Raw genomic sequence first — 72,089 nt, 5'->3', positions numbered from 1 at the left:
AACAATGTATGTTGCAAAATTAAAGTTTTTTTTTTAAATTTTACAATCAAGACTTCATGCCAAACACTGTCGAATGCTTTTTTTTATGTCTAGAAGAGCAAGACCAGTAGAATAGCCTTCAGATTTGTTGGAACGGATCAAATTTGTTACACATAAAAGTTGATGAGTGGTCGAATATCCATGGCGGAATCCGAACTGTTCATTGGTAAAAATTGAATTTTCGTTGATGTGGAGCCAGGATCCAATCCGTTTTCAAATTTTAATATTTTTATTGGGAAAACCTTTTTTGTTTTGCAAATCTTGCCATATATTTTTTTATTAAGATTGCTATCGATGTATGTTTCATATGTATTTCAGTCGGCTCGAAGATAATTGAAACTGGAGCAGATATGATTGAGGATCGCATCATGGGATATTTGAAATGTAACAGGGACATGCTCAGAATCAAAATCAGCGTGAGTAGCCAGTTGGCTACAAAGGTGACTAATGTCGGTAAAGCCCAAATCAATCGTAGAAGGGTTTCTAGAAGAGGAAAAACATGTAGGGCTATCAGGGTATTGTAATGAGAAATATATTGAAGAGCACTCATCAAATAAAGTTCTGCCATTGGTGTTACTTTGAGAATTATCCCATGAGCATTTAAGTGACCAATGACAAAAATTTTGACTTAGGGGCGGTCCATTAATTACGTAAGACAATTTTAGCGGTTTTTCAACCCCCCCTCCCCCCATGGTAAGATTTTTAGTATGAAAACCAAAAAAAAATTGTATGGCGCGTAAGAAATCTTCAACCCCCCCTCCCCCCATAAACCCTTACGTAATTAATGGACCACCCCTTATTGCGAGTCAATTTCCACAATTCAGTTTGGAGCAAATTAACTTACTGCCCAGTGCATTGAAAAAGCAAATGATAAAATCGTAATCGGTTTTCTGTGCATCGTTCAACTATTACTATTATACAATTATTATTCAATGTTATGAAAATATAAAATCTTACAAAATGCTTTTGGTTGAAGAACTGAATATATTTTTCAAAAACTCCCAGGAAAAACTGTTCGTCAAAGTTAAGCATTCTTTTTCGTATAACAAAAATCCTCATTTTTATGATTAAATTGTGTGTTGGTATCCTTTACTATTCTATGGAAGATAGAAGCTTAAAAAACAATTTTATTCAACCATTCTCTGGTACTAGGTAACTCTAGTGAATTATCCTCTATGGCCAAATTTTCAGATACACCATCCTCTTACTCCCAGCAAAAAAGTAAATTGAAATGCGTGTTAAAAATGGTTGTATGACATTTCGCGGTAAACCATTCCGCGGTCAACAATTACGCGGTGTATCATTTTGCGATTTACCGTTCTGTGGTTAGTACCATTTCGTGGTATGCCACTTCGCGGTATGGTTTTTCCTGCGAGTTGCACTGAAAGTTGTTGGCAATAATAACATTTCCATCGGTGATTTACCCTTCTTTCGAACACAGGCAGTTCGTCAAATTGTACTTTTGAGATATGTAAAACATCTCGGTACAAATCGCAAAACGATACAACGCGAAATGGTACTAACCGCGAAATGACATGCCGCCAAAAGATACTAATTGCGAAATGTCATAGCGCAAAATGACAAACCGCAAAATGGTACACCGCGAAGTGGATTACCGCACGCAAAAAAATTGTGCGGTAAAAACTACCATTTTAGGGGGTTATCTTAAGCGCTCGCACCGGCATTTTTCAGCAGACCAGAAATGCGCTTGATTTTACCATGTCTGTTGTCGAAATCAGATTGTTGTAAATTCTTCTTCTTGGCATTAACGTCCCCCCTGGGGCAGAGCCGGCTACTCAGCGTAGTGTTCTTATGAGCACTTCCACAGTTATTAACTGAGAGCTTTCTTTGCCTAAATTGCCATTTTCGCATTCGTACATCGTGTGGCAGGTACGATGATGCTCTATGCCCAGGGAAGTCAAGGAAATTTCCATTACGAAAAGATCCAGGACGACTGGGAATCGAACCCAGACACCTTCAGCATGGCTTTGCTTTGTAGCCGCGGACGCTAACCACTCGGCTAAGGAAGGCCCCATTGTTGTAAATTATTTCTGTCAAATGTACCAGTAATGTGGTGGGATGTACCGTAAACATAGTAAATTGGTCTGAAATTCCATGGTAGTTTCAAGAATGGGCGTAGTCAGCTAAAATAGTAATTTTTACCACAGATTTTTTTCCCGTGCGTAAATTCGGGTGTAATTGATCAGTAGGGTGAAATTGATAACCGTGTCACACTATTTTATTTCTTACCAATCGAGCACAATTATCAATGCGACCTATAGTAAATGAACATTGTCTGTCTTGACTATTGTCAAATTGTGTGTTGTGAAGTTTTTTTTTATGATAAAGAATATTTATTTCCATGAAAATAATGTAAAATTTCAGAGTCGTATTCGGTGCGATATTGACAGCCATCTATAAACTTCTAGTTTTTAACAAGGATTTTACATAGTGTCAACCTGAAAGATTGTGAGAATGCTTGAAATATATCCCCAAAACAAAATTAAACATCGAAACTCGTACCAATTTGCTTATTTTGTTAAAATAATTGAATTTTTGTTAGGTACCAAAAGATTCCATTCGAAATTGCCTACATTTAGGCGTTTTATGCAGTATTCTTGAAATTCAATCGTTTTTTATTTCCATAAATACTGCATTGTGAGGAGTTTAGCAAGCATATTTGAATTCAGGGAGCCTTAATCAAGTAGGGAGTGTTGTTTCCGAAACTACGAATACCGTAATCCGGGGTAACATTGATCATTTTTTTGAATATTTCTCAAATATTTCGTTTGAAAATTCAAATGTTGCAAATTTTATATTTTTAAAACAAGTACTGCCACCCATAGCTTGTGACTATATACTGTATTTTGTTTTTTGAAAGATTTAAGCATGTTTAAAAAAATGTTTTAAGCGATTTTTTGATTTAGCTGATATGGGGTAACATTGATCACACAAATGTCGTTACTTACTTAAATCATGGCCCCCGAAGCCGAATATGAAGGCCAAACGCTTACAAGTTATTTAATTTTTAAGTTATTTCAAAATTAAAAACACTTCGAACCATGGAATACGCTTTAAGGTAGGCAATTTCCTAAGGAAATTCTATATTCTTAACAGTAATTCGTTAATGTTGCCTAATTGAGCATACTTATGAAAGTTTTGTCAACGGAATCATTTTCGGCGATGCCATTTTTAGTAAGAACCCCATTCTCCTTGCTCATATCGTTTGCATAACTTATGTGAGACATGAATGTTCGGTAGTGTCATCCTTACCCATTGAAATAATTGTTTCGAAAAGTTGATAGATTTACGCATAAGGTAAACGCAATTTACGTAAAAATCTTCACTTTCATTAGCTTATGAATATAAGAAAGAGAAGAACTATTCATGATTTGGAAAGGTTCCATCAATATATGGCGATACGAACTTTTTACGAGATGGGTCATTCCGATCAATGTTACCCCGCTGATCAATGATACCCCGGATTACGGTAATCGTTTTGTCAAGTGATCAATTCCACCCCGAAATGGAATCCTCTGACTTTTTATTTTAAAGATGATTTTCGGCACTAAAATCACATCTGTATGAAAATTTAGGTACATGAGCCAATGAGACTAATCGTTGTACTTGTTTTCCTGCATTTAGTTGATTAACATTGATAACATTATAGAAAAGAGATATGGAAAACAGTGAAAAGTGATCAATTTCACACGAAATTACGGTACCGCAAAATGTTATACAATCGTTAAAAATTGGTTTACTGATGAAACTAAATTTGTATAAAAGAGAGCTAAATCGTGTCTTTCAACCGCATTCGTAAGTGTAAATTTTACTCTTTATAGTCGTTTTATTGAAAAATCTCATACTATTTAAATCATGTACCGTAATCCGGTGGCAAATTGATCACTATTCAACAACTTTTTGTTGTATTTTTCTTCGGAATTCAAATATTGTCAAATAAATTTCGACAAAACCAGTACTCTATTGATCTTAATCAGTTCATGTAATCGACTTTTCATTAAATAATATTTATCATAGGGTTCATTCAAATATTACGTAACGCAAAATTTACCAATTTTAGACCCCCTCCCTCCCCCACGTAACAGCTTTTGTATGGAAAATATTATTTTTTTGTATGGATCGTAACACTATGTAAGACCCTCTCCCTTCACCTGTTGCGTTACGTAATATTTGAACGATCCCATATCATAAAAATAGTTTTATTATCAAAATATTAGAATGACACACTGGGGTGAAATTGATCACCATATAACAAATCAGGAGTAGGAATAAAAAAATTCCCTATTCACTAAATTTGGGTCTCCTGAATCTGAAAATTATGTCAAAATTCTTACAACTCGAGTATTTAATCAGTTTTTTATGTAAAATTAAGCTTTGAAAATCTTCCTAATACGCCTAAATGTAGGCAATTACACTTGAAATAAGCACATTATTGGAGAATAAACGATTTCATAAGCAAAACACTACACTAGATGTGCTGTATGATATCAAAAATGAGTTCAGTAGTTCATACACAGCACCGACATTTTCAAATACTGTTAACACCTTCAAAAAGTGTGAATATTTCTATGTAAAAATGACCCTGATAAAAATGAAACAGTTCAAAGTCATCATGAGACATCTATAAACTAGAAAACATGAAATGTCTGTGGTGTCTACGAAGCCTTCAGCATCCTTTGGAAGAAATGTTTTCTGGTACCGACCAGATCAAATTCACCACAGTGATCAATTTGCCCCCGAATTACGGTACGCATATTTATCAATCTACAAATTATACAAATTATAAGCATTTTTCTTCGAATATGTTGATAGGTTACCTCATAATAATACAGTATGAAAATAATACATGGAAAATAAATTTAATTTCATTACAGCAGTGCTCTCAATTTTGATGATTATTACTGTGCTTTGAGAGGTCTTCTGAGAATAAAACTTTTGTTTTCTATTGTGTTTTAAATGTGGCGTGGGGACTAAATAAGCAACTCTAAGAAGGCGTAGTTTATTTTTTATATTAATACTTTATGAGTTCTTCCGTCAGGATCTAAGCATTTTACTTATATCAGTTCTATTTAAATTCAAAATATTTTTCCCTGAAAAATAGGTGAAAATGATTTTATGATATCTGTGATATTGTTGCTCCAAAATTAACTTGATATTCCTCAGCAGACTGCTGATTGATGATACTTTAGAAGAACAAGCCTTTTTTGAAAATTAAAAATATAGATTGTCGAATTTTCCAATCAATTTCTAAAATTCATTGATTTTGATGACCTCCAAAAATCAACCATTCTGAACATTGTTCGTGTGAAATTCAATTATTTTGCTGATTTTTCTACTGTCACAACATTGTACAATTTTAGTTGGACGATGTACAGAAAACCGATTGCGATTTCATTGATAAATTAAAATGATATTGCATAGATGTCTACTTTATATAATGAACAGTCCTTAGGCAGCTTGAAAGTATATTTACCAAGCTGTGATTCATCAGGAACATCCAAAGTTTCAAAAACCTTTGTTTCAAATGACGAAAAAAGTTGATGTTTCATAAGCCTATGAATGATGATTGCAACTCCTCTACATGCCCCATCAAGTCGATCATTATGATAAACAAAAAAAGTTTGGATCTATTTTATGTTTGGATCCAGGTTTTAAATATGTTTCAGTAATAACTGCTATATGTATGTTATTAGCTATTACAAAATTGAACAGCTCGTCCTGTTAACCATTCAAAGAACGATCATTCCAATTTAAAATAATTAAAAAAATCGGATCCATTTGAGAGACGTAATCCGATAACAATATGGTTTGTAAATTTTACACTAACTTGGACTGCTTCAGCCGTTGTGGTGGTTTTGAACATTGTCCAGTTAAAAAAATCAAAATCAGAGGTATACATTTCACTAGAAGTAGGTGCATTTTCTGATGATTTTTTGTCGGGATTATCCGTCAAAAAATAGAGATTGCTTGCAGCGCCAGGGAATTTTCCATATGATTTGATACAATTAGAACGGTTATCATTTGGAAGACAATTTGAAGTTGAAACTGTAAGATCGGTATAGGAGTTTCGTTGGGTAAATCCATTCGAAATTAAAAGATTCGAACGGCTACACGGCAGCTACAAGAAAATTAGCTTGTGAATGAGCATGATTATAGTTTACCTGATGGGTATGATTCTTAAGCAAGCGATCGTTAACTCGAAAATGAGCATTGCTGGACCTTCTGCTTGGCGAATTCTAGGAACAAAAAACGTTACCATTCATCTTCCTGGTACGAGTCTCAACGATTCGTTTGCGAGAAGGCCAATCCCAAGTTACACTTATGGTTGCCCCCGCAATTTGCGCATACATACTTTTTGGTATCTTTCTTCACAGAACAGACGTCCTTAGCGTGAAAAGAACTTTCGCAAATCATGTATTTAGCATCCATGCTGCAATGATTTGCTATATGGCCCTACTTTTGGCACCGGCACCGAGTGGGGTTCTGTAAATTTTCTCCAGGTTTCTGGAATTGTTCACATGAATATCGTACATAAGTCTTGGTTTTTCTGGAGCTCTTATATTATTAAGATCACTTTTGTTAAGGTGAACTAAATAATATTCTTGAGAAAGCCCTCTCCGAAGAATGCCAGATTGAGTTCTCTTTTTCATAATGATAACTTGAATTGTAGAAAATCCAAGTAAATCATTATTTCCATTTTTGATCTCTTGAGGTGATATGTAGTGACTGTTCAAAACGACCTTGAAAAAACTGTCAGTCTTGTCATCATAAGTAAAACAATTGTGCTTCTTTTATTGAATATGTTTGAGAAGAAGTTTCCGAACTTCAAGAGTATCCGGAAAAAAGCAGCAGACTATTTTCTCTGCGACTTGGAAGGAAACTTTGATTCCCCTAATGTAGTTTAAGATCTCCTGCCTAAGTCCTCCAAATTAAGAACAACTGACCACGATTGGCGATTCAATAAGATTGCATTAAGCTCATATTTTTCCTTAAAATTAATGAAAAAGTATATTAATTTGTGAATGCATAAATAGTAAAGTATAGATTAAAACAAGAGTTTTGCGATGGAAACTTGTGTTGATTACTTACAGTTACAGTTACTTTTTTGGCAGTAAAATATTGATCAAGTTTTTCCTCGGTTTACGGTACAAAAAACGCTTTTACAAATGTATACGCTTCTCTGAACAAACTTCGTTGGTAGAATTGACCGGTTAAGAGCTATTCAGTAGCGACCAAGAAAATCAAAGAAAAAGCACTGGGGTCGTGGCTGAAGCCATTTCGCTGGCAAACTTTAGGCCGAATTTTCCTCATGTCAGACCACGCTGCACAGCCATTTCTGCTTCGAAGGAAGAAGGAAAGTCTCTTTTTCTCGTCGATTTTCTGGCTCCGATCCACACAGAGGGTCCGGACCGGTGCGATTTCTCAGCACATCAGCCCGTCTGGCATTTACGGTGAATGACGTCATGGGCAATATGTCATATTTACGGAACAAGTGCCATTGCGCTGACGGTGCTCGATGCAGCATGAATTGCCCTTCCTAGATGCGTGCCAAACTATCGATCGCCATCTATGGACGCGCCCTGCTGCCAACCGGAGTGGGATGAAACTTGCACTCTCTCTCCCCATTTCTACCAATATATTCCAGTTTAATTTTCTCCTCCAGTCAGTCGATGGGTATTCGGTGCTAGGTCGTTCGGAGGCGGGAAGATAATTCCAAGCATAGTGCTGGATATTTTACGTTGTCAGGAAAAGATGAAGACTGAAGCACTGCTAGGCTATAGCTGCCGTTGAATGTTGAATGGCGCGAACGCACATGCTTCTTCGGTGACACAATCAAAATCCATGTGGAAGGTTCTGCCGGACAGTTACCCTGTGCGTGAAATAGATGAGAGGGCGCATGTTTTCGTGGATTGTGTGATTTGTAGGAAATACTGATAAATTTGAAATATCCGTTGGCAGCAGCGTCATGTTGGCTGCGAATCGGCTTGGCATTAGGAAAGACGAGCATTTTCCAGGAACTACGAAAGCTACGTTCGCGGAATAATGCAGCGAGTTTGACGAAGCCAAAAATAGATGCCAGAGTTGGATGGGTTTTTGGTAGCCGCTTATGACGCGATGCGGATGTTTTACGGGGGAAATATTATCTTGCCTTAAGAAAAGGATGTCCATCACTAGTTTATCCAAACAACAGCCAATAAAATAATTCCAAACATGCAACAGTTGAATATATATCACCATTTAAAAAATTGCATTTGAGAATATATTTATAAAAAAAACTAAAAATAAGCAATAAAACAACACCACTATTTAAAAATTACATATTTTCCAAGAAAAAACTGAAATTAGCACTACACTACAGTAATATATAGATTTAACGTATCTTGAATTTTATTTCCGTTACGTTATATCGAACTAGAATATTTTTTTCTTAAATTTGTTTACCGTCTCATTTTTGATGAAGGAATGAGTCTTGAATTTATGTTAATTAACTAGTATGCCTTTTAAGCTTTTCTTACATATTTTTTAATTTTTTTCTATATTGTTTTTTTTTGTTTGTATTCCTACAATAATTAAAAGTAAAATTCTTAAAAAAAAATCTTGGGAGAATTTTCGAAAAAAAATCTTAAAGGAATATTTAGAAAATTCTATAAACGGATTCCCTATAAACATTCCCTCATTTAACAAACATCATTACGGCATTCAGCATCATGTTTAACAAAATTTTATTAATTTTGTTAATATATAGTTTTTAATTTAGTGCTAATTATTATGTTTTTCAATAAACATTTTGATATTTTATTGCATTTTTTTATTACTTACTAACAATTTTCTACAAGAATATCGCATGTTTTCTTATTGCTAGTTTCCAATTTATCATTACTTATTTTTATCGATTTTCTGGTAGAATTTGTTTTTGCCATTGCGTTGTATATCAGTCTACTTGTTATCAAAAAGTTTAATTCAGCCTTTTTTCACCAACAAAAACAGCATTGAAAAGTGCTACTTTTCAGCACTGTTGCATAATGGTGCTGAGAAGTAGTAGTTTACAATTCCGATATTTTTTCAGCACTTATCGTATTTATTTAACTCGACAAGTTTCGTTGGATAAATGAACGGCTCGTGCTGAAAAAATCGAGCTTTGCAACATGTCGCTTAAATAATTATGTTAGAGCTTTTCTGAATCTCTTATAACTAAACTTGTTCAAATGATTGCTTATGTCTAATTATTCAAATGGCTATTTTTTGATAAAACAAAAAGTGTTCCCCTTATTTAAATGCTTGTTAATGTGGCTGCCGATGTTTTACCATTTTCGATTGATCAAGCTCCACAGAACTGGATGCCCACTTAGCACTCGCCAAAAATGTTGGCACCTGTACATTTTGCCTTTTCTGTCAATGTCATCGAATTGAAACCACCCACGAGATGTGCATTCCCTGCCTATTATACGTCTGAATGATCTTCGTTATGCTTACGCGGGCCATCCTTAACCTAGTGGTAAAGTTTGCGGCTACCAAGCAAAGTCTGGATTCCATTCCGGATTGGTCCAGGAGCTTTTCGTAATGAAATTGAATGGGCTGCTTGGGCACGTCAGGAGTTAATCATCAATATTACCCTCCTTTTCCCGAGCAGTCTAGATAGCCGTGTAGTGTCGGTAGTGGTTGTTTCAATTGGCTAAGAATTAATACTAATGCGTAACGTGCCTATGAATGAATGGTTAGGAGGTCTAAATAAAACCTTATCGCAAACGGAGCCTGTGGGGTACCAAGGAGCCCTCCACAGTATTGAGCCCTTCTTGTGCTACCCGGAGCAATGGCGCAGGTGACCTTGTGTTTCTTCGAGATAATTGGCTGCTCTTCTTCAGTCTCTAGCCTGAGGCTAAATAAGAATGGGATTATGAATATGTTGCTATTTAATTTAAGTTATCACCTATATGGTTTCGCATTATGCGTTTTACACAGTATGTTCTGTGCTTTTTCGCCTTTGGCGACTTTTAATAGATACTGTTTCGTCCAGGGTAGACCAGGCCCTACGTTGTGTTATTTGATTTGGTCCCGGAGGGGCGGACGAATGATTGAACTAACGATTTGACTCTAACGATAATTTATTGCCTCCACCAAGAGGCAGTGCTCCTGCTCGGTGGGGAAACGGTACGTTACAACAACAACTTACAACTGATTTACATACAGAACGGGGTGCCTCTTATATATCCTAGAAGTAGTACGGATGAGTGTAATAGGTGTTACCGTTGCGAAGAACTTTATTTGATTATTTATTTTTCAGAATAATAGTTTTTGTTGTTTATTAAAATTAAATTAATTATTAGAATTATGAAGTACTGTTAGTAAAATTGTTATATGACTGTTATTATGTTGTTAATAATTGTTAATTAAATGTATTACTCTGGAATTAGTTATAAAAAACAAAATTTGTTAACACACGAAACACATTGAACACGTCTAACACAAATCATACACGTAGTGAGTCAAAAAGGGGAACATGGTCAGCCATAAGGTATGCCACGTCAAAAAGGGAATAAAAGAAAGGGTAGGGAAAAGGGAACAGGATGAGTTGGCTACTGGGTTGAATAGCGCAAAAAAAAAAAGTCTATTCTAAATTAGATCTCAGTGAGATCACACGGAAATATGTCCAGAAGTTAAGTCGACCGTTATTAAGTTATTCCGTTTCAAGTGCATTATTGCCTAAGTGCATGTACCGTTCGAATCAGGTATGAGTATTGCCGATAGAATACCCAATAGCCAGCCTAACGCCCTACCCATAACCCTACTACCAGGACCCGTTATCGTTTACCTGAATAATTAGACACAAGCTCCCACGACCCGTCTAAACCCGTGGTGAACCCCTGTAGCTGCCCTGAAGGCCCGCCTAAGGTCCAAGGATCAAAACCAAGGATACCTGAAGCCGACCATTGGAAACCCCGACGCCCTAGAAAGCTGGTACAACCCGTTAGAGTACCGATCTCAACTCCAACTCGGAGACCGTTGAACCGCACCAAGTCATCCAAGCCCCGTAGACCACTATGGCTTATCAGGTGGCCAATAATCAAAAAAGTGATGCGCCCCAAATTTCAATTCTTGTTCGCCATTTCATTGTAAACATGTCTGTTAAGAAATCCCCAAAATATTAGGGCATGATTTGCATTGCACACTCAGATATGAGGTGCCAAAGTTGAGCCTATGGAGAAAAACTTGTTTTTATTAACAAAAACTATGGTTTACTCAAATGAATATAACTTTTTTTCTATAATACTTACGTAAAATGTGTTTACACCATTTGAAAGCTTACAAAAAAAGCTTCTTAGAAACAATAAAAAAATTAAAAAAAGTATCAAAATAGTGGCTTTTATGATGTTTTTTTTATAAAGCGGTTAAAAAATCGAATAAGCTTATAGTTAACACATCGAGTACTTTTTTGTCCCAAGTTGTCCCAGGCTTAAATTCAGTTCCAAGGATACTTTGAGATGTAAACTAAAGGATCGTGAAGAATTTAGCTGCACAAATTTGCACTTTTTTAATTTAAGTCTTTTTGATTTTTTCCAATATTTTTAACCATTTTCTATTGAAAACAGCTAAAAACTAATTCAAAAAATAACTGAATGTCGCTAAATCATTTATATCATCATTTCTATGTAAGTTTTAATATTTATAATGGTTTGCACAACGTTAATCGCATAAATGGCTTATATGCATTATAAGTAACAAAGTTTAATATTTCGATATAGGCCCTATTCAAAAGTTAGTCTCGAAAACTTGTTTTTGAAAATAAAACATCAAATTTGTATCATAAAACTCATAAATACGACATGAGATGGAAAACATATTTTTGGCCGCCAGTCTGTATGGAAACCGCCCATAGTGTAGACTTCGCGTTCAGCATAGAACGTGCCGATCAACCCCCACGTGCTCCACTTCCGGCCGGCCGCATCGAGACACTACACTTCACCCCAACACGACACCCAGTAAGTCCAATAAAAAGATAAAAGTAATTGAGTGCGTTTTACTTGAACCCTTGATGAGCTTAAGCCGACCCTAAGAGTCTCTATATTTGAGCCAGGTCCCTCCGACCGGCCGAGTAACATGGGTTACAAAGTTACAAAGGTTTGATGCGATCTGGTTTTTTCGCTGCTGGTCTTTTTCGTGCTGAGATTGTAAAAAGCTTAATCCTGCCTAGTTTGGGTAGTGACTACGGTTAGGTTAGCTCAGATCAATCTTCACTGTTAATATGGGATTTTCACCTCAAACATATGGGAATCAGCAAATCATCTACTGTTTGGTTCAGGAAAATTGTTGATCGCGTTCAATTGAACCCAGAATGTCAAAAACACTACTTGATATCATAGCGAACAATATTGTAGAAGGTTGTTTCATGATTAAAATTGAGAAAGTTGATGTTTTAACCACCTGTAGTAGATTTGTTAAGCTCATGCAATACTGCTTTGTATTTCTTCAACATAGCCACTAAGAACATCATAGCCACCTATGACGCTGGGCGAGCTGCTGGACAAGGTGCATGCATATATGTGATTGCACGGGAGTGCTGATCTAAGCCTAAAGTTCAACCACTGAAAGGGTAATGAAAATGAGCTCAAATCAAGATAAAACCTTCTGCAATCATGTTCATTAGGGTATCAACTAGTGTATTTGTTATTCTGGGCTCAATTGACCGCGATCAACTAGTATACGGAACGAAACAGTGACATTGGGTGAATTTTCAATATATTTTCAACGTATATCCCATACAAACTTCAAATTGAATGCGCCAGCTGGTGGAGCAACCAATTGAGTTGAAAATTTGAGAGAGCATTTTTCTTACCTTAAGGCTCATATCTAAGGGGTGCCCCGTTGAGTTTTGCAACTTTTTTGTTTAAGGGCCAGTCTAATCTTCAGCATAACAACATAACTCATGCAAAATGGTACAGCCCAAGTGGCGCTAGTTCTAGAACCTTACTTTCGTAAGGAAAGCTTCTATCTAGGTAACCTTATGGCCTCAGTTTTCGCTGCTTTCAGTAAAAATTAATTAGCGAACTCGCGTGTCACACCTCGTGCATGCGTGCTCGTTAATACAGCAATCGTTGCTACACTCATTTCTGAGTTAACAACCAGAGATGTATGTGCTGCCACAATCGATGTTTCTTCTGGTGACCTCAATAGGAAATACGTCTATTGTTCGGTATACTTACCACATGATGAACCATTCACAACGGATGACTTCAAACGAGTTGTTGTACACTGCGCAACAAAAGGCCTACCGCTGATTGTGGGCAGTGATGCCAATACATCTGGAGCAGCTCAGATATCAATTTGAGAGGCTCCAGTCTGATGAAATACTTAAGTAATACAGATCATGGATTGGTTTCTAATAGAGGAAAAGTGTTAGACATAACGCTCTGCTTGAATAGAATCAGTCACAAGTAGACGAATTTGCATGTATCAGATGAGGAATCATTATCTGACCATCGCTACATGTTCTTTGAACATTCAAATGTAACTGCTCATACTTTGCCTTTTAGGAATCCCAGGTCAACAAACTCTACACTAGGGCGATTCAAATTTTAAAAATGTTTGAGAATCCAATCTCCCATATGCTCCTTACCATCCTTACCATAAAAATAGTGTTCTGTGAAATTTTCAGCTTTCTATGTGGTGATTTAAAGGTGGCCCAGAGATAATGTAGGTTTGTATGGATACTACTATGGTGAAATTATGAGAAATGTTCCAAACACGCTAGTACTATAATGTAAGTAGAAACTTATCATCACATATTGAAAACTCATTCTTCCAAATTTCTTAGATATTCTCCGTCCATTGAAAATCCAAGTGATTTGGATGATGCCGTTGATACTACAACATCCTACATTATGGAAGCTTTTGAAGAAGCATGTCCTCTGCGGTCTGTGAAGACTACAATAAGGACCCCATGGTGGAATCCAATCTGACTAGGCTCAGGAAAAAATGTAGAAGGAGTTTGAACAGACGCCGTTCACCTGGATCAGCGTCGTTCAAGTCGGCTCGTAAGGCTTACAAGAATGCTCTTCGTTCTGCTGAACGATCCGGCTGGAAAAACCTTTTTATAAATGTTTCCAGTTTGAGTGAAGTTAGTCTAATGCACATGTGAAGGCTGAACAAAATCCTCGCAGAATGTAAGGATTTCCAAGTGAACAAAATTCGCTTACCTAATGGTGACTTTACTTTATCCGATGAAGAAGTTTTAGAATTTAGAACACACTTCCACGGATGTGTGGACTTAGCACCTACGGAAGAACCAAATGTCTTTTCATGTAGTTATGAGTCTCTGGCTTCGGCTCGCATTATTGTAACTTCTGAATCAACTCAATGGATACTCAATAATTTTGCTTTGATTATTGTGCACTTGAAAATTCTTAGTTTGGTTTCATTTTATAATCACCTTAAAGTACAGAATTTATAGGGAAATTAACCTAAAATAATATACTTATAGAAATTCACATTTTTAGATACAAGCTGTTGAGCATTTCCGATAGAAATGCTTGATATTTTGAAAGAGGAGTTCTTGGTAGAATCCCGGTTAAGAGATCTCAACTAGAATGACTGAAAGTTAAATCTATGAACATAATGGCCATGACGGAACTACGAATTTTTCAATTCAATTCAATCCATCTTTCAAACTTTGAAAAAATACCTAATAGAATTCCGAACATAATTAATGAGCGATTTTTTATTGAATTCTCTAACAAATCTTTGTAAGATTCATAAGAAATATAAGATAACATAAGATTGGTTCAATTGTATGAAACCTCTCCTGGACAAGCGTCAACTACCTGAGTGAGTCCAGAAAAGCAAAACAAAAATAATCTGAATCATTGCCAAAAAATTGACACTTATATTTTGACAAATTCAATTATCTTAATATGAGCAGTTCTCTCCTGAAACAACTTCAAAAAGTTTAATGTCCACATGATTTGGGGTAATCTAGAATACACGGATGGGCCCTCTGGTGAATTCCTTTTGACTTATACCTTTATGCCTACGGAGATGAACCAGCCATAGGGCTGAAAATCTCCTTAATAAAGATAATGATAATAAGAATAACCTTTATGCCTCATCATAACATTATGAAAATAACATGAATTTCAAGTCGTCACAATGGTTTGATACCGAAAAGTCCATAAGTGTCCCATTTGAGGCTTACCGGAACCGATATCGGAACATCCGGATATGGGAGTAGCTTTCCATCTTCAATGTACTCTTTCAAGAACTCCAAACATTAAAAAGTCAATAACGACGCCGGCCGCGAAAACCTGAACTCGCACACAGAGCGCGTGCAAAGTAAAAAGGAAAAACAAACTTCAGCAACGCGACGACGCAAAAAAAACGATTTTCCTGGTGAAGATGAAACGAAGCCAAAACTCAGACCCTCAAGATCACAAATCTAGAGTAGCAGACAGCGGTTCAAACTGACCAAGCCCTCAACCCGATCCGCTGTCTGGCTTTTCAGACTTGTACTTCCGAAAATTTTAAGCTAGATTCCGATGCATCTTCACCTTTTGCTTGAGCTTTGACGAAGCACTGTCCAGCAGAACGCGTGCAGAATAATCCGTTTCATTTCCACTATAGGGTGGATTTCAAATATGACGTCCATCGTTTTTCGGGATTTACAGACCCCCCTCCCCCCTCTGCCACACTTTTTCCAATACCTTATACACGTACTGTCACACTTTCGTAGACCCTCCCTCCCCTAAATGATGGACGTCATTTTTTGATGATCCTTAGACACTTTTTCTAAACCTGCTCCAGCCATTTCACCAGCCGAATCTAATAATTTGCGGAGACGATAAAAACGTGACAGATAAATTTTCAACACATCCGTTCCCGCGCGCTGCCTACTGCGCTCTCAGCCCCGTTTCAATTTATATGAGCAAAAATTAACGAACTCCCAATGAAAATTTTTGAGCTAAGACATTTCTTATCAACATTTTTAAACCCTGATCTATTAATGAGTCTTTCAAGAATGGATACGTGGACCTGTGAATTTAGGTAATATTGCAAGTATTTTTGAAGTGAAAAACATGTTCGAATTGCATGTATTTTTTTTTTAATTTTGTTTCAATGAATGTCTGAGAAAATTTGAAGTTCATAATACCCACTTTAAAACTTGAAGTAATTTGAACTCAATAGAATGATTCTCTATCTCGTGGTTTAGGACTGAGATAAGAATTGAAAATTTTTTTGGATGTTTAGGACGTGTTTCACAATAGTTTTGAATGGGATGAAATGGTGTTCTCAAAATTGTCAAATTTATGATCTTAGACCATTGAAAAAAAAAATCAATAATAATCAAAATGAATAATTAACAACATGAAAACACAATTCAATCCATAATTGATAATACAAACTATAACTAAACATATAACTAAATAAACTTTTACATTAGTCATAGTTTGGTGGCGAGTGATTCAATAGCGTGTAGGAAGTTATTGAATTAATCAAATCTTCAGGAACTAGATTGTTTGTATTTGTTGCAATAACGAGGATGGATCGAAAATGATAGTTATCGTGAAAATATGTATCGATTGTGATTTGGAAAAGTTATGGCTATTTGTTGTTTTTTTTTTGACGTGAAAATTGTAAATTTCGGTCGAACTTTCGTTGCATGGAACCTAATTAAAATGAAATTGTATTCCATTTTTATGTAAGGGCTTTTCCAGGCCTATCATAAGGATGCATTGACGTGTATTAATTTTTGGATAAATGATCGGAAACAAATTTTGGCCCATATTGGGGATAAAAGTTCGAATCAGCCGGGCAAAAGTTCGACACATGATCCTTATATTATCTTCAAATTTTGTGAAAGCTGCTTGATCGTGTGAAAAAAGTCACCAAAATTTCGAATTTTTCCTTAGTTTAGCGAAAAATTACTATCTTTTTTCTTTTGCCCGCCGGTGGGGCAAAAGTTCGTTTAAGACAAGCAATTTTAAAACTGTTATAACTAAGAATGGGTAAATATTTTGACACAAGTTTGTTCAGCAGTTGAAGGTTCACTGTGTGGTATTTATTTCTTTCCATTTTTCATTTACCAATATTTTGAAACTAAACCAATTTCAATTATTATTCATAACTTTTTGGAAACTAAATATTTTACAGTGAGGCGAAAGGAATAATTATGATTTGGCGCTACAATGCACAAGTGTCCAGGAATCAGTTTTACACGGGAAAGATGCATTTTGAGCTTTAGAATGGAACATTAGTCGAAAACGATCTTCTACGAAGTTGTTAAGCCCTTTGTTTGGTGTTATTGAAAATAAGGGTGGACTACATTTTCAAAGAAATTGTTTAACTAACTTTCTTATTTGTAGAAATTAGGTTATACATGCTTCAGCAAAGCTGTAGACCATTCAATTTCAAGCAACTTTTCCAAAATAAGTTTTTTTGTATCTCTTAAATTGGCCGATTTAGAGCTGTTTTCCTACGGTGACATAGGGTGATCCGAACAAAACTGGTTTTCTGGCTCTAGCGTTTACAATTCAAATATCTCATCAAAGTAGTCTATGAAACACGTTTAGAACTTTGAAAAATGCGTAATTTGGTGAGTGAAGAAACTCGCTATCTCTTTCCGTTTGGGAGTTATTGTTGTTTTTCTCACTCTCTGAATATCTTTGATTGGGGCAAAGTTACGAACTTTTTAACCTAAAATACACAGATTTGTATGAAAAAAAAAATCGTTTAAAATCATTTTCGTTTATAACTTTTTACTAAAATTTTTAACATATTTCATGTCTTCTACAAAGTTGTTAAACATCAGCGTGTTTTTGGTGAACATTGCACCTCTCTATCTCTTAAAATAAAATAATTATCAGGCGAATTCGTTTTAATAAGGCTTATTTGTTTGATAGTAAAAACCCATGCAAAGACGCTTATAGACAAACGTTTTTATCAACTGCCGAAAGGGGAGATATGGTACTTTCATGATTTGTAAGAGTTGTCTGCGCCATTTTGCGCCGAAGCCAGTTATAGAGGCCTAAACTACCCCTTGAAAAAAGAGTAATTCATGAATAACTTTGTTATTTCAAAAGATAGGGTGATGATATGTTCAGCAAAAACACGGGTTTTTCTATGACAAACAACTTTGTAGAAAACACAAAAAATAATTAAAATCTTGGAAAAAAGTTACCCAAGTAACCAGTAAGCACGATAATGCGGCACGGTAACAGCATTATATGCGCATATAGGGTAATCATTTGATGCATGTCAGTTTTATATACGCATATAATGCTATTATAATGCCAGAAAAGGCGAAATAGCATGCCATTATAGTGCCAAGATATAAGCGTGCTTCTCTGCATCACTAATGCTGATATAAGACCACGTGAGAAACGTCAGTTGTTTTCGCCAGCTTTTTAGGGCGAATATTTTGTGCTTTCGCGTACGCAGTCAGAGAGCATTCACGTATGCGGCCAAGCAACTGGTACACGAGGTAAATAAATGAATGAATGAAAACGGAAACCTCTAATAGTATGCAAAAAATGTAATAAAATGATACAGATAGTACTTCTCCGTATCAGACATATTCGTTTTGGTAGTTTTCATCCTTTTGAGGACTTGCAATTGCCACATTTTGATCCTCGTTTTAAGATGATGAAATTCCTCATTTTGCGTCTCGAGCCTGCGACACCCGTATTGTTGAGTTTTTGTCCTGCTCCTTTGCTCCTACGGCCACATAAGATGAATAGTAATGGAAAGAAAAGTGAACAATTTAAACCATTACTTTTCCTCGTCATAAAACCTGCAATTGTAGTAGTGAGAATATTTATGTTTGACTCCCTCATACTACTATATGCAAACACAAAGCACGTGGTATATCTGTCAAAACAGTGGATGGCATTTAAATGTATGTATGTATGTATGTAGGTAGCCACCAATCCTTGCTTGAGCCTTGCTCTGCATGCGGCTCCACTCAACAGTAAGGTCAAATTTTATTACCAATCTGCATTCAACATATCGCTGTATGAAGGGCCAAAAGGGGGGGTGGCGGACCCGTAAGTAGAAACACTTACGCGAAACCCGCGGGAAATAGAGAATCTCCTTCCAGCCATATGATCCAACAGATTGAGTATTAGAATTTGCAATACTTGTCGAGCTTTCCACGGAAAGGTTTGTTAGAAGAAGGGCGCGTCAAATCTTTTACAACTGCTGGAGAGAAAAGTACTAGACGCGAACGACTAACACTTTTCCTCCTGACTCCGATTGGCACTCCACTTCATTGTCCAGTTGTAAATTCAATGATGCCCTGATGCTCCCTCCCTCCCCAAAACATGATAAATTCAATTATAGTGATATGTTATATAGTACAACAGATTATAATATATATAATAATATGATAATAAAATATGAAAATAAAATAGTAGTAACAATAAAATATGACGCAGTGAAACAGCATCTGAATGCATGCAGTATTCTATTGGCCGACATATATTTTTCTTTGGAATATTTGTCCTACTGATGATATTAGGCTGGTCGAGGGAAGAATGATAAAAATAAACAAATAATTTGAATAAAAATAAAAAATCAGCGATTTGTTAATAAAGTTTCTGGATACATCAAAAACAAAATTCCAGCTACCATATGTTTAGTGAGGACAAACAAAATAATATTACATAAGACGCTTCGTTTCATTTGCTGTAGCCTACTGTAGTAAACAAAGACAATTACATTAAAGTCATTGTAGCAGCATGTAGTGCAATGATGTTACAGCACATTCCCCTAGACTCCGGCTGACACCGTACTACATCGTCCATCTGTGACTTCTCTGATGCCTTAATGCATCCTCTCAATACCCAGCATATAATAAATGAAATATAATTATTTAAATATATAAAATGGAATTTATAGTTGTATATGATATGAATATAGATGTTTCAGAATTTCCATTCTGAATGTGATGAATTGAACCTCATTAGATAGTCTCCAAAATAAGGACGAATTACAATTTCCGGACTAGAACGACATGCAAAAATATTAATAGCAGTGATTATGTTAGTGTCTCCGATGACTCCATGATGCTTCTGGAAATTATGCCAATGAATTAGTATAACAAACCAATTACAAATAAGTAATTCGTGCACCTCCACTGGACTAGAAGCTATAAGGAATGCAAATTATCTGTTATGAGTCAAAGGAATTATTTGTATACCTATTTCTTACCTATGAACAGTAGATATAGTAGAACGCTACACAAGTGTATGTATATAGGTAGCCACCATCCTAGCTTGAGTATTGCTCTGCATGCGGTTCCACTTAACAGTACAGTCAATTTTCATTATCGATCTGAATTCAACATACCATAGTATGAAGGGCCAAAATGGGGTGTGGCGGACTCGTAAGCAGAGACACTTACGCGAAACCCGCGGGAAATAGAGAATCTCCTTCCAATAATATGACCCAACGGAAAGTATAACTAAATTTGCAATACCTGTCAAGTTATCCACGGGATGGTTTGAAGGGCGCGTCAAATCCATTACAACTGTTGGGATAGAAGAACCCATCTACAAGGATGTTACGGTTACTTCAACCCTTGACTCCGGCTGGCACTCCACTCCATTGTCCAGCTTTAACTTCAATGATGCCCTGATGCACCCTCCCGTTATCACCCATGTTATATGATGAAATTAAATCATTTGATCGTTATATATTTAAAATAAGATATAATAATATTAATAAATTAATAAATAAAAGATCATTAAATACCTTGAAGATATGTCCTAAAAAGAAAACATATAAACATATTGAAATCGTTTATGTTGTAATATATTTTACAACGTTCGTGAAAATAAATATTTCTGTAAAAACTACATGTTTACAAATCTTCGTGGAATAACCTGGCTTGTTGATATATCCTGAAAAAAATATGAATTATACACACGAATTGCTACTAACTTTTGGTGGTCGGAGGGAACGGTGCTGAAAACTTTTTCTTCATAAGTACTTAGACAAAATGCACATACATTCGACCCACAAGAATTGTTGTGTTCATAATTTCTTATAAAGTAGGTCAAAATCTCATAAAATAAGCGGCTTATGATGGCTCGGAAATTTGTGTTTTTCTATAATGGTTTGAATGGATTAAATTGTTTTTACTCGGGCTAGACTAAGGTTAGGTATGATTTCAATTTTAACGATCAATTCGACGTTGTTTCACCATAAGGGCCCATCTGCTATGGTCGACACATCATCGTTGTTCCCTACGCAACATCACTGATTTACTTGTCGAAACATTTTATTAGGAATTGCACGATGAAAAAGAAATATAATATATTTGAAATTTTAGATATGTCTGTAAAATGGGCTTACTAGATCGCGATAAATAATAAATGAAATAAAAGTAATCACCGATACACATTAAAGCAGCTAATGTATCATGTTGCAGCCTGGATTGTGAACTTGAAACCTGTAACATAATGTAAAGATTTATATGAAGTCAATAGTGTAAATTTAACTAATCTTATCAGTCAATCATCCGATTTCTTTCCCACGTGTGCTTTCTGATGTCTATTACGACATGTCGCGCCCTCCCTATTCCCGACATATAGTAAAAAGAAATATTATGATATGTATATATTAAATGGATATTATGCTCATATATGATTTATATGGATTTTCTAATTAGTTTAGGGACCCTCTTAAGTACACTCTAGTATAAGGTTGAAATATATTTTGTAGAGAAGAACGTCATGCTGAAAGATTAAGATTAATGATAAAGTTAATATCTCCGCTACAAAGCCTCAGTGATGATCCTGGAATTCAAACTATAATAAAATGTAGTATGGACAGTATGGATAAATGTGTTGGTATGTATGTAAGTGGCTTATTCCAATGGTGACCTGATACAATCGAGCAGGAGCATGTTATATAATATACTTGATATATGTATGAATAAATTTTTGAATATGAAAATACATCAGTTCATTAATATAAAAAGGATGCAAAAAAAGGAACAACATAAAAACATAATCAAGTCCAGTCGACAAACCAGGGCAAACAAACCTAAAAAAACGTTAGAGAAAGGCTGAAGATGTTTCGAGTGTTTTTTAATTCAGAAACGCTGTATTTGATCCCATCTCCAAACACCCAGACAAACTAATACCACTATCAGGAAGATAGCTTTTAGCTCTTCCTGTTACTGTTATAAATCTTTGCCTCGCAATGCCTTTTACACATTCTCTGCAGTGTTATGAAATTTGCGAATTGAGCTCTCGCCGAGCGGTGTCACGAACACATGCGCAAATTTGCTGGTTGAAAATACTGCCATTTGATTTTGCTGGAAACAGCTGATCTTTGTTTATATTTTCCACCAGCAATTTTTAAGTAGTGTTGGTGACATGTACCGTATATGTACACGAGCGCAGAAACCACTATGGGCCATAATACAGACAAACACGCAGAAGGAAGCATAAGCCTGACTAATACAATCAGTTTGATTTGCATGTGGTGTCATAATAGATTGAATGCACGCTCATTGACGTGGGAAGCCTGATCACTTCACACCTACACATTCGCTGATCACTGCCTCTGAAATATTTTCCATTCAGCTTTGAACTGTAAAAAACAGCTGTCGCTACTACCAACACATATATTATTGAGATTAATGAATTCTTTCGTCGTGTGAAATTCCTTCCCTTGCTTTGCATCACAAATTTCCGAATACTGGTGTCAGACGCATGAGCCATAATGAAAACGTATGCCCACAAAATGATTCATTAAATGCTAAATTAGGTTTGTACCATTGAAATTGATATCATGTAATATCAGCATCATCTCAAACTACTAGAAATAAGTTTGTACTATCCAAACATGTACAAAAGGAACTCTCTCACCAATTCATCCAGGCCGCTCCGATTTTGTGTACATTCCATTCCGGTGCACAAATTCCATAGTCAGCATCAATGTAGATGGCCTTTCGTTCACTCACATAAACTTGACAAACTTGCGTCGCCGTTACACACACATTAGCAGGTTTCGGATACACTATATTTCGCTCTTCAACCACATTTCTGCATCAACTGTGATTTGCACCAAGTGCCATTTTCACATTCACTGGAGCAATGTAAAATTTAATTTTTTTCACTTTATTCCACCGAAAATGTAGCACTGGGCTACTGAAAGCTACGGTTAAACTCACTTGATAACCAACAACTAACACAAATTGCTTGAAACACTTCTTACACCAAATTTTTATCCAAACCATTAACCCCGCAAATCGCACAAAAATATCACGTCTTATCGCGTTGACGTTCTCAACCGAACTGAGTCAAAACACTGGATGGCATTTAAATAGCCCTTTATTCGAATATAAAGCCAATATAGTGCTTAATTAATGCCTGTATGCATCAAGCTTAGAAGCATTAATGATGCTGTAATAGGTTTTCTATGCAGCGGAAGTGCTGTTATAAGGTGTGTTAGCATTTGTGGTGCTATTATAATGCATGTACGCATCTATGATTAAGGGCTTATTATTAGTTCTTATGGTTACTTGGGTATGATAAAAAATATGATTTTTAGGGGTCATTCACATACAACGGCATATATCTCAAAAAGTATAAGAGATAGAAAAATCGTGTCTTCGACAAAGTTGTTTCAAATTGCCAATTTTACAACTTTGCCGAAGACACCATATGTCTATCTAAATGTTTTGAAAAAATAGTATTTCTATCTCACTGCTAGGTGGATTGATCACAAAACTTTTTTCGTCAAAAGTTGCGCTTTAATATACGAAGAAACTTCTCCGAACAAACTATATCGCTAAAATCAACGGTTTGGGCGCTATTCATAAAGCGCATGAAAACAAGAAAATAAAACACAGTGCATTGTACGGTTATCTATGCTCATGCTTAAAGGTTGAAAATGTTTTGTAGCATTTAAACTTTTTTGTTGATATGATTGATAATTTAAAAAATATAATCTTGAGAAAAAAAAGAAATTAAAGATTTAGTAAACAAAAAAAAAATTCAAGCAGTTTCCCTTTTGGTTGAAATATTCATACTCACAAAGTCTCAATAATTTCAGAACGGGTCCTGCTAATTTGACGTTAAGACGTATTTGACTTATACCGAGGATATCTTATATTTAGTAATACCAGTACAAGTAATTTTAGGTAAACAGATTTCGTCGTTGACTGAAAGTTTAAAAAATCTTTCACCTTAATGGCAATGAAATCCTTAATGTGAAACTTTGAAATGACAAAAAAAAAAAATGACACGACATAATTATAATCGCACACTCTCCATCGTTTAATTTTTCGCGCCAAGTCGTAATCGATCAAGAATAAGCTAGGTATTTCGGTAAAATTGGCGCCAAAAAATGCTGCTTGAAGCTCTGACAATGAACATGGCAATGCGCGCGTATGAGCAACCGCACGTTTCCCTCCCCTTTTAAACTTTCTTTTCACGAAAGCCCACATCACTCGTTTGTTCCATCTACTTTCTTGCGTGTGCTTTACCATGAACACCCAAGCGACCAAGTCGAGCTGAGCTTCCGCGCAATGATGGAAGGAAATCGATGTGCTCGATAATCGAAAAAATAAACACAACGCAATCGTTCGTTGTCGTCGAGCAAAACTAAATCGCGTTTCGGCGGAATAAATTTACGAATCCGTGAGTCAGCGTTGGCCATGAGTTTAGGTAGATAAGCCGAGACGATTTTTTGAATTCAGCTATCGTTGGTTTGAGTTTACTGTTTGATTTCAGAATGGATACAAAACACCATGCGGCCACACAGTCGATACAGTAGAACAGTAGTTTACGGATTGCTTGTATTTTCAACCAAAAATTGATATATTCAAAGACGAAATAAACGTTCATGTAACCGATGGGCTTTGCAGTACCAAAATATGAAGTAAAATTCGAGTCCATGCGTATCTTAAGCTCTCGGATTCGTTTTCAGAACGTAAGGAGAAAGCCATTTGATTGCACCCGCGATCCTGCTTTGGAAATTATATGAAAAGAAACTAAAAAAGTTTTTCTGAATAGAGAAGTAAAAATTTTTAAAATTAAATTTCTCAATAGGATCCACAAACTTTTAATGAGATTTTGTATTTATCTAAAAGTACGATGGCGCATGTTTTTGCAACAACTTTGGTAGGTTTTCCTATTCAAATAACAGCTAAGTCATAATTAAACGCTAATTTTGAAAATTGCGTTAAAATTTCATTCTTGACACTTTTGATCATGTTCGACATTCACTTCGTCGACACAACCCATTGGGGTTTTGCATTTCAACACTTTGGTTGTTTCTACCGGATGATGCACGGAAAACATAATTCTGAGCTAAAAGAAAGGGGTGTGGCTTAAACTAAAATAACGAAAGGATTTGTTTATTTTTAATCAAACCAATACAAAACATTAAAAAATGGATTGATCGTGTATTTCAGACGTAAGTTGAAGCGTTTGGAACAACTTTCAGGTAGGGCTTTAGGACCTTATCGAACCCTGACTGTTAACCCTATTGAAAATTATCTAAAATTTAGAAAAAGTCAAAAGCAAATTCCGGCATTGAAAGAGGACAACAAATTATTACTAACTATTTGCGAAAAAGCTCAAAAAGTTGATATGCAGTTGGAATATGTGCAGAATTTTAATCTAGGACTCACTAGTCCAATTGAAAATCAAATTACTCTGGATTTCGGAAGCATTCTCAGTCAAGAGGTTACCATAATTTTTGGTGACTGATGTGGAAGTTAAAACTATTATTGAAAAACTCAAACAAAAATTGATCATGTGTTTAATGGACAAATGACGTATGGACTAAAGGCTAGTTTGCTGTTGACAAGAAAAGGAATCGCCTATCTCGATGCGTGGAAAATTTCTTCCAAAAAATGGTCACAGTATGCAGATGAGAAGAAATGTGATTTCAAATGTAACTCTCTGTAGGAAATTTATTAACCTATTCAGTCAAGGAATTTCGTTACTTTTCTTGAGCGAAATAGCATACTTAGCTTAATAGGTAAAGCAAATATCGGAATGCTGATATTGTAAATGCACCTTATCGGACGCGATGATTTGTAATCGTCGCTGGTGAAACCGTCGCCACCCAACCAGCCACTGTGAATGTGACGTTTCACCAGTCTTACCAACATAACGGAAAATCACCTCCTTTGATTCGTTTGCTGGCGACGATTTTGTCGGCCTGTATAAAAGTTGGCGGCACGCTTCGATGTCAATGAAACATACAATATTAGGCTCAGTGATCTGCCAAACTTGAGTACAGAGACACTAAATTAAGTACTTGCACATGTACCTAGTTGTAGCCAGACTGCTACGTTTTTGTTTCGTATTTGGACGCTTCGCAATGTTGTTACAAAATCCCGATGATCCTTTGCATATCGAAATGTGACTCACGCATAATTTGTGAAGCTGACCTAAATACCATTCATATATCAAGTGTAGCACTTTGTTTCTAATCGAACGGGTACTGTATTATATAAGTATGATTTCAAACATTACATTACTTTCTTATACCTAGGTTTCATACGCAGATGATCTGAAACTTTCTCTTCCATTCAAAGGCGATTTTTGAGATTTGTACTGAAGTTATGAAAGCTGGTGCCAACTTATTCTCCTGGACCCCCCGTCCATCCGCAGAGATACTGCTAGAACTTCGTTTATTGCCGATATACTGCAAGGATACATAGATTGCCCTGCACTGCTGGAGCAAGTCAACATAAATGTGCGTGCAGCCATGCTGCTCAGGCTCAAATGGAATGCTGAGCGCAACGGCAACGGAAACGGAGCCGGTATGCCAACATGAACTATTGCATACTTGTCGACTTTGTGTTGGTTCACTTTCATTCATTGTCAGCTCAGTAGATATGGTGAACTACACCACCTGGCCGAACCAGTTCCGTAACCGTTGCCGTTTCTCTTTTATTGCGTTCGTGCCTATCCTCTACGAGAATAGTTCACGTTTTATGGCCGTAGAGTACCCAACGGCTAATACTCAAAAAAAGGATGTCTTTCTATGAAAATGGTGGAACTTATAATTAGAATTCATGTCGCTGCATTTGTTAATAAGTTTGAAAATTATTATTTGTTTCAATGGTATAACTCGAGCTGAAGAGCAGCAAGGTTAGTAGGAAGGACGAGATCCCGTTCAAGCTTCTCAAGCACGCAAGTGAGCAGCTTTACTAGTCGATCCACCGAATACTTCTGAACAGTGTTGGGAATGGTAATAGTAGTAGGCTTGAATTTCGAGATACTCACGTGGCTCTTCCAGTACAGTATGGTAGATGTACCAATAGTGGAGGTACTAAGCACGATTGAACTTCATTTAAACGCCCAAATTCAAGATGCGCAATAAATGTACATGTTAAGGTTGTAACGGGAAGTAACGAACATTGACTTAATGAGAAAAATGATTTCATCGCAGTAATCCACGGCATGTCAGTAAAAAATAATACCTCCACTATTGATACACTGTTCCTTTAAATGAGGTAAATTTTTAATTTATGTTCCTATAGTTGCGTTATCCGTTGTTTTCTTATGGAATCCTCCACTACAAGAACACTTTACCGCAACTATTGGTACAAACAAGTCAAGTTTTAGCAATTTTATTGATATTGCATTAGTTTTAAAGCAATTTGAACGCTCTTTTCAACTATTCCGTGTATCAACAAGCCAATACGTCAGTGTCGGCAGTGTCGGTTCTGTGGTTTATGGAATAAAATCAGTGAAAACGGCACTACCGCAACTATAGGAACACCTACAACTATGGGAACACTTACCCTAGTTTAAAAACGTGATTCTCATCAAGTAGCCTATGTTGGGTGCATGAATTTCCTAAATCATTAGTGTAATTAAAGGCTCTAAATGCGGGAAATGCAGCGTGATCTTAGATAAATTCCGGGAGTATACCCGAGGAGGAAAGAATAACTCGTAATAACTTATGCATACTATATTTTGGTATCATACCACAATTAGGTATTGTTCAGTTATCAATACCTTATTTTGGTATTATAATGGTATTTAAAAAATGTTAAAAATACTTCATTTTGGTATTCGTTAGCTATCAGTAGTTATTTTCTTCTGCTCGGGTAACTTTGCAGACCCATCATCTGTTTATTGATTTCAAGGCGGTGTACGATTAAGGTGAAGATGAATCGAAGCCAAACTTGTAATTTTCAAGAGCACGGATCTGGAGAACCAAACATCCGTTTAAGCTGAAAACTTAATCGATTGGTCACTAGCTGGTGGTGATCAATCGATTAGGTTTTCAGCTCAAACGGATGTTTGGTTCTCCAGATCCGTGGTCTTGAAAATTTGAACTTTGGCTTCGATTCATCTTCACCTTAAATGAAAAGAAATTATCTGTGGCAGATAATGTCTGACCATGGTTTTCCGGCGAAATTTTTAAGGGCGATACGTGCCACGCTGGATGGTTCGAAATCAAGATTGGATTGCAGACAAGATGTTTATCTCGATTGTGATGTTAGACGAATTGAAGCAAGAAGACGCACTTTCGTATTTACTGTTCAACATTACTTGAGCGTACTGTTAGGAGATCTAGAGTGCGGAGAAACGACAGTACATTACACGGTCACATATGCTCCTTGGTTTTGCGGACAATATCGACTTTATTGGAATCGATCGCAGATCAGTAAATGATCTCTAAAGTGTGCGACAGCGTGGATAGGCCTGACCATTAATTCTACCAAAACGAAGTAGAAGGTTGCAGGTAGAGATAGAGGTAGACCTAAAGGTTTTAGTGTTGAGATAATGATTGATGGGGTAGTGCTTGAAGTTGTTGAAGAGATTATTTATCTTGGTTCACTTGTGACATGTGACAATAACGTTTCCCGAGAATGATTGCTGCTTGCTCGGAACGGAAACAATATTCGCCCTGTATAAAACATCAATTCTTCCGGTAGCTCTCTACGGGCACGAAGTGTGATCGTTGAAAGAGCAGACTGGTAAGCTTTCGGTGTTTTCGATTGTTAAGTCCTTAAGACAATACTTGTTGGGGAACTAGAAAATGATGTGTGGCGCAGACACATGAATCAAGAGTTATATCAAGTGTCTAAAGATGCGCATATTTATTTATTTATTTATTTATTTCGTCAACCGACGTAGACTAGTACATTTTACATATACATATTTTTGTTTTATTTCTTACTACTAAAATTATGAAATTTATAAAAAATATTGAAAAAGAAAGTGTAGTGTAAGTAATGTTAATTTCATTTTGTTTTATTTTATTTGTTGCGATTTCTAATGGATTTGAAGTATGTTTTTAAATTTTGCCGAGACATGGTAAAGTAAATAGTTTCGCAATGTTGATTGTAAATGGCCATCATTTGATTTAGAGGCCCGTTTTTGGCATAATTTGTTCGATGATGATTTGTCAAGAATAAGTTACGATTTCGTAGTTGCCTAGAAGGAGCGTAGAAATTTAATTTTGATAAGATTTCTGTAGAATCAATACGTTGCGAAACGATATCATTTACAAATGAAACTCTTGCAATTTCACGCCGCTCTTTCAAAGTTTGTATGTCAATAAGCATGCAGCGTGCTTTGTAGGGTGGAAGTGGAAATGATGTCCAACCTAATTTACAAAGAGCATATAGTAGAAATTGTTTTTGTACAGATTCTAATCTTTCTTCGTGTGTCATTGAGAAAAAAGGACCATACAATGCTGCAGTATTCCATGATTGATCTTACATATGCAATATATAGAGTTTTAATTGTGTATGGGCCATGAAAGTTGTAGCAGAAGCGTTTTATGAACCCTAGCATGTTATTAGCCCTGTGAATTATTGTATTGTAGTGGTCTACGAAAGAAAGCTTAGAGTCTAAGATTACTCCTAAGTTCCTTACTCTTTCACATTTTTCCACATTTTGATTTCCTAATGAAATTGAAATTCGTGGTGTTGTTCTTTTTCTGCTAAATGATATTAGGTTGCATTTTTTTACATTCAGTTCTAATAGGCTTTTTGTAGAATTGATGTCTTCTTCATTTCTTATTTCAAGGTAGAGCTTTATGTCATCGGCATAAATTAACACTTTGAGTTTATGGAAAATGAAGGAAATGTCGTTTACAAACATAATAAAAAGAAGAGGTCCCAAATGAGAGCCTTGAGGGACACCCGAAGTGACTTGAATTGGTTTTGATTTGTTTCCTTCGAATTTTATTATTTGTTGGCGGTCAGTTAAATACGATTCAAGCCATTTCAGCAGTCTTGGCTTGATTCCATTTTTTTAGTTTGAAAAGTAGCATTGGTATGTCTATGCGATCAAATGCCTTGCTAAAGTCCGTATAAAGAGCTTCTACGTGGTTTCCATTGTACATTGCATTCAATGAATAGTCAACAAATTGAAGAAAATTTGTTGAGGTCGAGCGACCTTTAAAGAAGCCATGTTGTGTGTCAGTAATTCTATTTTTGATTTGAAGAAATAGTTTTTCGTTGACAATTGACTCGAAAAGTTTTGGAATACAAGAGATAATGGCAATACCACGATAATTACGTATGTCAGATTTTCGGCCAGATTTAAAGATAGGCACTAAAAAGGAGCTTTTCCATATTTTAGGGAAGATTCCGGATTCAAAGGATTTAATAAAAAGCCAAAACAATGGCGCTGTAAGTTCTTTTGCTAAATTTTTCATAAATATTGGTGGAATCGTGTCAGGGCCGGGACCGTTTGAAGCGTCCAAATTCATTAGAGCGTCTGAAATTTCCCGCACATGGATTTGATTTACACCAATATCTCTAGAAAATTCCGGATAAAACGTTAACCATGTAAAATACGGCAGACTTGGGTGGGCTGGTCATCTAGAGCGTATGCCGGATGTAACAATTGCGAATATAATATTCAGCATGGAACCATGTAGAGGTCGGCCACAAAGGTGGATGGCCACGAACACGCTGGGTGCACGCAGTGGAAGAGGACCTAACAACCCTAATCGTTTAGGGCAACTGGAGAAGTAATGCCCAAGACCGACGAATATGGAGCTCAACAATACCCCATGCAATGGCGTGATGCTGTAGCCATCAAGGTACAAGGTAAAGACTGAAACGCGCAAAAAGTGGTCAACTTCAAATTGATGTATTTATATTGAAAATACATTGAGAAAAACCTGGAATGCTGCATTTGAAAGTTGAGTGTATATGCAATATGGTTACTATGATTTTCACATTTTGCTCTCCAGTTTTCAAAATAGCGTACAAGTAAGAGGAGCAGCATGTCAAATGAATCCGAAATTCTCGCACAAAACTTATTTGAAGACGGATTTTAATCAGCTTCCGGGACAGGAAATGTATACCGCATAAAGAAAAGGGAAGATGGCTGAAATTTTCAAACTATCAATTCTATCAAACTATTGAAAATCAACTAATCGAAAGAACAGCCTATGCTTGAAAGAAGGATAATTACTTGATAAAAGTATAGAAAGTCTGGACAATAACTCCACCAGAATAACTCGAAAATGGACCGACCGCAAAGCTCCCTAGAAATAGTGCAAATATTGTACAGAGGTTTCAAATGTCTTGAGAAGCTTATTAAATCTTAAAGTAAATCCACAGTAGAAAACCTTTCGAACGAATCTGAGATCTAGAAAATTGGTCTTCTTGTTTATTACCATACTAAACAAAATTTGAAATCAATTGTTTGAAAAATCGTACTCGTAAAAATTCTGATCAAAATCCAGCCCAACCCTTAACTTTGCTCACTAACTGAAAATATAGCGGATACAATCATTATGATTTATGACTGCAAATAATCTTTCTGAGGATTCACGGGAATATGTCACATTAATCTGCTGCGAAATTAGCCGGTTAAACTGATTTTCAAATCAGAATATCGAACATGAAAACAATAGATATAATCACGTTGTATGTTGCTCATTTGATAAATTAAAAAAAAAAGTTAGGCTGCAATTAACCATGCATTTTCCTAACGATGCTTCATTTGTTTGAACATTTTTTATCGGGCAGTAACTATTTTTTTTATTATTGAATATATTTGGTATGGAGTTTTCCGGAAAATGATTTTCCGGGAAGTGGATCATTCCGGGAAATGCCTTTCCGGGAAATGAGGTATCCTGGAAATAGTTTCCGGGAAATGGCATAGAACCCAAAACAAAATTACCTGCCTATCACTGCAGAATATAATTGTTTTCGGGAATACACCTCATAATTCTCGGATATTTATGAAAATTTTTATATTTATTATAGGGTTTAAGTGCTGGTAATGGACTCTTCAGTAGCTGAGATTCGCTTTTTCGTGGATCTGCTGCCTAACAATTTATACGAATGGATGTTACAGGAAAAAGGGGCCTTCCTTAGCCGAGTGGTTAGAGTTCGCGGCTTAAAAGCAAAACCATGCTGAAGGTGTCTGGGTTCGATTCTCGGTCGCCCCAAGATCTTTTCGTAATGGAATTTTTTTTGACTTCCCTGGGCATAGAGCATAATTGTACCTTCCACACGATATACGAATGCGAAAATGGAAGCTCTGCGGCCAGTAAGCGAATTGTATATTAGTAAAAGCAAACGTTTTGGCGTTTCTTTTATTTGATTCATAACTGTGGTATGGTTTTCAACACCCACACTTATAAATTAGCGCCTCTGAGAATATGACTGACATTTTATTTCATACAGAAAGAAATATATAATGAAACATATTACATTCAATTGATTGCGATGCTGTATAGATTTATGGTTCACGAAAGTAAAATGTGTTCTGCGTAATTGCAATAAAATGATAAGATATTCTTCGTTTAATCCAACTCTGTTTCATAACTGTGGGATGGACTACGTTAGATATTTATATCGAAATCATTACTTAATCTCGAATTCATGAAAACGTTCAGGGTAATAATTCGATGTCACTATGATTTTTAATCATACTTTCTTATAAAAAATGATCCATGGTTGATCCATAACTGTGGGGTAGTTGCTATTTTGAAAATATCCGCGGCTACAAAGCAAAGCCATACTGAAGGTGTCTGGGTTTAATTCCCGGTCAGTCCAGGATCTTTACGTAATGGAAATTTCCCTTGACTTTCCTGGGCATAGAATATCATCGTACCTGCCACACGATATACGAATGCAAAAATGGCAACTTTGGCAAAGAAAGCTCTCAGTTAATAACTGTTGAAGTGCTCATAAGAACACTAAGCTGAGAAGCAGGCTTTATACCAGACGTTAATAAAATGACCGAATTTCTACACATCTCAGTGATGAAATGATTCTCTAAGATCTATTAAAATTAGCTTTACAAAACCATCAAATTATCACTATATGCCTATTCTTGTTCAGAACAAGAAGTTCAAGAAAATTTGTTTTCACCATATCGCAAATGGTTTAGGAATTTTATATTATTCGCATAAAAATGAACGATTTTCAAAATAACATCATCGCAAACTACAAATTGATAAAATTAAAAAAAAGGTTGGTGTAATACAGGTGACATTTGTGTAAGTAGTCGTTATAAGCAATAAAACAGATTGAAACGATAATTAATTTCACCTGATTTTATGGTACTATTCATCAAACAAAAAACGCAAGAACTTGACAGCAAAATATTTTGTAATGGAGCTATTCTCTATCAAATTCGAAAATGACCCTTCGATACATTAAATGGCAGAAATTATACCAGCCTTGTAGATCTACAATAAAACAGAACGAACAAATACCAAACCAACGTAGGCTTACCATTCAATAAGCATGCCGTAATGAAAAGCAAGCGTTGAATCAAGTGTATGTAAAGTAAACCTGTACCTACTAAACGATCCAAAGGCAGGCAAAACATTAACCCACGTTTCCGAACGTTCTGATTCAACCTGTTCGAAATAGACGAATACCGCGAATGGGAAATGATTTGAACTTCTCTCCGTACCTATGCCTGATTGTTAGCGCTTACGATCGTAGCTAAAATTCAACAATCCAGAAGTCACAGTCCCGAGTGTCGTTGGTTGTTCGAAGGAAAAAAAAAGCGTCATCTCCAGCAAACTCTTCTCGAGCAACCAGGGAGAAACACAGTTGTTGTCTGAGCCGACGTTTTTTTTTTTTTCATTCTCATCGCAGCTCTTTTTCTTGGATTTTTATTTTATATTTATCAATGTTCGTTAGAGCAAGTTGTTAGTTGGCTGGTTGAACGGAAGGTTACGCCAGCGTCATCATCGTCGTTCTCGTTGTCGACTTGTTCCGTTTTCGTTCATCGTCGTCGTCGTCGTTGTCTAAAAGTATACCGAACGTCGACGGGACGGGATTCGGTCTCTTATTTGGCTCATCTCTTTTGCCTTTTCCATAAGGGAAAAATATTATCATGCCATAGGAAAATTATAACATATATTAGTATGTCAAAAAACGACTAATGAAATATATCAAAACAAGTAATTATTGGGAATTTGTAATTAATTATTTTACTAATTTTAATTTTCATTTAAATTTCATTCAGTCACGCCTATGACTATAATAGTTTACGGAACAAGTCGCAGAATGATTTTTTTTTAATTTCTTCATTAGTAGGGGGAGATCCCCCAGTACCGGACACTTAAGCCACTTAATTCATAATTCGAAAAATATTGATTTTATGGGCTCGTGTTACCCATTTATGATAAATATTATCATTTTTAAAGTGTACTAAAATAAATTTGAAAATATAAATATGAATTTTGACATTGCATTTTGATGATATATTTTAGTACCAAATTGATCGATCTTGAAAGGTGGCACCCAATACCGGACACGATCTGGAAATGCCTAAAATTCTGTAAATTTGAACATCATTGAATGTGTACACTATAGTCATAGTTTATAATTACCAATTCAATGCATTTGCAACATTTACAAGAATAATTTGAGTTTTTCTTAGTTTGCAAGATGCCTATCAAAAACCTCTTTCATATATGATGAAAAGTAGCACATTTTACGATGTTGTTCTGAATGTTCATTCTTGTTAATTTTATAGCATGTTTGTTACCATGATCGACGAAACCCATGAAAAATGAAAGTATTTTGAGACACTGGTGCAATAATTACAATGACAAATCAAGCTGTCCGAAACAGAGGGACAGGAGGTGCTTAACCAAAATTGTAATTTGTCAATATTTAGTTCAATTATGGTACAAAATACATTCATGCTATCAAATAAGGATTATGAGCATTATCATGCTTGCGGGATTCAAAGTATTTTTTTATATTCAAAATATATACTAAATAGGCTCAAAATTAAGAGCATACACTCCCGTGCAAAAGTTTGGGTTCACCCTCTCAAAAACATACAAAAGTGTTCTGTCCATATCTCCGTGATTACAAGTCCAATTCAAACTCTGTAAACCGCATTCGAAAGGCAAAGAGTTATTCTTGCTTCATATGTATTTTTTCCAAAAACATTTTTTTAATTTTGTATACTAAATTTTCACTTAAAGTTGTAAATTTTTCAAAAAACACACTGAAAAATCATATCTAATTTCCTCAGCATTGAGTCGACCAAAATTTTAAATCAAAGTGTCATTAGAATCGTAATCTTATATTCTTTGATGAGACACCACGAAATTTTGGCGGAAAAATCTGGAAAGTATTCAAAATCAATGGAACAGTCAGTCAAGTCATCGTGCAAAAGTTTGGGTTCACCCCTCAGTATGATGCAAATCGTGCAAAAGTTTGGGTTCATCTGAGCCACACGCACATCATTTTTGTCAATATCTCTGCCATTTTTCAACCGATTTTAATAAAAAAAACTGTCGAGCACTCGACACTGAAGAAGTCTGTAAGTCGCAGACGAAATAGGCCTATCTGTCAAGATAAGCAACACATATTAGAGTTTAAAGGTATTTGCTCACCTTAGTGATTTTAGTATTTTATTTTTTTTGCAAAAAGTGAAGTGTTAAAGTTCATTTGTAGTTTTAAACATACTCTAATAATCCCTCCCAAAGTTTAATATAAAAAAGTGTAGCGATTTTAATAGTTTAAAGCTTTTTTGAGCGCAAATAATGGCGGGTACATGATTGGTTTGAGATTTCATAGATTTAAGTAAGTTCAGGTGAACCCAAACTTTTGCACGATACACCATACTGAGGGGTGAACCCAAACTTTTGCACGATGACTTGACTGACTGTTTAATTGATTTTGAATAGTTTTCAGATTTTTCCGCCAAAATTCCGTAGAGTCTATTCAAAGAACATAAAATTGTGATTTTAAGGACACCTTGTTTTAAAATTTTGGTCGATTCAATGCTAAGGAAATTAGTAATGTTTTTTCAGTGTGTTTTTTTGAAAAATGTCACAATTTTAAGTACATATTTAGCATACAAAGTTCAAAGAATGTTTTTGGAAAAATACATACGAAGTAAGAATAACTCTTTGCCTTTGGAATGCGGCTTAAAGAGTTTGAATTGGACGTGTAATCACAGAGATATGGACTGAACACTTTTGCATGTTTTTTAGGGGGTGAACCCAAACTTATGCACGGGAGTGTACGTCAATTTTTTAAAGATTTTCAAACTTTTCTACTTTTTTTAAATGGCATGCATATTTCAAGGATGTGTTATTCTACGCAAACATTAGTCTATATAATAGCTTTCTTTTCTACTAATACACCATCTTGATTGGACCATGATTTCTCAATGTTTCGATTTTGTCCGGTATTGGGTGCTGTCCGGCACTGGGGGACCCCTCTACCGGCAGTTTCCTTTTTGACAGCAATAAAAATATTGAAAACTCGATAACTTTTTTGTTTCATTATATTTTGCACCATTTTTTCACATGTTCTAAAAAAAACTCTTTAAGTCTTAGAGTCTGTGTCGATATTGATCATTGGTTAACTGGATCCAGAGATATTCCGAAATTTCTTGGGAAACAGACGCGTAGCCATAACCCACGTAAATATCTCAGGCTACAGAATTTTCATCGTATTGGCATATTCACTCTTCGTAACAATACATTAATGCGAGTATGTTGTAAAAAAATGAAGCAGTTTAGTGCAGCCGTCTTTGAGTAATGAGCATTCATGTGCCTGGTACCACGCTGTCCAAATAAAGATCTTGAAAACGTCAAAAAATATCGTTTCGTAATTTTCAGATACCTCCTACAATACTTAATTTTCATGATTTTTTCATAGTAACTCTTTATCACCTAGCTCTATATAGCCCACTATTTATTTTTTTTGATAAATTGACGTAAAACAAAATGGCCGCCAAAGACATTTTATATGGAGAATGTTGGTCCCAAAGGAACATCAAAATATTTTTGAAACCAGATCAACAATGACAGGATTTTTAAACTAGAAGAGTTTTTTGAATACTTGTGAAAAATGGTGCAAAAATGTCGAGAAACAAAAAAGTTATCGAGGTTTCAATAATTTTATTGCGGTAAAAAATAAAGCTGCAGGTAGAGGGGTTAATATTCTATTATTTGTATGTTTATTTGGATTTATAATCTCTTCTCCACGACAGCGTACGCATCACTTTTCTAGAAGTCAATCTTCTTATTTTTCTTCTCCCATCCCATTCTTCCTACTGTCACGAATCATCCGACTCGCAGAACCAGCCTGATTCACTGTATATCAACGAAAAAAGTGACTCTGTAAAATAAGTTTTAAAATCCCTATCCAAATGCTTCTCAAAGCAACTAAATTCTTTTCGACCAAATATCAATTCGACGAAATATCCGTTCGACCAAATGTACTTTCGACCAAACGTCATTCGACCAAATGTCATTCGACTAAATGTCATAGATTCGCTAGAACTACATGCTAGAGTGTAAGAAATCTGCATTGTACTGATATTTGAACAATCTGCAAGCCTTCAATATGCGATGACCGATATGTTGAGGTTTCAGTTGATCACCCAGACTCCCCTACATAACCGATTGGCCCGTTGCATTGTTGACGTTACTTGATGTCATTTTCATCATACAGGCTTCTGCAAGTCGGATGACCGTGATGAGATGATCTCAAATGGAAGCAAGTCAACTTTTGTCACTTAAGTTGACTAGTGTAACCACACGCGATACTCAGGATAAACTCAAGTCTCTCGTTTGATTATTTTCGATTGAATCAATTAAGAACTTATGATCGCTTGAAGTCATCGAGTCCGTTATGAAAGCCACATGTTTGCCCTAGGAGTGTAATATAGTCGGAACAATAACAACAATACAATCCTACATAAGTAGGAAAACGTATCGTATTTACACACTTGACTTTTGATGAATTTCGTTTCTTAAATGCAACGGCCATCAAAATTGGCCTTTTCATTCTATTATAGAAGTGCAGATAAGCAGTTATATATACAAGAATAATAAATACAATAATGTTTATTATTCCAATAACTGAGCAACGAGAACAGGAGAATTTTTTTTTCCAAAGAATGAGGATATTTTGAAAGAATAATAAATTCAACAGGCCATTGTGTTTCCAACGTTGAGCAATTAATAGACACAATTGTTTTAGAGCTTCTACAAATTTGGGTGAAATAAAACGTCCCATCTTCCAATCCAAAAACATCTGAAGAATAAAAACATTTTCAAGAATGATTTATCCCATATGATGATGATGATGATATAGACTACCATCTATTGTAGCAAGGTATCCACCGGTAGCAATGGTCTTTGCTGACGAAACAATTTGATCAAGACTGTACGACTATTTATATTCAATCATACTCCTGTCTGAAGGACCAAAAGCGAATGGCGGACCCGTAAGCATAGACACTTACGCGAAACCCGCAAGGGACAGAGAATCTCCTTCCAGAAGTAAGTTCACACAAAAAGTCGTACAATCAAGCCCTTGCTTGCCAGAAAGACCCAATAGATGGGGAGAAGAGCCCTCCCTCTTTCCACGAAATGTTAGCGATAGGAAGTTGACAGTTTCACTCTTCCTATCCATCTCGCTTTAATCGGGTGCCCTGTTGGTTGTTATTATTTTCATTATAGTCAGTTTCAATAGGCAATACATTAAATTGTTTAAATCGCTTACCTTACTGTTGGATATATATGCTGAAACGAATGGTTATGGTTATTGTACTGGTAATGTTTATTGTTTAGTAACGGCAATGGTTCATCTTTTGTTATATTATTTATTCCGGTGGTTTACGACATTTATATCCATAGACATTTTCAATCAGAGAAAAATATAAACATTCAGTTTCGTTCTGGTATTTAGCGCTTACTAATTCATTGTCATTCTTACTCGATTAAACTATTTAATTATTATTTTTTTTATGTACTTGTATGAATCAATAAAACAAAAATCGGTGTTGAGAGGTGTCTGATGAGTGTAACATTTCTGTTGTCTATATTTAATCGGAAAAAGTTCTATCTATTATTTTTTAAAAATGAAGACATCTTTAAAATGATATTTAATTGTGATTAAACTTTTTGATTTGCAATGAGACGTTTCATTTTGAGTGTCATTGCCAAATTTTCCTTAAATTATTTCATAAAACATATACTGTGTTCTTTATGATATTTTTCTTAGCCCTATTAAAGACGCATAGTTAGTTTAATCGATCAATTTTTTTTTTACAGCTAATTTTTGACTAAACTCAAACTATCCTAATTTCCTCTTCCAGTGTTTATATTTAGGCTTTTGTCGATCGTCTTCTTCTTCTGAAGTCTGTCCGTCTGATATTTCACTATTTGTTTCCTTGTAGATTTCTTCAGCTTTACTTTTAAGCTTATCTCTATCTTTAGCTAATTGTTTCCATTCTTCTGTATCTATGTTATTGTATCTATTCAAATCATTATTAAGTGAATCCTTCCATGTTAAACTGGGTCTGCCTTCCTTCTTCGTTTCGAATCTCATTTTGTAAGCAAGTTTTATTGGATGATTATTTTCTCTTCTTAAAATATGACCATAATAGTTTATCCTCCCTACTCTTACTCTTCTGTTAACAGTTTTCCCATCTAATAGTTTTCGTGCATTGAATTTCAGATTCAATGGCTTCTTACAATTATTGAAAATGTTCCTTAAAATAAGTTTCTCATAATTTGCCATTCCTATTCTGCTTTTCTTGGTTAACACTGCTGCCTTATTTCCAAATGTTATAGCAGGAGATAATACTGTTTTATATATTAGTTTGCCTATATCCCATGAGGGTTTAAATTTTTTACAGAATTCGATTACTACTCTACTAGTTTTATATGCACTCACACATCTTAATCTATTGGTTGACTTTCTATCTAAAGTGTCTGTGAGACATACTCCTAAGTACCTTATTTTGTCACATACCTTATATTGTCTTCCATTTAGTTTTATATCTTGTGGTTTGGGTGTTTTATTATTTGGGAATCTTAGCAGCAGTTGACATTTGTCATAATTTAGCTCTAATCCCACAATTGACAACTGTTCGACTAATTCTTTTAATATCTTTTCTAGTTCTTCTTTACTTTTCGCGATTATTATTATATCATCTGCAAAGGCTAAAAGCAAGGGTATTTTCAAACAATTAAGGTTCATTAATTTCATTTCTGGTATTTTCTCTGCTACATTCCGAATAACATCTTGCATTATGTAATTGAATAGTATAGGTGATATAGGACATCCTTGCTTTATGCCTTTTCCTCTTTTTATTTCGCTTGATAATTGGTTATCCCACAAAACTCTAGTCATTTCATCTTTTATACAAGCAATGACTCTATCTACCAATCTCGAACGTACATTTAGACTTAACAATATTTCTCTAAGATTCTGAACTTTTACTGTATCAAATGCTTTTTTTTATATCCAATGCTAATATATACAGATCTTTGCCTGCATTCCAATGTTCTTCCATCACTCTTCTAACGACAAATATATGATCGTCCGTCGACCTGCTATTAGTAAAGGCTGCTTGGTACAAATCCGGTTCTCCTGCATATTTTGTAAGTTGCATTGCCATCCACTTTGCGTAAATTTTATATACCACGTTACATAATGAAATCCTTCTGAAGTGATCTGCATCTGATGCATTTGCTTTTTTGGGAATCGGTATTTGCGTCGACTTCATCCAATCGCTCGGTAGTTTATTTTCCGTGAATCCTTTTTGAATAATTTCAATAAGTGTTTTTATCGTATCATCATCTGCATGTTTTAAGTATTCCATGAATATGCGATCCGGCCCCGCTGATTTGCCGCAGCATGATGTTTTAATAATGTCTTTAATTTCTTCATCAGTTGGAGGTTGTATAAGTGGAGTGTAATCATGATTTAAGCAATAATCTATCCCTGGTCCCTCACTCTCTTTTAAAATCCTTTCCCAAGTCTTTGCGCTAATATCTGCTCTTTTCTTCTGTTTCTGTTTCCTGAATCCTTTCAAGTATTTATGTGTTTTTCTAATTCGCTGTCCTACATCGAAGTCGTTCAAGTTTTTGAAAAAGTTGCTGATTTCTTTCTCTTTGTGTTCTTTTACTGCTTGATTGAATTCTTGTCTCCTGTTTCCTAGTCGATATTTGTAATTTTGCATGTCTGGATGTTTCTTCGAAACTTTTATGGCTGCCTTCAGACGTTCGAATGCCTTCCTTCTTCTCGGCGTAGATGGTATTTTGGATTTTCTGACAGTTCTATTTGCTGCTCGTTTTATTTTTGTGATTAGTTCTATGTAGCACTCTTCAGTTGAATGTATTTTTGTATCTTTGTATGTTGGTAGAGATATCAATTGTTCCTGATATTTCTTTCTGATCTTATCGTCTTTTAGTAACTCAATATTTACTTTTGTTGGTTCTTGACTTCTTAATTTTGTTCTAACAACTTTCTGAAACTGCAACCCTACAGTTATTAACTTATGATCTGAATTTGTATGAGTCCAATAACCTTGAATGAACTTTATTCTGTAATCAGTCATAGTAGGACCTAAAATATGATCAATCTGGCTTTGCCTATTTCCACTTCTCCATGTCACCTTGGTTCCTTTCCCAATCTTTGACGATATATTCTTAAACCTTGCTGTATGTAAAAACATTTTAAAAACTTCTCCATTTTCATTACAACTATCATGCCCTAATAGTTTCCCTATCCATTTTTCATCCTCTTTTCCTAAGTCGTTCCATCCTAGTTGAGCATTAAAATCTCCTACCAGTATCAGATGTCTACGATCTTTCTCTCCTCCTGTTAAACTGCTAAGTTTACTTAAGAAATTACTTTGTTTTTTGTTCGGTGCATGTATGTTGATAATAATAAGAACGTTGCCATTCACCCTTATTTTACTCCACATTATTCCTTTCCTGACTATTTTCACACTTATTACTTCTATTCCACTATTGTTCCTGATCAAAAGCGCAAGCCCTCTCGTTTTATTGAAATGATTATCAACAACCTTCCATCTAAAGTTCTCAGTGTTAATTTCATCTCCTATAGTATTGACCTCCTGTAGAGCTGCTACATCGATGTTATAGGCTGTTAGAATTTCGTCTATTTCATTCCTTTTGTTGTTTTTTCTGCATCCCTTTATATTCCAGCTGGCTATCCTTAACAATTTACTGTTTTCCTCTATTGGTTTACTTTCTTTCAAGAATGATTTATCCCATATAGACATATACTAACCATGATTGAAAACGAAGGTCATAATAATTTTGGTTTTTGATGAAAAGCATGTTTGCTCAAAATAAACTTAAGATCATTCATTGTGCATACATTCTAGGTCGGTTTTATATTTATTTGTTGAACTGAAACATTTTTCGATCAACCATAATCGTTTGCTGAAATATTATAGTCATTCGACCAAACATCCATTCGAAATGTACCTTCGACCAAATGTACTTTCGACCAAATATTTTTCGACCAAACGTCATTCGACGAAATGTCTTAAATCCGGTTTAATGTGTCTTTCAAAATGCCAAATCAGAGCATTTTGTTTCAAAAGCATTTTTTTTTATTGATTTATGGGAAAAAGCCCTTCTTAATACTCAAAGATTATTATTTTAGATATCGATGAAAAGTGAATTTGATGTTGAAGCGATGACGGTGGCGATGAATGGCGACCGTGATTTTGCAATACTTGTAGTTCTTCCAGACGAAATGTAGCAACAGCACCCTAAATAACCACAAGATATTGCAGTATTGAATGAATTAGTGCGAAATATAGCTTCACCAACCAGGAACTCGGGACGAACGTTGAGATTTTCTTTATCCACCCACACAAGGAGCTTATTTTTCCTTTTAATTGGTTAATATGTGATGACCAGCTCTTGGTTGAATCAATGCCAAGTCCCAAAAATGGATATTCAAGGACTTCTTCTAGCAAATTTTTATTGAAGTTATAGTCTATCAACATTACGTTATGTTTGATATGCTCTTAAACTTCCTAACCATTTCATCCTTCATAAAAAAAATCGTCGACGAATAGGTGCTACTTTCCCTTCAGCTGAAGCTTAGATGTATCATTTAGGAAGAGTACGAAAAGAATAGGCCGGCCTCAGGTTGCTGCCTTGTGGTACATCGGTGGAAAGATGGTTCAGCTCACTCTTATATTGTCCAAATTGGACAAATTGGTTGCGATTACTGAGGTTACTTTGCACTCGATGCTTCGCAATGCATTTGATGCCCAGATGTTCCAATTTCCCCAGCAAGCAATCGTGATTAATAGAGTACTAAAACATTTGATAAAATCTTGTTTCTAATTAATAAATCGATAGAGCGTGTTCTTGTTACTACTTTGGCAAATTTTTCTGCTCAAATTACGGCTTTATCAAATTTAAACATTAATTTTGACAATGGGCAAAAATGTCACTTGTGATCATGATTGACGCTTATTCGACAAAAACGTGATACGTGCTCTAAGAGCATTCTCACAACTAAACATTAATGGTACCTCTTTAGCGTTTCTTAGTCTTGAGTCTTATCTACAGTTCTAGACTGACAACCATGGATTTTTCAACGTACATTTGTTTAGATAAACACTATCAAATCATATTAAAAAGTCATTAAAGATTTTTAAAATTTGATGCAGTCAAAAACATTCTTCTTTCTGATAGTGACTGCAAAACTTTCCCTCTTCAATATTTTCATGAAGTTGTTGCTTCTGCTATTGGTAATATCAGTGTCAATAAAATATTTCTATCCATTTGAAATTAGGACCAAGAATCAGATTCCTGGAAAGCAGAATGCCGCATCGAGAGCTCAAAATATAAGCAATGTACTCAATTATGTTTACCGAACAAATCGGTAATTCTCGACGATCAAAACATATCCCGGATTTCCAGTAACAGCAAATTATTACCGAAAAATCCATTATCTAAACACCTAGTAAAATTTGATAATGATGATAGATTCTTGAACGTTTATAAATTATGTGTTTGGTTTTCCAAGGGATAATAAGACTACAAATGGAATGCCAATTATGCAACGTGTTTTGGTGTTTTTTTTTTTGGCAGAAGACATTTTGAAAGACATTTTAAAACTATATATTGCTATCGCCTGTAAAACAACGATAACACAGCGTAGCAAAAATGACATTTTTGCGTGTCTTAAGAATCAAGTTATGTGTCTCTAGTAAATTTGGGGTTGCTGTATTTTATGCCGTTCTCAGAAATGGCCCAGCCTGTCATCTTAGCTGCAGGTCGCCAAAGTAGCATACAACACTGTTTTAGTTGATGTTTACATGAAATTTAAAGAAAAATTTATCAAACTTTTGTGTGATCTAATCCACCAAGCTTGAAATATATGACTAACTTTTATTTCAGATATAATTTGGTTGAAATTGTACGACTAAATTTAGTTTAAATCGATTTTTCCAACATGCTTGTAATCTCCATACAAAATTCTTCGAGACAATATACAATACTTTTCGAAACTATCAAAAAATAACTTTAAACATCAAAAGTATTATAAACTTTGTTGATAATAATTGTTATACACATGAAGTTTGAAATCTGTGGCAAATTAAGCGAATGAATTGCCATACAAGCTGGCAAACTTGCAAATAAGTTGGCTGAAATAGCCAAATTTTGCATTTTCAACAGTCAATATCTCAAAAAACTAGACATGCTTTATTTTTATTTAAAAAAGGTCAATGGATCCAATGGATTTGTGCCAAAGGCCATAGTGCTTATTTTTAATTTTTTTTGCATTTCTTTAAAGGAATAGCAATGGATAATTTAATGCTAGTTTCCAATTCCTTTTTTTCATCAATTCACCGATAGAAAACATATTTTTGTGCATATTCAATCTTTGTTATTGCTAAGAATGTTCGAATCATTGCTCATTTCTCATTAGTGAATTGGCTACTTTTTGATAAAGCACTTTAAATGCTTGTCAATCTGGCTGCCTTTCCATAATGCCAGAGCAAAATCACCCAGCACCATCAGCAGTAGCGGTTACAGTTTGGAGTTCTTTGGGATCGCAAAACTCTTTGGCACCGACCAGGGCTAGATGGCGCTGCTGGGCTGCTGACACACCATAAGTCCGTTCGCCCGAACGTTTTCGTTTTGTTCGGACCATTCCACGGACGGAGCCAAAGCATGGCAGCAAGACACAAGGCTCTCCACTTTGTTGGCGAATCGAAAAACTAAAAACATTGAATTTTCTATCTCCTCCTGTCTATATAGCGCTCGCTATACACCATCACCGTTCGGTATGTATGTATATATACGACCACGGAGGAGTCTCTTTTTTCCTCGTACAAAATATATACGTTTCTCCTCATAAAAGTATTTATTCAGACGGAGGGTGTGCTTCGTCGAGATACTGGACGGTTTGCTATGCGTCATCACAGTGAGCGTGCGCTTCGAATTGAGAATTCTAGGAACACATTGTTGGTTAAGGCTCAATCATTTAAAAACGTATTATATCATGTTTTATTGTATTATATTACATAACATACATTATATTCTATTCCTTTCTATTATATTATATTATATAAAACAAGCTCAACTGAAACAGGGTTTTCCCTACTCAGAATATAATATTTATGACTGATTCTAACAATAGTGAATGTTGAACTTATTTTTCGATCAGAGATATCAAACATGCTGACAAATTACATGCAGAGAGCTGGGTGTAACAGCCAAGGAATGATCTACAACAGATCCAGTCATTTTGTTTGCTTCGCGGACGATATGAACATTTTCACACCGGAAATTTCCGACAGCAGAAATGTTCCAAAGGCAATGTCTTAACTGATAGACGGGACCGACCTGGAAAGCTGGGTTACGATACAATGAATTTGTATACATCGAATCTCTGCCGACGGATGACAACGATAGTCTTGAAATATATCGGCGCATTATTTATGGGAATTGGCCCTACTACTGGTTTCAGAAGAAACGTGAACTATGCTCGAGGAGGACTTGCAAGCACTTAAAGGTTTTGAGCAACTTTTTTGTTGGTATTGTTTAACTTAATCAGATCACTTTTTAAGGAATTAATTGAACTCCAGTTTACATAACGTTCTTTTTAGTTGATTTTAAGGAATGATTTTTACCTTCAAGTAAGAAGGAAGTTCAATTCAAACTTGTTTTGATTTTTTAGTTGATGATAAGTATTATATTTTAAGATCTGGAACCAATCTGAATTATTTAGATAAGATTTCACGAATCACAATGGGGTAGCAATTCTAATAGGGGAGATTACTAGTCACTAAAACTATTGGAAGAGTTATACACTTGGTGGGTTTTTCTTAACGCTGTTGGGCTTCTTTATTGATGAACTAAACTTCGACAGCAGTGTTGCCTGTTTCTGCTGAATGGGGTGCTGTATACACTTTTAAGTGTATGAACAGAAATATACATTCTAAATATACAACCATAAAAAGTTCTATAGTTACTCTTCTGAGAATCAAGTTTTGTTAATAAACGTTAAAAAAACACCGACACATTATTAACACCGACCACACTAAACAACGGACTAGTATGCAACGCCCAGTGGCACAGTCGAAATACATTTCTGACGAAAAGTTTTCCGGGCTGAAGTGGGAATCAAACCCACACCCTTGATTCGATGCGGCTTAATTCTTGATAACACTAACCGCTCGGCCACGAAGCCAATACTTTTGTTCTTTTAATCAACGAAAAATTTCCATTGTAGCTTGATTTATATTTGATTTTTCTACGGCAAACACAGTTTTCAGAAAGTTTTGAAGTAGGTATTGCTGAAAAGCAACCGTGCAAAGATGAAGTTTGCTTCAGATGCGATTATTACTTGAAGGCGAAGAGAACAGCATGCTAACGAAAATTGAATCCTCACTACTGAAGAGTCTCTTTAAATGGCAACGTTGAAAAAGGACCAGGTCGGGAAGGATTTGGGAAAACTTGTGAAAGGAAAGTAACGAAACCTTCACTATCGACAATGTTTAAAAACGGGAACGAGAAGTACTTATTCACAACAATCCAGTCAAAATTACGATGCCACCAATCCGCTGGAAGACCACTTTTCCAGCATCGGGATCAAATTGTGAAAGCTATTTTTGATATTTAACAACATGACCCAGCAAATTTGACGTTTTGTTTGGATTGTTAAAATGTCAGATGAACTGGTGAAGAAGTTAAAAAAGTTGGAGGGGTTCTGTGCAAGACACGACCGCAGTGTTGACGTTGGATAACCTTAGGCTGCTTGAAAATGCTCTGAATGTGGACCTGCTCTTGAAAACGATTTCGATAAAGGACCAATTGTTTTGGGGCGGTTGTTCACATAGTTTAGTTTCACGTATCATATTCCAATTATACCAAAATTGATTAGATTGATATAGTGATATTCATTATAAGATATATTATTCAAAACAACTCATATACTAAATTTTACTTGTACCGATTTCACAAATTACTGCACGTGCAGAAACTTTCAAAATGTTCTAATGCAATCTTTTGACTTGGAATAAACAGAGAAATAATTTTTGTGTGTTCAGTTTGCAACATGAACATGATGTGTGTAATAATGAACGCATCACAATACATGCAACCATTTACCGATCATGACAATGCATTTCCATTTTTTTTTCCATTGAAAATAGGGTAAAATGACCTTTAATAGGTCAAAACCGTACGAAAAAATAACATGCAGTGAATTCTCACCTCACTATCGTTTTGCCCATGAAAAAATCTTTCTTTTGCGGTAAAAATATCGATTTTATTCCAGCGGAATCCAGAGATATTGAATTATGAATGTATCACTCCCATTGAAAATAGGGTAAAATGACCTTTAATAGGCCAAAACCGTATGAAAAAATAACGTGCAATGAATTCTCACCTCACTATCGTTTAGCCCATGAAAAAATCTTTCTTTTGCGGTTAAAAGATCGATTTTATTCCAGCGGAATCCAGAGATATTGAATATCAAGACATTTTTTTGCAGAAAAGTCCACTGTGCAATGTCTTGAATCAAAATTTCATGGAATTCTTTTAAGGTGAAGATGACTTCGATTCATCTTCACCTTAAACTGAGGTTTCTCTATTATTGAATCCAGAGATTATTATTATGATTCTTATAGCTAATGTTCGAAAGATATGACCTAGAGTTCTATGAAATTAAAACTCTTAACCGCTGTTATGTAAGCAATTCGGATGAGCACATAGTACGCTGACAAATACGCCAGTGTATCAATTTGAGTTGAGTTGGAAGCTCATGGAATGACTTGATGGTTGGATATTCGTTGGTTGGAATATAATCCAACTAAAAAGCTCGGAATGTCAAGAGTAGATGTCAAACTGACTTTGATGTCTAAGCACAGTCGCATTGAAGTCTCCATATATAGAACAAATGTGCATGTATAAGTACGAATCGTGACGATTTGCTCTCCAGCTGCGTGATTCTGGAGCATTTTCACCAGCTTCATCCAACTAACGGGTCCGATTCGCTATATAGAAAGCAGTCGTGTTCCAACCAGCAAACTCCCGCTGTATATCAAAGCAAATTTCTTTGAAATCTCACACAAAATAAATTACGTATACGTTACATTATTAAAAGCTAGCCGTGCACAACCTCGTACGGTGTCTGATAAATTATTGTTTTATTTGACGGCAATAAGTAGCATTAGTCGGATATTATTTATATTAACTCTTTTGTAAAATGATCTTCTGTCCCTGAGATGGCCATTTTGTAGAACGCCAATAAATGATTACGAAATTCTGTCAGTACTGTGTCTACATAACAATAGCGCGAGAACCCAGCTATGTTTATTGTCTTAGTATAGATGATTTCATCATATTGCCAGCAGCAACAAAACGACAAAAATTGCGTAAGTTTGGCCAACTTCTATGTTCGGTGGCTTGGACGGTGCACAACATCAAGAACAGGTAGTGATCCCAGGGCAATGGAAGCTCAGGTCAATCTTGGAATGTTAAGTGATTTCATGAACCAGAAGCTGAATTGAAAGGCTCATGATAGGAAAGAAGTCCACGCGCAAGTGGCTTTGGCGATAACTTCTTAAGACGAGCACTTTCCAGCTTGAAATGAATGGAGCCAAATCTGGCGAAGGTAGCTTGTTTGATACTCCTAGAACAACAGATTATGCTCCTCCCATTCGTGCTCTTCGCTTCGCCTTGTGATTAAACAATGGATGATGGATATGATATTCTGGCTAGGGATTTACATATCCCGTGTAAAATGCTTAGACGCCTTCAGATGGAGAAGTGGTCGCCAATTTTGAAATAATTTGCAATAAAAATGGTAAATTATTAATTATATTGTGTATTTATATAACTGGACTGCTAAGTGCGAAAATGTGAGTAGAAGTGCAGAATTGCATCGAATCATGTTGGTGTTTTCAGAGCGATTATGTTGCCGAAAGGACGTTATCCAAGGTCAAAAAAATATCAAAAAGCTTGTCAGAAACTCGTCCTGGACTTTAATAGCGAGTACTAATTTTGCTAGAAACCATTTAAGAATTAACATTAGAAATTCCAACAAAAAAGCTATACATTTTTTCCACTGACTTTGATACTGTTTTTAACACGACTTTGGTCAATTATTTCTATATAAAAGAAAAACTCATTCCTATAATGAATGCTTGAACATTGTAAGACAATAAAAATTAATCAATGGCGATATCATTGGCTATTCCTTAATGTCCAATCCACCTGTTCATTTCAGCAATTGAAGCAACCCTCAATTGTAGCAAACATGTAGGGGAATTCAGGGTAAAACCGACACCCTACGCGTATTGATAAAATTTGTGTACTTTCGCTTGTTAAATGAACCTAAAATTGTTATGAAATCATTTACATATTGGTTATAAATCCATCAATCCTTGCGATCGCTGGATGATATTTTAAGGTTATATGGTGATTTAAATCAAATTGATATTTCATCATTTTTAGGTGAGACAATTGAGAGTGCGGGTAAGATCGACAACCTGTTGGGGTAAAACCGACACATGCACTTTAAGTAGAATTTTTACGTTATGGACATCACCATCACATGGCATATTTAAAAAAAATGCTTTAAACATGACTTTCGACTACCTCTAAAGGATTATACTCATATTACGTAAATTATTGAGGAGAGGACAAAGATTCACTTAATATATGTGAAAATTTCAAATGTCCCATGCTTAGATTATCAAGTTGGGTTGAAACCAAATGGATATGATTAATTTGTGTTCATGGAATGTTTACGAAGATGAAGTTTTGGCGAATGATTGGTTGTGAAATTAATACTGTTTATTTTTCAACAAAACAGAAAAGTGTAATTATATTTAGATTGTTTGTAAATAATAGTTTGTAAATAAACAATGAGATTAATTTATGTGAAAAAATTTCAAATTCTATTAATTCTTCAATTTTAAATGAGAAAATGTCTTTAAGCTTTATCACAAAAGTTTAAAAGTGAAAACATAGAAATATTTTTTAAAACATAATGATTAGAGTGGTTCAAAAAATCGTTTTTGCTCCACACCGCTCATTCGATTCTAGATCAAATTCTGAGTGTCCTCCCAAAATTTGAAAAATATGACACTATTGCCATATTGCCACAAGCTATCATTATTAGAGTGGTTCAAAAAATCGTTTTTGCTCCACACCGCTCATTCGATTCTAGATCAAATTCTGAGTGTCCTCCCAAAATTTGAGCTCATTTGGATGAAAACTAAGACTGCACAAGCCCTTCAAAGTTTATATGGGAATTACTATGGGAAAAGCAACCAATTCATTCAATCGGTCATAGTATTTGCCCATGTGCTCTTGGCGATTAGAACTACGTTGATACCGTGAGATACATTCATCAGCTACAACTTTGCCGAAGACCGTTTTCAAATCGGACGCCTCAGTAATTAGTTATTGATTTATATCCAGTCACAAATTCTTCAGCAGTGCTCATTTAACTTCTGAACAGGCAACATTGCTGCACCTGGCGCGAAAGATAGCACGCACAAATCATGGCTACTATGTTTTACTGCATATATCCAGTGATGCCTGCAGAGCAGACCAATAATTATAGCCAAAGTTTTACAACTCATTCAAAAATCAATAACTAATTACTGGGACGTCTGATGTAAAAACGGTCTTCGGCAAAGTTGTAGCTGATGAATGTATCTCACGGTATCAACGTAGTTCTAATCGCCAAGAGCACATGGGCAAATACTATGACCGATTGAATGAATTGGTTGCTTTTCCCATAGTAATTCCCATATAAACTTTGAAGGGCTTGTGCAGTCTTAGTTTTCATCCAAATGAGCTCAAATTTTGGGAGGACACTCAGAATTTGATCTAGAATCGAATGAGCGGTGTGGAGCAAAAACGATTTTTTGAACCACTCTAATAATGATAGCTTGTGGCAATATGGCAATAGTGTCATATTTTACATGTTAACAAGTCCCCCATCCCCATCCCCATTGAAAATGAAGAGTCACATAAACTACAGAGAAAGTCTTCCGACAAGAAAGATTCCCTGAAGATATATTGTGAAGCAAAGTAAGGTGTCGATTTTACCCCAAATGAAAATGTCGATCTAACCCCGAGTGGACATTATTTTTCAATAGCGTTTTCGGCTGTTGAAAACCCAAAAATAAAATTCTCCTTCATGTTGTATCAATAGTAATTGATAATGTAGACGCAGAACAAATAATGATATTTGAAAATTTTCACATGCGAATTAGTTAAAGAATGACAGCGAAATATTGCAACTGCTGTTGCTTCTATGTTATCCAATATGATTTTGTTGTTTATTTTGGCAGTTTATTGGTAGCGTCAGTTGTTTGCCTAATAAGCATACCTATTCAGGATTTCAAAAGCATTCTCAATCAAGAAAACGTTTTCGAAAATTCTTAGGAGACAGATTTGGAAAAAGTGAGAACAATAAGGGATGGTACACAAATTATGTCAAGCTAAATTTTAAATTTTTTGACCTCCCCTACCCCCTTGTCTCGCTTTTTGTATGAGACCTTCACAAGTTTTGTAAACAATGTCACACATGGATTGACCCTCTCCTCCCCTTGGAGGGTGACATAATTTGTGCAATTAAAAATAAAAAATATGACACTTATAACATACATATAGCAGTAATTACTGAAACTTATCTGAAACCTTGATCCAAACTCAAAAGAGATCTAATTTGTTTATCGTGATGATCGACTGGATAGAGCATGTGGTGGAGTTGCTATTATCATCTATAGGCGTATAAAACATCAACTTTTTTTCGTCACTTGCAACTAAAGTTTTTGAATCTTTAGAAGTTTCTGTTGAAATACAGTTTGGTATTATTATACTTTCATATCTGCCAATTTGTTTGTTCAATGCTCTTATCAGCAAGTTAATTTGACTCGCTACAAGTCAAAAATTATTGTCATTGGCGACTTTATGCAAAACATCGGTCATGGAATTATTCGCAAAGCAATTCCAAAGGCAGAATTTTAGTTGATGAGTGCTCTTCAGGGTAATTCTCAATTCAAAACCCTGATAGTCCTACATGTTTTTCCTTTTCTAGAAACCCTTCTACGATTGATTTGGTCTTTCTTAACCGACTCTAGTCACCTTTGAAGTCAACTGGTTACTCATGCTGATGTTGATTCTGATCATGTCCCTGTTACATTTCAAATCTCTCAGTCCGAGTCGACTGGAATACATATGAAACATATATTGGCTCTAATCTAGATGTTAATATTTCTTTACAAACAAAACTTGATATTGACAATGCTCTTGAAACTTTAACAAATTCCATTGTTGAAGCCAGGAGCATTGCAATTCCAAAATGTGAAGTAAAATTCGAATCCGTAATTATAGACGATGATCTTAAACTCCTGATCCGTCCTAAAACGTGAGGAGAAGGTAATTTCAACACACTCGCGATCCAGCTATGAAAATTATATGGCAGGATCTGCAGAAAATAATTAAAAACCTATTTTCCCAATTAAGAAACAACCATATTTTAAAATAAAAATGCTCAATTGGACCCTGGCTGTAAGCCCTTTTGGAAATTATCTAAAATTTTGAAAAAACCTCAGAAGCCAATACCGATATTGAAAGAGGAAAACAATTTATTACTAACAAATTGCGAAAAAGCTCAAATACTTGCTATGCAGTTTGAAAGTGCGCACAATTTTAATTTAGGACTTACTAGTCCAATTGAAAATCAAGTTACCAAGAACTTCGAAAATATTCTCAATCAAGAGAATGTTTCCGAAAATTCCTGGGAGACCACTAGGCACCAATACCAGAGCCCCCTGAGTGGCTAATCCGAGGAGCTGCTTATCGAGCGTCTGGCTTGTGAAATCGCTCAAGATTTCAAGATTGAGCTACGTTTCCAGATTTCAAGTAAATCCCTGTGATCTGCTACTCTGTTGCTGTTGTGCACCCGTGAAATATTCAGCTGGTTTGTCGTATAAACAGAGAACTTATTCACATATACACTTTCGTTTGGGTTTCCCTGTTTAACCATGGCAATCAACTGATGACATCCCATAGTGCTATTCATCTGTGACAGCATACAAACTCAATCGGCCCTTTTGACGTTCTTAAAACGGTTTATAGAATAATATTTCCTGATTTATCTATTATGATCTAAATCTAGCGGCATTGTACAAAACATGATTTGGTTCACATAATTTATCTAACATTATCACATGAAATTTGAGAATTTAGTCGCTGCTGCAGCGCCGTAGGACCGTAATAACATCATAATACTCAGCATTGTATGGTATTTCTAACAGCATCGTTGATTTATAATGGAGGAACACTTCCAAATTGCAACAGATTTTAAATACTGTTCACTAAACTGTTTCTTGACCAGTTGTAATAAGCATCTATTGATATGAAATTCTACTACATAAAGGAATCCATTGAAAATGTCATATTATATAATGCAGAGCATTCATATTAACGCTTGTGTTGGGTTTCGAATTCCGATTTCCATAACTTTTACGCACATTGATCAGAAATATTTAAAATATGCTCGAAGGCAAAACATTCGTGTTTTATTGTAAACTATTCAAATAATGTTTTATTTTCCATCCAAACGCTTCCATAAATTTTCAAAGATATGTAAATCCATAACCAAGACATCAACTTCATATACCTTACATCCCAGATTGGTCGATCAGAAGAAGGCGAATATTGCGAAAGGAAGGAACATCGTCTGCTATTCAAATTGTGTAAAATGTACTACTTTCGACTGATTCGGTTCAATTTATTTACACTTTCAAGCTAGTAAGAGCTCCTCGTGATAATCGCAGCATCCGTACACTGCCCATAACTGGATATTTGTCACATTCGACATTTTTGTCAAATACGAGTTAATACCGTGGAGAATCTTTCGATCGACTTACTGAAATCTGTGAGATTGTTATAGAAAATTCGAAAAAAATACCAAGTTGTTTTGTCACATTGGTAATTGTAACCGCATAACAGTCACGTTGAGATTTTAAATGCATCTCGTAATGTAGTAGCAATTAAATTTCTATCCGAATTATTTTCTGATAATTCACCCAATATGCGATATTGGCTGTGCAAAATTTCAGCCTTAAATAATTATTTTTGAGTTTTCGGTGATTTTTTGAAATTTTAGTTGTTTTCCATACTGCTATAAAATGCGCATTTGGTACTCCATTTACTCAATGCCTACTTTTGTCGAATGTTACAAATATGCAGTTATGGGCAGTACAGTCAAGATATATCCCGTTAAGCACCACTACAAAAAGCCTCATGACCGGCTGCTCCGAAAAGCTGCCAATCTTTGGGTATGTGGAATCGCTCAAGATTGAGCTACGTTTCCAGATTTCGACTTAATCCCTGTGGTTGTCATATAGCCTATTTCCCAGATCAGAAAGGAATGAAATAGGCTCAATAGGAAATGAGCTATATGAAATTGATGTCTTGGCAAGGGATCTACAAGATGAGCATTATACTGTTATTGCATTCCGACGGTACTGCAGCAGCGTCTTCGGAAACACCCTCAAATTATCGTATTGTCGAATATTCGTAATAAATCAGATATTGTATGATGCTACGAGATGAATTGAGTATGTAAGTATGTAATTTACACATTAGGAAATATTACACAAATAACTCTTTAGTACACACTTGTTGGCCGATTGAATTGTTGAATTTGAGTAACACGGACACATTTTGACGCCGGTTGAAATCCTCCTCACCCGATGAGGTTTGCGGTGGCGGCTTCTTCGGGGTCTTCTTCATCACGGCGGACTTTGACACTTGGTGGGGTTTTGCTTAGGAACTGCCTTCTTTTTCTCCTCCTTCTTCTGGCGGCCACAACCATCTCATTATACTGTGCACAGCTTGCTCCTCTTCTTCTTGGTGGTGGCAGCGGCGAAGGCTTTGGATTTGGACGGCATCTGCTCTCGGTCGGTCGACGGTCAGTTTGATTTGAGCAAAGCAAGACAAACGGGTGAGTCCTTCGCTATTGATGTCTGTATCTGAGAAGTACGCCCGGTCAGAGCAAGCCAATCTGTTGCCTGCTGAGATGCGATCCAAGCGGAGAGTGAAAAGCAAATAATGTCAACTTTTCTCTAGCACCCCTATTTATAGATTTGCTTGAAATCAACGTTCTCCTTCAAAACAGTTATTTAACTATTTGGACTGGTATGTGTGATTCACAGAACGACAAACGTTCATTTTCAGGACCACCAAAATGAGTCCAAAAAGAGTTAATTTCTGAAAACTTCATCCGATCAATAACAACAACAAACTAGTACACCTACAAATTCATACAAATGACAAATTATTAATAATCTTTCACTATGTAGTGAACACTCTACACTATGAGTGTACACTCATACTCAAACTTCGCTGTCATTCAAACATCATAATCAAATCAAATCCTTTTAAAAGTATTTTACTTTCAAATCCGAAACTCTGAAAAAGCTTCTGAACCAAATGACAGATCTCCCTTAAAACCAAAACGTAATTAAGTACTCACAATCACAGCACCTATCATTTATCATCAAACATCGAATCACCTGCAAAAAGCTGCACTGTTGTAAGAGTCTGACCCAGAATTTATCGAAGTTGTGTCCATAGTACAGTCGCCTCTCCACATCTCGATATCGAAGGGACCATCGAGATAGGGAGTCTGCGCAGTCTGGTTCTCTAGATTTGTGCTCTTGAAAATTTGAGGTTTGGCTTCGATGCATATTCACCTTAATCATTTCAGACTGATTTCACTTTGTGTAAATAAACATTATTTTTGGCCATCATTGACATAAATTTTCTCACTGTGCGCTAAAAATAGTCGACTGAACTCAGCTTGGATCAGCACTAAACAGCAGCTGAATAATATGCTTGTTCAGTTGTTGATTAGCGTACCATGTATTGATTAGACGATGTCGAATAGAAGCTCAAACAAGATCAATATTCAGCTATGAGAGGTTTATATTTTGCACTGGACGGTTTATTCATCAATTCTAGGATGGCGCAGATGGCAAGGCATACCGCTGTCGATTGAAAGGTCTCGAGTTCGAATCCAGTATCCAGGCGATTTTTAAATATGGTTGTCATATCATGATAATTGTGTACACTACATTTTAATTGAAGCGCCTGAAAAATATTTTTTTGTTTTTTATTTGTTTTTAATGCTGAACTAAATTCTTGTAAAACGTTTTAAAAGCTGAAAAATAAAGTTGGAATTCGACGACATGCTTTAAAGTTTCTCCAAATTTGTGTGAACAACGCCTGAACAAAGGTTGGCCATGAAAATTATTAAAATGTTATTAAACATGATGCTGAATAAAACTGCCATAATGGCGTTTCTTAAATGAGTGAATGTTAGTTGGGTAGGGAGAGATATCGAGATGTAGAACATCGAGATGTGGAGAGTCGACTGTAGTTCTACGCAGAGTGTCGTGTTTCTCATGTATACCTGAATGAGCTAGTGTGCCATGCGATATTTCATATCGCAGCTCACAGAATATGTGAGACACGAGATGTGGATACTTACAAAATATATCTTAGTGAGCGAGTCTCATGAGACATCTCGTAAGGCTCGTCACATGCGCTTATTAGGGGTACTTTTATGCAGTTATGTTTGCCTAGTACAATAACCCCACGGAAGCATACGACTTCGGTCTATGCCTATGCTTCATCGGTGGCCAGTACAAGTTTTTCAATTGAAATGCTAGAACCTCAACCGTGTTGAACCACGTCAGTCCTTTCAAACTGGCTACGGACAGTTTAATTCATAGTTTAATCCCTTTTCCTTCCCGCATAACTATGAACCATATCAGAACAGTTTCCCGTAGTGTCCACAACAATTTGCGACCGCATCTAATAATTTCGTATACAGTGCAAAATTACAATAAATCGCCCGTACGGCAAACTGTTCTCACAGTTTGGTAAACGGTAAATGAGAAAATAACAATGTGGGGAATAGGCGGTTAAGTTATGTAACCATATAAAAACGACGATTTTCTCGAACATTTTTTTTCGTGAACGGTTTACCAAACTGTAGCTAAACCATCCATTTTCCGCCAACTCCAAGGTAAGACAAACAGTGTATGAACAGTTAAACCATATTCATTTTCAAAAACCAGATAACGTATGTGTAATTATTGGCTTACGGTACTAAACAGTATTTTAACCACATACTGCACTCTTCTGTTACATTAATACCATAAAAGAAAGTGTGGTGAAAATTATTTAATTAGAGAAAATGAAACAATTAGATGCGTGCCGAAAACCTAATCAAATTTTAACAGTTTACAAATAATCAGTCACAAACTTGTATCATTTCTAAACCAACTATTTAGCTGTTATCGTATTTTTTTTTTGGGTTCCAATAACACATATCACTTGTTTCACTATTAATTTGGGACAAATAAAAACTGCATTTATTATTTTAATTAATATTATTATTGATCACTTAATCGCACTTTTTTCTCACATATATTAGCATTTTCTGTATTGTATCACTGGAATTCTTCATTTTATCCACGACCCGATGATTTTTTTTTTCTGAGTAGAGGATTCCAAGCCGACAGCTTCCTGACATCATTCCACCTCAATCCAGCAGCTGCAATATCATCGGAACAAGTTCCAGGAGTTCCGGTATTCTTAACCGATGCTTTTGCAAGCAGGCATAGGGACAACGCACTCGATTGACACGATTCAGCTCACTTTCTTCTTTCTTCCTTTCTTCTCCCGATGTTGATTAGTGTGTCGAGACAATTCGTGATCAAACGTCAACATCCCACCGCAAAATCGCTAGTGTTTGGAGGTGATTTTAACCTCCAACTTGCCAAATAACCTCCAAATCATCACCTCCAAGTTAGTTCTAATAACCTCCGTTATATGAAATATGGTGGCGCGTCGATCGTCGCAAGTTTATCGTTAAACAGTCAATAAACGGCAGCGATTTGATTTGATTATATCTATTGAGAGAGAAAAAAGTGCGCTATAGTAGCAAAGACAAATTAAAGACCACCATGTCCCTTGCAGTTGCCCTAAATTTTATGGCTCATACGGTAATCTAGAATGCTGTGAAAAGTGTACTGTGATCTGTCAAACTTGGGTACCTTTTGCACTACCGAGGGACCAAATGCAGTACTAGAAGTGGTACCCAATCTGAGCCCGAGTGTGACGGACCTGATAGTAGGATTGACGATATTAAACGCGAATCAGATTGCTTACCAGTTGTTTTGGATCCAATAACGGAGCAAAATGCGTATTTCCAGATCGACTGAAACAAGAGAAAATTTCGAACCCACGACGTTTATTTTTTTTTCTGCTTTCACCATCAGTAAAAAAAAATACAAACACGTTGGAAAAATTCAACACAATAGGGTAATGACTGTTTATTTTGTTCTCAAACGCTAACAGTTGGCTCCAGCGGCAAAAATTACAGACAACAACCTTTCGAACATTCAGTTTCTCTTACCGGCCGCCGAGCGGCGACACTGATGTTTGTATTCCTCTCACTGATCGCGCTACGCTGGATTCTCAAATTTCTCAAACTTTCAACACAAGCGCATGGAAGAATGGTAGTCGCAGAACTGTCAAAACGTATTGAAAATTATAAAAATCTTAAATTGCTTGCAGTTAGTAGTGATTAGAAATCAAGTGTAAAGTGAATACATAACTATTTGTGTTTAGTTCATCTTCCGTGGTGCTTTCTTTACTTCAGGATTTCGTTTTTACTACCACTGAAAAAGAGCCATCTATTGCCTTTTCAGTTTTAAATATCGCCCTATTAATGTGTTGATTTTATGCGGAGATTATTTTTTAAAGTTTGAATATGTTCAACTAAAACAATAGAGCATTATTTTAAATTTAATGTTTCAATATTTGTATTTAGTTGTGAGGGGGAATATGTTTTTTGAACCATTATGTGGAACTTTTTCATAATATGCAGATCTATGCATATTATCTATCCGTTTACTACAACTTTCATGGCTAATTTTCTAGCGTGTACGATTGAACTGTTTGCCGTATTGTTGAATAAAAGTAATATGTAGTGAAAGGCACATTTGTACATGCGTTGCACGAACAGAAGCAAGCACTATTTCCCAGTAGGTGATTTTATGTTGCCACTATTTGTCGCAAGTTTTCACCCTATATTGTTTAACAATTTGAAAACACTTAAGATCGTTGTCACTTTTCGGAGTAGTGAAACCGTTTTTTGTTGTTCAAGGGCTTAGGTTTTAAAATGTATGACATTAACGCAACTGTTCGTGATACATTAACCTTAACAGTTAATTACTTCTTACTGTTTGGAACATAAGGCGAATTGTATTTTTCTATGCGGGTTGTTTCTGAAACCTTCGCCTGCGAGGCTCAAATGCACCGTCACATTGAGATTTTCTCATGAGACGGCGCATGAGCCAGTGCAGATGTGATCGTTTGAGCTAGTACAATGCTACATGAGATCTTAAAAAATGTGTCTCACCAGAGCACGTGCTCAATCGCGCGATTATTTTTGTGCGCTCATGGCAAGCTGATCTCAAGCTCTTGATATGAAGCGCGTATACATGATGTCTGGCTTCTACGTCAACCCCGCGGTAATGTAACAGACATTACCCACCCCCATTTTTTTGCCAATGAACAGTTCGGATTTCGCCATGGACATTCGACCACTCATCAACTTTTACGTGTAACAAATTTGATCCGTTCCAACAAATCTGAAGGCTATTCTACTGGTCTTGCTCTTCTAGACATAGAAAAAGCATTCGACAGTGTTTGGCATGAAGGTTTGATCGTAAAATTAAAAAACTTTAATTTTCCAACATATTGCTGTTTGCATTTGAGGTGCAAATTCTGTCCAAGTGAGCTTCAAACGCGGTAACACAAACTCATCAAAGGACACTTAGCAACCATGATCGATATCACCGCCAACCTAGAAAAGAAAATCAATCTTTGACATCGCCTTCCTTGTGAAAAATCTTACCGCTTTTGGTGTTCCCGCATTTGATATTTGCATTTCAAACGCACACAGCAATACATTGTTAGAATAATCCAAAGTTATCTGTCAAAGCCTGCTTGTCATCTGTAGTAGATTGCAAAAAAGTTTGAATATTTTTTCTTCATACTTGCAAAAATGGAAGATTTCTCCTAATGCTTCCAAGACTCAAATTATATCATCCCCACATAAACCAAAAACTCTTTATTTGAAACCTTCAAGTAGATATACTGATAGGCAAAATAAAGTGCCCACCTTACCAGTTTTCGAATTTCTCTCATTGATTTGGCTCAAATTAAAGTTAACACACTTAAATCTTTTTTGATATTTTATTTTTGATATTCTTTTAAAGTTGCACTTACGAAAATTTGATAAAAAAAAGAGTTTTACTTAAAGAAAAAGAAAATCAATTTGTATAGAAAAATAAAATAGTGACAAAACAAAGTGCCCACTTCCTTCTTGACCCCAGAAAAGATGATTTAAGAAAAATAAAAAGCAATTTAATAGTTAAAATGTCCTTCTTTGTCCTTAACGACTTGCTGGAGGCGCTTCGGCATGCTTTTCACCAGGTTTTGTAGGTGTTGTGGTTCTTGTTCTTCCCAGGCGCGCTCCAAGGCCTCAAAATAATTATTTTTGTTGGTAACACCAGTTTTGTCAACCCTGGCATCGAGAATCGCCAACAAATTCTCGATGGAGTTGAGGTCTGGGCTTTGTGGAGGCCATTCCAGTGGTTTAATCTGACAAGACCGAAAGAAAGACTTGGTCTTCTTGGCAGTATGCTTCGGGTCGTTGTTCTAGGGAAATATGAATTTCTCTTCAAGGCCCGTCTGGATCAGCGAAACCTCCAGATTTTCCCGCAAGATGTTAATGTAGGAATCTGCTGTCATTATTCCGTCGGTTTTCACGAGGCTTCCTACTCCACTCCATGAAAAACACCCCCAGACCATCACATTTTGCTTGGAGCGCGCCTGGGAAGAACTAGAACCACAACACCTACAAAACCTGGTGAAAAGCATGCCGAAGCGCTTCCAGCAAGGCCTTAAGGCCAAAAGAGGATACATTAACTATTAAATTGCTTTTTATTTTTCTTAAATCATCTTTTCTGGGGCCAAGAAGGAAGTGGGCACTTTATTTTGTCACTATTTTTTTCCAACACAAATTGATTTTCTTTTTCTTCGAATAAAATTCTTTTTTTATCAAAATTTCGTAAGTGCAACTTTAAAATAATATCAAAAATAAAATATCATAGAAGATTTAAGTGTGTTAACTTTAATTTGAACCAAATCAATGAGAGAAATTCGAAAACTGGTGAGGTGGGCACTTTATTTTGCCTATCAGTGTATGTTATTACGATGAGAGGGGTTCCTATAAATTAGTCAGAAGAAGTTAAGTATCTAGGGTTCATGCTAGATAAAAATTAAACTTTAAAAAATCACCGGAAATCGAAACTTTGTCTTAAGAACAAGCTTTCGATCTTCAAACAAATTTTCAGGCCGGCTATGTTGTATGCTGTATCACATTATGTATATATTTTGGTTGAGCTAATTGAAAAGCAATTTTTTCTCTTATCAGCAGGAGCATTCAATTCACCTGTAAAAAAGCTGAACTCTTACGGCAAATGGGATGTTAACAATAGCTTAATTTTGTTTTACCAAATAGGTGTTGCCTAACACAGAACGTAATGCCTAAAATCTAACATTATTCATAGCTGAAATCAAAACTTGTAGTAAATAAATATTTTGTTATTCTATATTTGCCATTTTGTTATCGGCTTCCACCAAAATGGTAAAATTAATGACTAAATGTACAGTTTAAAATCCAATATTCAAACAAAAATAATAAATTACAATTCGTAAATAATTTCATTCCGTTAAGGATATCCTCGTTGAATCGATCGGCTCTGAATACATAGTTAGTGTGCTCCATTTAGGACATAACTTTGAAACCGTCCAACCTCTTGGTCGAAGCACACTCTCAAGCCATTGTGTTTTTCCCATTTCGATATTCCTATTTCGAGTCGAGTTCGGTTGTGCCCTGTCTGTGAGTGTGAGCTGGTGTGGCCCCGGTGCAACTGTATTGGTAGCCCCTCGGTTTGGCCTGATAGCACTCTGTGAACCAGCTCAATCTACCGGTGCCTTTGCCTGCTCGCTGACTACGTGTTGTTGCTCTGTCACTCTGACACATAGCTCACTAGCTGGATGGCTGGCTGGCTGGCTAGCGGCTGCGGCTTGGAACGGCAATGGCGGGTGGTATGCACACTCCACACTGCTGCCATGCCGCACCGTACTCACACCGCATATTCGTGTTGCTCTTTCTCGCACTTAGGGTAAATCGTGTGTTTTGGGCAGACTTAGGATAAGGATGGAAACGGCGATCGATTTACTGCATAAAGCACTAACATAATATTACGTAATGTTACTAACATGCTTTTTGGCTTACTGTACTTATAGTTTTTGGGGAGACTAAGCTTATAAAGTGCAGCTTTGACTTATAAAATCAGGCTTTTCAGCACCCTTTGGGATTCACATTTCAGACACTCAGTATACATTTTGGACATCCTCATGTGGATATAATTTGGACAGAGATGTTATCTCAATATTCATACAATTGTTTCTCAAAATCAAAATCATATTATAAAATTTAAAGAATTTGCATATGACTTAAATATTTTTTCACATATTCGACGTGTATTCGAATAAGCAAATATCATCAGATCCACAAAATAAACCCACAAGTATGTATCCATGGGCCAATGGGATCATTCACAATATTCGCCTTTCTTGAGACAATTTGAAATTGTTATAAGTATTCTCATCATGGATCAGTTGCATAATGTTTAAATAAACGACTAAGCTGTTCCAAATTGTATGCATGTCCAAGTTATACCCGCTACCCTACTCGTTCGTTCTGCGTGTCTATCAACTCTCGAGATCATTTTGCCTTTACGCTCCCTTGCCTAACAACCTTCACACACCACCGACCGCCTGCACAGCCCATCGTCACCGCGCCCCAAGATTGCCCGGTTTTCGGTACGTTCATCAGCTAAAATCACCCTGTTAGGACGGTGGAATCAGGCTTCTTTTGGGATTGATTCAATGCTTGGCGTTATGGGGATTAGATACCTATTCAATCAGATAAACGACTGAGCGTCTCCATTTCTCCCTTACAGTAACAAGTGATCATATAAACAATGTTATTCAAAATATTAAGAGATTTGAGGCAAAAAAGTAGAAGCATTAACCTAAGAATGCTAATGGGCATTTTTTTAAATTGTCGGACAGGTTTGGGCCGAAGGTTCTCCGATTTGCATGAAATTTTCACCAGAGGTAGAGCTCGTGGATACATGACTAAAAGTGAAATTCAAAAAAATTATAGTGGCCTATTTTCCCGGAAAACACTAGATGAATTTTCACAATTTTTCTATATACCTCAAACTTTGAAAATTCATATCTCCTGAACTATGCATCGTAGAACAAAAATTTTTTAGTGAAATCGAAAGGAAATTTTCTCAGCAATCTATTCAAAATATAAAAGGAAAAACATTTCTCGGAAAATTTTTCACTATGGAGAAAATTGTCGGAAAAATAGCGAAAAAACTATCGTCTGTATCATGAAAAATTTTCAAAAAAATATTTTTTGTTTCATCAATCCATACTCTAACTTTTGTCCATAGACGCCAAAGTGGTATCTTTTACCATTTAGGCGACAGAACTGAAAAACCGATGATCACCCGCACGCTTCCCATAGGAAAATGTGTTCTATTGTGGGCCCCATAACCGTGCGCTAACGGCGGCAGTAATATACACGCATTGTAATTGTAACACAGTAAACCATCCTTTCCTTTCCAGTCAGAAGAAGCTTTTCGTCAATCGGACCACTCTCCATTGGTCAGTTGGGTGTTTTGTGTGCCCTTCATCAGCAACGTTATTTAGTATTAAAGCTAACAGCCTCTATGAAAGCCGCACGGGAAGTTCTTGTTACAATCAATCATTATGGTAACGTTTGAAGGATCAAATCTCAAGATCCACTTTCTTTGAAAACTTATGAATATATTGTTAATATGTTGTTTCGGCCATTATTTCCTACGTTGTGTCTTTTACGATACAACGGACAGCAAATCAAGCGAACGGCTTCACTTTAACAGATTTATTACCACTGAGAGGCAGCATGCCTACTCAGTGGAGAAACGAAAGAAACTACATTCTTACAAATTCAATGGGTGCGTCTTATATAGGCGCACGATACGGCCAGACAAAACATACAATAATTATTCATTACGCGCGTACGCTTCTCAATACAGTTTGGCGCGCTGTTAGATTGGCGCCAACTGTAGAGGCTGCACGCTGACTGGCAGTGGAATATTCCACAGCAGCCATCAATGGAACAATAGATAGCGTCCCTGAGTGTTATACAGTTGATTGATATTATATACATGCAAATACTATACTATATTCTTCCAAGGAAGAATCAGAATTTATATCAAATATATCACTTTATATAGAAAACAAAACTGAAAATTTATTCGCGCGTTTTTAGTTAATTATCTAATCATTTGATAAATTGAACAAAATTTGAAAAAGGCAAGAAAATTACAAATAGCACTTTATGTATGCATAAGTATCCTTTTTGCTTGGCAACTATATGATACTGAGTGTCAAGCATGGGAAACACTCACTCAGTTATTGTGTTTCCCTCACTCGCTTCCACGCACAGTCGGGAGCGAAAAAGCCGTTTTTTTTACCAAGCCGAACGTTTCAATTTCCAGTGCCCATTCTTTTTCTTCGGCGAGCACTAAGCGAAACAAAAAACGGCATCTGATCAGTCGAATGCAATACCAAAATTCGGACAAAGGACAAGCATTTGGAAAGGGCCCAATAGGTCTTGAGCTTTTTTTCAGAAACGTTGCTGTTGAGCCCTTTTTAGCCCGCCCACGCAAACTAACCCCACTATCAGAAAGATTGGTGTTAGCTCTTCCTGATAGTGGTATTGGTGAGCGTGATCGAGTTGAATTGGGTTCAACAGCGGCTTGCAAAGCCAATGTTTACCAATGTCGATGTGCCCTTTTGAAATGTTTGTCCAGGAATGATTGTTTACATTCTGATTCCGTTCGAATGGCATTCGGGTTTGAGTGCTAATGAGCGTTCACTGACTGGCAGTCCACACCACGGAATGATTCAGTGGGTAGGAATCCTCTCAGTCAGTTCAATGCATTTGGTGAATGGATGCTAAGTGCATTAACTCGTGCCTCGCAGATACAAGTGTATTGGTATTTCTCTTCGCGTTCCTTCCGATTGTCGCTTTTACACAATCGGTTTCGACGCTTTCATGCTACACTCCGCCTAGGACGGTTCAGCTATCACTGAATGTTCGATAGCAGCAGATTTTTTGCTATTTTTCATCGGTGGCGTTCGGGTGAGTGAGTGAATTTTCCCATGCTTGCTGAGGGTCAGTTCCTATTACCTATATTATTAAATGTTAGGATCGTTTTCAATTAAAGACTGTTGGTCTCAATAGTAAAGGTTACGAATAAAGGACATACAAAACACCCAACAGACCAATGGAGAGTGCTCCGATTGACGAAAAGCTTCTTCTGACTGGAAAGGAAAGGATGGTTTACTGCGTTACACTTACAATGCGTGTAAATTACTGCCGCCGTTAGCGCACGGTTATGAGGCCCACAATAGCACACATTTTTCTATGGGAAGCGTGCGGGTGGTCATCGGTTTTTCAGTTCTGTCGCCTAAACGGTAAAAGATACCACTTTGGCGTCTATGGATTGATGAAACAAAAAATATTTTTTTGAAAATTTTTCATGATACAGACGATAGTTTTTTCGCTATTTTTTCGACAATTTTCTCCATGGTTTAAAATTTTTCGAGAAATGTTTTTTTTATATTTTAAATAGATTGCTGAGAAAATTTCCTTTCGATTTCACTAAAAAACTTTTGTTCTACGATGCATAGTTCAGGAGATATGAATTTTCAAAGTTTGAGGTATATAGAAAAATTGTGAAAATTCATCTAGTGTTTTCCGGGAAAATAGGCCACTATAATTTTTTTTGAACTTCACTTTTGGTCATGTATCCACGAGCTCTACCTCTGGTGAAAATTTCATGCAAATCGGAGAACCTTCGGCCCAAATTGTCCGATAATAAAAAAAAATCCCCTAATGTCGCTGCTGTTCGTGTGACCAACATCTAGTTTGCTGCGATGTGACAGCGTGAGCACCGGGCCTCAAAGTGTCAAAGGCCAAAACAAAACATTCTCTGTTGCGTGGGATCGATCAATTAATGAAAAATAACAATTAAAGGTAATAATTAGTTAAATCCATTTTGTGACAACAGCGCCACTAGCGTTCTACTACTAATATTTCTATGGGCAAAAACTATATTACTTTACCGGATATCCATTGGAAAAAAGTTTTCAAAAAAGGTCTCTCAACTAACATTTCCCATTAAATTTTCCCTGGTAGGCATACCCGACAAAATGGACATCCCAAGTAACCAATAGTTCGGATTGTACTTAAGCAGTGAACTCCAAAGTTCACTTTTAGTACAAATCTAGGTTTAGTGAAACCATGTCTATGGTGAAACTGTTTCGCTGATTAAAATAACACTGTGGATATTAACGGAGCTTGATTCTCGAAAGAGTAACTCGTGAACTGTCACGGTAAATGGTTGGGCATGGCGTACCATTGGTGCCTTGCGAACCTGCGCATTCTCGCCGACGTGCTGAAGAACCGCGGATTCGGCATTGTAGCGTGGCAGGAAGTATGTTGGAAGAGATCAATGGTGCGAACGTTTAGAGGTAACGATACCATCTACCAAAGCTGCGGCAACACACGTGAACTGGGAACAGATATTATAGTGATGAGTGATACGTAGAAGCGCGTGATCGGGTGATGGCCGATCAATAAACGAATGTGGAAGTTGAGGCTGAAAGGCCGGTTCTTCAACTTCAGCATAATAAACGTGCACAGCCCTCACTCAGGAAGCACTGATGATGATAAAGACGCTTTCAACGCGCAGATCGAACGCGAGTACGACAGCTGCCCAAGCGACGTTAAAATCATCATAGGAGATCTAGACGCTCAGATTGGCCAGGAGGAGGTGTTCAGACTGACTATTGGAAAGTTCAGCGCCCATCTGCTGACGGACGAAAACGGCTTACGACTTATTGATTTCGCCGCCTCCAAGAATATGGCCATTCATATCCCCTTCTTCCAGCACAGCCTTCCATACCGATACACCTGGAGATCACCACAGCAGACAGAATCACAAATCGACCACGTTCTGATGGATGGACGGCACTTCTCCGACATTATCGACATCAGAATCTATCGTGGCGCTAACATCAACTCTGACCACTATCTGGTGAAGGTTAAACTGCGCCCAAAACTTTCCGTCGTTAACAACGTACGGTTCCGACGGCCGCCCCGGTTGGGCCCAGAGCGGCTTAAGCAACCGGAAGTCGCCAATGCGTACTTGCAGCACCTCGATGCTGCATCACCGGAAGAGGGTGAGCTAGATGAAGCCCCTCTTAAGGACTGCTGGAGAACAGTGAAGGCAGCCATCAACAATGCAGCTGAAAGCAACGTCGGGTACGTGGGACGGAGTCGACGGAACGTTTTGTTCGATATAGGCCGAAGCGGCAAAAGCACACTTTCGGGAGAAAAAGCCGCCTGGAGGAGACGGAGTGTGAGGAGATGGAACAGCTGTGCCGGCCTCAAGAAACATGCAAGTTCTATCAGAAGCTCAACGCATCCCGCAATGGATTCGTGCCGCGAGCCGAGATGTGCAGGGATAAGGATGGGAGCATTTTGACGGACGAGCGTGAGGCGATCGAAAGGTTGAATCAGCACTTCGACAAACACCTGAATGGCGCTGAAAGCGCAGGCAATGAAGGATGGGACAACGGAGGAAACGCCTTCCTCAGTACAGCGGGCGATGGAATCCAACCAGCCCTCGCTTTTAGGGAGGTTAAGGATACCATTCACCAGCTCAAGAACAATAAAGCTGCTGGTAAGGATGGTATTGTAGCTGAACTCATTAAGATGGGCCCGGAGAGGCTGGCCATATGTCTGCACCGGCTGATAGGCACAATCTGGGAAACATAACAGCAAACGGAAGAGTGGAAGGAAGGGTAATTTGCCCCATCTACAAGAAAGGTGACAAGTTAGTTTGTGAGAACTTTCGAGCGATCACCATTCTAAATGCGGCCTACAAAGTATTATCCCAGATCATCTTCCGTCGTATGTCACCTCTAGTAAACGAGTTCGTGGGAAATTATCAAGCCGGCTTCGTTGACGGTCAATCGACAACGGACCAGATCTTCACTGTACGGCAAATCCTCCAAACATGTCGTGAATACCAGGTCCCAACGCATCACCTTTACATCGATTTCAAGGCGGCATACGACAGTATCGACCGCGTAGAGCTATGGAAAATCATGGACGAGAACAGCTTTCCCGGGAAGCTCACGAGACTGATATGAGCGACTATGGAAGGTGTGCAAAATTGTGTGAAGGTTTCAGGCGAACACTCCAGTTCGTTTGGATCCCGCAGGGGACTACGGCAAGGTGATGGACTTTCGTGTCTGTTGTTCAATATTGCGCTAGAAGGTGTTATGCGGAGAGCCGGGCTTAAGGCCGCACGGGACGTCATCATAATCACCCTATCCATTTCAATAAGCAAATCCCAAGAACCACTCCATATATCGATGTGAAAATGTATCACTATGATTCTATATATGTAGTGCACAACCCGATAAATTTTCAGCTTCATCGGTTCACTAAAACTCGAGATTTGCTTCCACAAAATTTTGATGATTATTGTTAGAGTGAGACGAAAGATAGGGAAAATAACACGGTCTCCCGTGTCCCCTTAACAGCAGGGATACGAGATCCAGTCAATTTGTTTGCTTCGCGGATGATATGGACATTGCCGACAGAACATTTGAAAAGGTTGCAGACAGGTATACCCTCCTGAAACGCAAGGCAGCAAAAGTTGAACTGGTGGTGAATGCGACCAAGACAAAGTACATACGAGCTGGTGAGGCCGAGCGCGACAAGGCTCGCCTAGGTAGCAGTGTTACGATAGACGGGGATACGTTCGAGGTGGTGGACGAGTTCGTCTACCTTGGAACCTTGCTGACGACTGACAATAACTTTAGCCGTGAAATACGGAGGCGTATCATCAGTGGAAGTCGGGCCTACTATGGCCTCCACAGGGAGCTGCGGTTGAAAAAGATTCACACCCGCACCAAATGTAGCATGTACAAAACGCTCCTCTACGGGCATGAAATATGGACGATGCTCGAGGAGGACCTGCAAGCACTTGGAGTCTTCGAACTCGGGTTTAGGACGATCTTTGGCGGTGTACATGAAAACGGTGTGTAGCGGCTAAAGATGCACTACGAGCTCGCCCATCTCTACGGCGAACCCAGTATCCAGAAGGTAGCCAAGGATGAGAGGATACGATGGGCAGTGCATGTTGCAAGAATGCCGGACAGCAACCCTGCAAAAATGGTGTTCGCTTCGGATCCGGCTTCGTTTCGAATTGTGGAAGAGGCAAGAGTGGTCATTTGTGTTCCGCGTCGTGGTGTGTTATAAAAGATGTGAAACTACATGGAAATTCTAAGCAGCTTCTAGCTAATTATTTTTGCCCTTTCCAGTAGTATTTCCAGGAATATTCATTAAATTAAGGAAAATAGTAGGTGAAATTAGTGCATGTGTGCTAGAAGAATTAAGGGTAAGAAGATGATTTGGTGATAAATTGGAGTTCCGAAACATGTTCGTTGTGATTCAACCCAACCCAACCGCCAACAGCCAACCGTTGAGGAGGGAGACGATCGAACGCACATGACGCATTCACGCGTAAGTCCACGGATCCAGTGAGGACAAACAAATGGATCGTTGATCGCGTCCGCGATCGTATTCAGATGTCAACGCAGCTCTGTGCCCACCGCTAGTCCACCCCCACCATCCGTTAAACCACCTACTCGTAAATCCATGGAAGAGTAAGTACCAAGCATGCATACTAAACGTTTGTGTTGTCCATGCCCATGCACATGAAGTCCATGCGCAATGAAGATTCTTCATTGAAGAAACAGTTGAAGTAAACAGTCGTTACCCTATTTAACAAAATTTTGATTTTTTTTTTGAAAACAAACTAAGGACTTTGTGTGATAAGTTAGTCAAACATTCACATACATTAGGACCTTTTTTCAGTTAGCTAAGAATTTAGTCAAATTTTCGACCTTTAAAAGATATGAATTTTCGAAGAAGCTATATATACTTGGGTTTTTGAAGATTAGAAAACCTTGGAATGTTATCGAAGCAGTCGGTAGAAGCATCTTTGCCTCATTGAGAATGTTAACGATATCTAGATTTTGTAGGTGATTCATGAATTTTCTTTTATTTTTGGGATTATTCTATTATATTCTGAAATATGATACATATATTAAAATGGCCACGTGCAGACTTGGGTTTTAAGATAGTTCAAAATATTACAGCAAATAAAATTATTTACGTATAAACAACATGATTGACGAAAATATTCATTTTTTTTAGGAAGAAACGGGGACAACCGGGGATAAAGATATAATCGTTGAAAGTGGCTTTACTAAGAATATGCACACTACGTTTCCTTTTCAACACACAGGTATTTCTTTCTCATGTCCTGGCAATAACGCCTAGGCTAAAGCGCCATTACTCGCTCTCTGAAACGAGAAGAAAACTCATTTGACCTCTCTCCCGCGGTAGTCAGAAATAATAAAAAAAATCATTATTTCATGACTTGAAACAAGATCATCAAACGTAGTGAAATTGTTTACTTTACATGATTCAACTGCACTTAATTGAGTTTAATATAAAAATATAGAACTAACAGTAGTTTTTAAAACTATTTTATATGAAAGGTAGGTGACAAATTTTCGTTAGTATTTTTATGGCGGGTTTGTATTACCTACGTGTTACGAAAAACTAAGGAGACTCATGAACTTGTTTGTGGAGGGCAAAAGAAATAACTACAGATTTACAGGAACGAACTCACCAAATGAACTCCAAGCTGTAAAATAATCGCATTTAATGCTGGTTTCTTCATTTTTCTCGCCGACATCGGAGACCGTGATTTGAACAAATTTTCACAAATTTGAATCCCATATATGTTATCACTTTTCACTAAATATCGAGCAAAATTATAACAAATTTACCACATGTTAGAGTTTATACATTTCATTACAAACTAAACATGATATTAACAATGTTCTTGAAACTTTAACAAATTCCATTGTTGAAGCCAGGAGCATTGAAA

Source organism: Aedes aegypti, chromosome 1 (genome assembly GCF_002204515.2).
Source record: "Aedes aegypti strain LVP_AGWG chromosome 1, AaegL5.0 Primary Assembly, whole genome shotgun sequence".
Classification (NCBI taxonomy): Eukaryota; Metazoa; Arthropoda; class Insecta; order Diptera; family Culicidae; genus Aedes; species Aedes aegypti.
Note: the sequence above shows the minus strand (reverse complement) of the source record.